Consider the following 59694-nt stretch of genomic DNA (forward strand, 5'->3'; position numbering starts at 1 on the left):
GTCGGGGAAAAAGGGCTGCTCGAAGTTCAAAAGAACTATTTTCCAACCCCAGTCTAACCTGAAACCCTCTTGTTGTCGCCCCTCTTGCAGTACATCTGATGTTGGGAAACTAAGAACATGGCCTGGTGAGGACTCCAGTGGCGTCTTCTGGCCGGAGTCAGTTTGTGACGGGTCCTAGACCGAACCCTGGCCGCCAAGTGCTTGGGCAGATGTGCCCCCCAAAAACCCAGGGTTCCACCATGGAAGATGGGGGTAGCTAGGGGGAACCAGAGCCAGAATGGGACTTGACCATTGTTCTCTGCCCAAGCTGCCTCCACCTCTTAGGTGCCCAAATGACATCTACTTGACACTGCCACGCCATCTTCGGTTTTATGAAGCCGCCCAGGACATGGGGAGAGAGGCGTTTTAGTTCTCTTATGTGGTGTCCTGTAGAGGGTTTACTCGAGGTTCCAGGCGAATCTCGGGAAGCCAGAAACGCAAGATGCCTGGGCCTCGAACCCGCGCCGCGGCCCGAGGGACAGGACGGATACCTAGGTGCAGCCTTAATGGCTGAACTGTGATATACATTCCCCCGCAGGATGGGGACTTGGCGCTAACCACACCCACCCGCTGGAATTCCGGGGACCACGACGCACCCTCCTATCCCAGCGCCCCCACCGGCTCGCCAGAGCACTGCATTCTTAAGTGAGTCCAAGTTGCTGTTGACACAACTTTGGGGGCCCCAGGTAAGCCCGGCGCGACCAGATGGAGAGGTTGCCCTGCCTTGAAAGGCCCAGTGCAGTGCAGTGTAGTCAGCTCGTTTCCCTTGCGCTCCGCGGGGAGGTAAGCCTGGCCAGAGGCACACTTGAAACCTCCCCCGTCTCTTGGTATTTATCTCTCCACGAAGAAAGCAATCCCCTTTAGATAATCAGACTAAGGAATTAAGAACACCACACCCTCAATTATTTGCATTTTTCAGAAGGCTTTCTGAGGCGGAATTAGTTGAAAGAGAAGAAATTGCTAAAGTAGTAATTTCAGGCACCTTTGAGATCAGCCTACTCAACTATGGGCCCTTACTCTGGATTAAGAATCCAAACTCAGAGCGGAAAAAGAAGAGCAGGTGGATGCACTGCTGGATGAACTGAGCCACGTGGATGCGCTCCTCTAGAAACAGGAATTCTGAGTCAGATCTGGGAAAGTTTTGATTTGCAGCCTTCAGTCCTTTTTGCTTTTATGTTGATCACATGATTCTCCTAAGACTGGGATGTAAAGTCCAAACAGTCAGATTTTTGTGTATTCATAGAAAAACATCTGGAAGGATACAGACAGGCGGTTAACCACCACTACCCCAAATGTGGGATTGGGGTTTCAGGAGGGGAGATGAGTTTTATACCCTTATTGACTTTGCATTTTGTTTTTTTCCAGTTATATTAACTCTCATTTAGAAAACTAATGAAACATTTTTAAAGAAATACATTAGAAATTCTTTTAAGAACTCTTCAGAGTGTATAAATTAATAAACAAATGAAACCTGAGTCTTTCATTCTGTGTCAAAATAATTAATCCTGGGTCCGTGTTCCTTGGTTTAAATAAAAATATCTCTGGCAGCTCTTCTGATCTTTAAACGCTGTGATGGGACAAGACTGACATCTGAAGATTTTTTTCTTCCATCAGATCAGTATATTGTTTCTACACATATGCCTTCCCTTTAAATGCACTCCCACTAGCCACAGACATACTTTCAGGGACTGCCAGCCAAGGGGTTTTAGTAAAGGAACTGCTACAATGTCAGCTGGCAACCAACAAGAAAATTAAGTTGTATCCTCTGCAGCTGCCAAAAGCTGCCCAGGCCCTGAAATGAAAAAATAAGGGCATTCTCTTCATAGTGCCATTAATTAATGCAGCTGGGAGTGTATCTGTAACTGTTACACTGTGTCTTTGGGGGAATTACTCAATGCTGAATTCCACTATTCCGCTACATTACTCCATGCTAAATGCACATTTGGCTGCAGTCTCTGCTCTTGGTCCATCATGAGTAGGTAAAGATGTATTGTTCATTTATTTAACAAATAAGTGTTGACCACCTACTAGGTGCATGGCACAGGGCTAGACACTGAAGTGGTGAACGTAGCAGACACACTCTTCCCTCTTGGAGCTCAGTCTAGCTGGGGAGAAAGGAGCTTAGCAATTAAATGCACTATCAATTGTATAATTACAGTTGTGATATTGGCCAAAGGGAGTGCCAGGTAGAGGGACCATTTGTCTGGGGAGTCCAAGGGGAGGTGACATTGAGCTCTGAAGGATGAGCAGGATTTACTCAGGCAAAGAGGAGAGGCAAGTGGAAAAGAGTTACTGGCAGGTTCACACTACGAAGGGGCGTGTGGTTGAGGAGGAGGTTGGAGAGGTAGGCAGAGACTAGACCATCCAGGGTGTATTGTACCATTTTCAGTAAGATCACCCTGATTGCAATGTGAAGAATGAATAGGAAAGAGGGAGGAGGGGGTGGAGGGACAGTTAGGAAGCTTCTGCTGTAATATAAGTGCTGTTTGTCTAAGCAGTTGAGCAAAGGGAGAGAAGTAGATACCAACAAGACCTGGTGATCGCTTAGCTAGGGAGGAATCAAGGAGAAGTCCCAGGTCTCTGCTTCTTCAACCAGATGGATGGTGGTGTCGTTTTCTGAGTTGGGGGACCCTCAGGGAAAGAGGATTGAGAAAACCTTGCCAAGGTTCACATTTGGTCAAGGTAGGTTTGAGGTGCCTGTAAGATGTCCAAGTGGAGATGTTGAGTAGGATGTTTGGCTGTAGGGTCTGGTTCTCTGCGGAGAGGCTGGGGATGAAGTAGCTGGTGTAGAGGCAGCAGTAAAGTCCTGAGAGTGAGATGGTGTCCTAGGAGAGTATAGAGTTCTATCAGAAGAGGGCCTAGGACTGAGCCTGATGAACCCTTATCTAAAGGCTGGCCAGAGGCAAACTATCTGGCAGAGCTGGAGGAGCAGCCAGAGAGGCAGGAAAAAAACAAAAACTAGGAGTTTGGGAAGTGGGGTCATGGAGCCAGGGAAAGGATATGTCGTAAAGAGGCAGTAGCCAACAACACTCAAAATGGCTGAGAGACCCAAGGGAAATGAGGCCTGAACACATTCACCAGACTGGGTGACCTTGGTGTCATTGGGACTTTTACAGAGCAGTGACTGGTGGAGTGAAGGGATGAGAGATAAATTAGAGTGGATTGAAAAGTGCGTGAGAAGTGGAGAAATGAAGAAAGGTACTGACTACAGGCAAATCTGGAAAGGGTTGACTGTGAAGGGTCAGAGATAGAATTGGCTGGAAAAGAATGTTATGTCAGCAGTGGGTTTATCTTAGTTTATATTTATTTATTTTAGGGTGGAATAAATTGAATGTGTTTAAATGCCGATGGGGAAGACCTTATAGAGAAGAGGAAGAGAAAGGTACAGCAGGGGAAGGATAATGGACAATAAAGGTGGTTCCTGTGACCATGGGAGAGAATGGAACCAGAATCTGGGTGGGAAAGGCTGACCTCATGCAGGAGGCCACCTCCTCTATTATAACAGCCAGGGCGCGGTTGGAGGTCAACTGAACCAGGCAGGTTTGGTATGGGACGTTGAATCCCTCCACCTGATGCCTTCCTCTTACCCTGGGGAGGAGACTGGGAGTAGGGCAAGAGAGATGAGGGATTTGAAGAGAATGGAGAACGTTTGACACAGTCATTGCAGAAGGTGAGAAGGTTGAGATGACCAGAGATACGGCAGGATGGCAAGGCAGCATGGCAACCCTCCTAAGGTTGGTGGCTTGAACTTGTAAGGTGCCCTTTGGTCCTCCTCTGCTCAGCTGTCTGCTCTGGTGCAGGCTCAGATGAAGGAATTGCTAGGGCAGAGGAGCAAATTCCTTTTGCCAAGGAATTGAGAACCTCGGCAAAAGTGGGGTTGACATGATGCGTGATCAGAGAGAAAGGACAGAAGTCAGTGGGCTGGAAGGGTCAAAGGGGTCAAAGCTCAGTCATGCTGGAAGGAGAGGGGGTTGAGTCAGAGATTTTGGATGCTTAAGTTTGTGGTTCAGGAGGTGGAGAAATTTAGGACAATGACAAAGCCAGGATGTGATGGGGGAGAGTAGAGGAGAAAGTCACTGGAGAATGTAAGGTCAAGAGATTGAGAGGCAGGGTATTGGGTGGGTCATCTGTGTGGTTAGTGAAGCCATCCAGGAGCATGTGGGCAAGAATTGGGGTCAGGGGCATGGTGTGAAGGCCATGGCGCCAGGAGCCAAAGTCTTAAGAGAGTGAGGAAGAGGGAGTGTCCAGGAGTTCAGAAGATAGGAACTCCCAGGAAGGGGAGGGCACTGTGGGCTGATGGCAGGATAGAGGATGCGTGAGGGAATGACACTGAAAGCAGGAACGAGTGGCCCAGTCGGTTTTGCCCCAGTTGTCACTATGAAGCCTGACCCAGGAGCTCTGCAAGCCAGGGCCACATCCCCCTGACTAACTTCTCCTTCCCAAGATTCCCATCAGGGAGAAAGGCATGTGGAGGCCTCCCTTCCTCCTCCCCCTCTTTTCCATTGGGGGCTTTTTTGTCCACCAAATGAACCCCTACGCGGCACTGGCTGACTGGCTGTCAATCAGGAATCTCAGGCTTGTCTCACCTCTGCTACACACCCTCTGTCTTCCTCAGGTGGGGTTGTTGACTCCTTCTGTCTCAGCTTCATTGTCTGTAAAATGAGGATGCTAAAATACACACCCCTCTCAGGGCAATTGTAAGGAATAGAGGAGATAACTTAAGTAAAAACACTTTCTAATCTGTAAAGCACTGTAGGAATGTGAGTGATTTCCCTTGTTCAGAAGCCCCTCACATACACCCACATCTCTCCCAGGAGGCCTTCCCAAAAGATTGTGAGTCCCTGCTCCAGAGGAAGCTGTAATCTTGCCCCGGAGACAGGACAAACACACACAAAACAATTAGAGAGGAATGCACAGCTGTGTCTGATTAAGTGCTAAATTGTAAGGTGCAGACAATAAGAGCTCTGAGCTCAGACAAGGGAACAATTAGCCAGAGTTGGGAAAGTCTGGGAGGCTTCCTGGAGAAGGTGGGGTGGAAGGGGCCCAGACTGATCATTTATCCTGCGGAGAATATTTGCAAAGATGCCCATTCCTTTGTGGCTGCAAAGTTGTCAGTCTGACATGGGTCTATGAAAAGTTTCCAGGTCAAGCGTTTTGTCTTGGTGCCCCTGCTTCTGTTGTCACTCCTATAGCCCTGCCGCCCTCTAAGTCACAGACCTGTGCTCCCCCTAGCTGGTTGGGCAGCCTGGGCTACACAATGGATCCTATGTGCTTTGCTCTGGGCTTTTCATGTTTGGGTCTCTCATGTCACCCATTTCCTGGTGAAACAGAGGTTGATCTTCAGCAAGTTTCCTGTGCCCTGTTTGGTGCCAGCACACACCTGGCATTTTTGCCCATCCTGGACCAGGGCACGAACCCGTGTCCCCTGCATCGGCAGGTGGACTCTCAACCACTGCACCACCAGGGAAGCCCTGAGACTGCGGGCTTTTGAGCAAGGAGTCCTGGATGCCCCTCCTTCTGTCATCTGCCTCATGGCACCTGGTCAGCCTAGGGCACCTGCATGTCCATAGAACAAAAGCCCTGAGCCAGTTCCCACACCTGCCTCCTTTGTTTTTTACTGCCTTTGCCTCATTGTCCAGAAGCACCCAGGAACCTGCCATTCAGATACAGGCCCCACAGAACTGCCCCTGAGAGCCCAAGACCTGCAACGCCAGAGCTGACTTCCACCTCCTTTGTTATATTGAAGCCAACTCCTGCAGCCCTCTGGACACTGTTCAGAATGAGGGCCTTCCTCCTCAGTGGCTAGCCCCCATGGCCTGGTTGGTGCCTCTGCCTTGGACCTCCCTCCTCCCTTTACCACAGGCCTGGAAAAGATCCCAGCATGCCACAGAGCCAAGCGCACATGGGTAGCATCAGAAGCAAAAATCCCCAAATCTTATATATGCTGTGGACGAAGGTTTCTTCAAAAGGATAGCAGTGATTGGCTAGTCTGTTAATCAGTTCCAGTTGGGGCCATGAAAACAATAGCCACCTTCTGTCAATAGCTAAAATATTAATTTCTGATGGAAAGAGTGAAATTCTTAGAATTCTAGTCCAAATCCCTTGGAACTTACAACTGAGAAAAAGGCCCCAAAAGTAGTTTTCTGGAGGCCAAACACCTGATACTAGAGATAATATCTTAAATGTTGACAATTAAGTCACATGTTAAAAATCACCTGACTCCTAAAGCAGACCCTTTCTCCCAAGGTTACTTTGACTTTGCAACAGCAGAAAAACATAAAACCTCATTATCAGATGCAGATGCTAGAAACCAGTCATGATTCCCAGGGGATTTGTCCCACAGCCCACAGAGTCCTGATGCAGGAAAAACTCAGAATTCCCAGGTGAGTAAAGTCTAGCTTGTTCGTGACATTGTGGTGATGTATAAGGTCAGCAATTTGAAGGGGCACAGTCATCTCTCTTAAGGGCATCATGTTGTTTAGGGAATGGAACTCTTGTTAAAGAGAAATGCAAAATCATATTTCAATTATTATCAAACTCCAAAATTACATTCAAGAGGAGAGGCCCATAATTGCAGCATCAAGCATGAGACAGTGCCATTAATACGATTATCAGGGCATAAGCCTATTAGAGAACTTAATGCCTCTTTGCTGGCATCATCCTTTGTAAAGCTTCCCCGGGTTTGGAAACTCTCTCAGTTGTAAACACAATTGTTACACAACAGTGATTTCCAAGGGGCATAACAAAGATCTGCTGGCCTTTACCAAAAGTCAAAGTTGCCTGGCTAAGAAGAATAGAGAACATTTCTGAAAATGAAAATTCACCTGCCAACTCTAGTGGGAGTTATTGAGAAAGGAAGTACATCTAGCCCTGAGTCCTCTCCAGCCCTGCAGCAATTCAGTCATGGGTGTACCTGTCACCTGTAGATATGCATGTGCCACCTTAAATGGACACAGGAGCTTAAGTTTTGGCTGCTGCTGGTAAAAAAATCATGGTATGGAAGCCTACAAACCCAGGTTCAAATCCTACTTTCAGATCAAGCCATGTGTGTCCTCATGGGTATAGTAACACCTATCTCAAAGAGTTTCCAGGAAGGGAAATTAAATCACTTATGACCAAGTGTCTGCAGACACTTGGTGCTTAATAACTGTTTGTTTCTCCCTTGGCCTTGGCAGTGAGACCAAGTCCTCACCAGGACGAAGTTCAGGTAGTATCTTGGCATAGAATCCTGGGGATTATCAATCTTTGTCCTGGGAGCCCATAGGAGAAATTACTGGCTGTCTTCACTCCAAAAAGTTCAGACATCATCAATCATTATCACAATGTAGAATGGAAAGATCAATTGGCTGTGCCTGAAAGGAGCCACCTGATTTGTCTTTAGGAATCAGTGACTTATGAAGCTCACGTGGCAAATTGTCTCACAGTAAAACCACCACCAGGAGGGGCAGAGCCTCCTCCTTAAACATGACAGAGAAATCTGAGAGCGATGGATGCCATGGATGGTCTTAAAAGGGAAGCAGGCTACATGTAACAATGTGGGTGAATCTCAAAACCACATCTTTCATGTTGAATGAAAGAATTCATACACCAAAGAATATACATGACGTTCAAGAAGACATGAAAACTAATCTATGGTGGTAGAAATCAGAATACTAGTTGCCTTGGGGATAAGGAGAGAATTAACTGGAAAGAGGCTTGAAGGAACTTTCTGAGATGAGAGAAATGTTCCATCTGTTGACTGGAATGATGATTTCATGGGAGCATACCACTGTCAAAACTCATCACACTGAACACTTTGCATTTGTGAATTTTATTGGTTATAAATTAGACCTCAACTAGCAAAACAAAACAAAAAGTGAAGCAGCAGTGTTTAGACAGAGGGGAGTACAGGCAAGTGGGTGAAAGAAGAGGGCTCCCCACCATCAGTCCCACTACTGTGCTGGGCAGTTTGGTGCCCCAGCACCAAACTCTGGGGCAGCTATGAATTGACTTGTCAAAATAAACTACAGATAGGAGAGGATGCACTTTTCTAAAAATGAATACACTATTCTGGGCCAAACATTAGGCTCAAGCCCTTATTCCTCTACAATTTGAAAACCTTTCCGTCACCATTTCCTTCTTTTCTCATCTAAATCCATCCCAGAACATGTTTTTCTAGAATAAGCCTCCTTTAGAAGTCACCCTCCCTCCACCCCCAGCTGCACATACACATTATTACATAACATTAACTCTATAAACTCCATGCCCATAATGCCATAGAAGAAGGAAACAGAGTTTAATTGATCAACAAAAGTCAAATTAATGATTATCAGAAGTCAGAAAAAAGAGAGTTTGGGTCATCAAGAAACTTCCAAGAGAAAGAATCCTGACAAACAAACATTTCAAAAAGCAGAGGCTCCCAAAGGGTGGGAAAATGGAATGAGCAGTTGGAACTGGAACAAAACTCACAGATTGTAGAGCCAACTCCATCATCAAGTCCTTGTGTGACAAATCCTTAGTGTGCTGTCAAAGGGGATTTTTCACAGATGACAAAAAGATCATAAGCAGGGTGGCCTCTGCTTCAGTGTGATTTCTCTGCTGTTCTCTTGGCTCCACCTTCTTCCCAGCTCTGTTCCTTTCTACAAGCATCTCATTCATATAGAAAAGGGTCTCTTCTTCCCCTTGTCTCTTATTATGATTCAGGAAAATTTTCCTATGAGATTCCCCTTTGCAACTCATTTGCTGGGATGGAGTCACATGACCCTTCCTAAGCCAATCACTGGCTAAGTGAATGGAACCACCTTGACTAGTTTAGACTAATTAAGGTTTACTCCTGAATCTTCACATGAAGAAGGTATGGACCCCAAAACACAGTGCTACCAACCAGGACAAAGTGGGTGTTACGGGTAGGGTTTCCCTGGCCCTGCATGTAGGAAGTTTATTGGGGAGTACTCTCAGCATCAACACCTGAAAGAAGTGAAGTAAGCAGGAATGGACCAAGGGAGAAGTTGAGCTGCAATGAAATCACAATAAAAACCTTAGCTGATCTTTCAGGGAGCTCTGGTGCTGGGCTGGCTCAGAGTTGTCCCAAATTGAGGTGAGAGAGCTAGGTCTTTTTACTCCAGTATCAATCAGACATTAGATGTGGGCTGCCCCTGGGAAGGAAGCATTACCTGGGGCAAGGTGGCTCTTTTCTGCTGAGGAAAAATCTCAGAGAGGGACTCAGCTGATAACTGCTGCTGTCAACCCTCCCAGGAGATGGGGAAATGAGTGCTTCAGTCTTGGAGGGGGGATCTGGCTGGCTCAACATGTCATCCACTGTAGGAGTGATGGATGTTGCATGGGCAATCCCTCAGATCTCCTAGAAACCGACTAGGAGTCCACAATCATGTCTAGAGAAAGCATTATATGTCAACCTTTACCGGAACCCAATTACCTCATTACCCTTCCACTTCCTTAGGAAGAGATGACAGGAGAGCCTCCAAGTGTCAGCTACCATCCTGGCTTTTAAAAGTGGGACAGCTGGGAGATGGCTATGTGGACTGAGTTTGGGTGGGACCCAAGCCCTCAGACTTAAGGAACGTGATGCTCACAAGAATGGAAATCCACAGGAACAGTCTTGAACAAGCCGGGAGCCTGCTAAGCCCTGGCATCTGCTGAACTTCCCAAATTACACACATTAAGCTGTTCAGTTCCACATTTCTATAGTGTGCTTCCTGCCAAGCTTCCTAGCACAGTCTACACAATGGGAAAATCAAAACGAGCAGTTAGACCAATTACGGATACGACAGGTCAAACAAATAAGCCTTTATCTAGGACTTAAGCAGACACAGTCAACAAGGGTCTAATCCAAAAATTGAGATTTGGACAAAGAAAGGCTTTATAAAACAAAAAGGGGGGTGGGGTGGGAGTAGAGATATTTGCATGAATTTTTTCTCTGTCTCACTGAAAATACTAAAATAACATTTCATCCAGCCTCTCCATGCTGCCCTGTCCTCCCACCCCTAGCCTCTTGAGCATTCTCTAGGTCTGTTACTAATCAGGCTGTAGGGCCAACTCACAGAGAAGTGTTAAGCTAGGGTATGAAAACAGTTGTCATTGAAAGGAACTGGATAATTTACTTTGTTAGTTGTTATGTATCTAGTTAAATGCCCAAGAACTAAAGCCATACACAGGAGTGTTTGTGTGTATATTCAGGAAGTACAGAGACTATGTGTTACAGAAACCCCAAGCATTTCAGCTAAGTGAGAAATTCTAGGTAGAGTAAGGGACTTGAATCTAATAATGCCATTATTGTAGTCAGGAGCCAGATATGATAGGACTTTATTATCTTATTATTACTTTTAACAAGAAAAACTGTTTGCAAGTATCTGGTCACTCTCATTCCAGCAGCAGAGACCTCAAGTCTTGTGGATACTCATTGTTATGTGGAAAGGGAAATGCAGAGCAGTTTTTGTTATCCTTTTTCCCCCTCTGGACTAACAAAGGCCACCTCTCTTCATACAGGTCCATAATCTTCTCTGCAATTCTGAAGTCCATAAATCTCTGGAAAATGAAAAACTTTTCTCATAGTGGCACTATTATAACTAACTTGGTTATTTTGGCAGTAAAACCTGATTGGAATTTATGGGGGGGGTTGTTATAGTTTTCATTTATCCCATATTTCACTACAAATATGTTAATGTGTTTGATCACAGGTGCTGCTCCAGGCATATTAATATATCTGAATGAAGATATATATTTCAGGGAATTATCAGCATACAGATAGTATCTGAAGTCATGGGAATGGTTGACATGGTTCAGGGAATGAAAAGAAACTGAGAGGAGAAGAGGGCTGAGGACCAAGTTTAGTGAATGGGCCTGAGGAAGGATCAGGAAGCCAGGAAGAAGTGAGAGAGGAAGTGTAATCAGCTCTTTTGCCCTTTTTTTTTATCCATTTCTGTTTCCCTCAAACTTTAAAAACTTAATTACAGATGTGAGATTACTAGGCAATATTTAACCTAACCCCTGTAGCTTGTGCCCCATGCTTCACTAATTGGATAGCTTTTGCATGTCCCTGATCACACAATGCCTTGCTTAACATGTAGATTCTTTTCTTCAATTAAAGAAGTAGAAATGAAGAATAAGTAATTAATGGATGACTAGATCTTTTCCCCAGCTTCCCCTTCGGTAATCCTGCGAGCAAAGTGTGTGAATAAGATAGCATCTAAAAGAAAGATCACAAGGAGTCAGCAAGTCTGCACCCGGTGAAAGATGACGTAGACAGTGACCCCCCTCCCCAAATGATTAAGTGAGACTAGCTTCCCTTTTTCCCTTTAAAAACTTTCATGGCCAAGCAGAATCTTGAGAGTTGGTTCTGGGTCATGAGTCCGCCTTCTCCGTCAGTTGCCAGCTTCCTGAATAAACCACCTTTCCTTTTCCAACCAACACTTGTCTCTTGAGTATTTGCTTTTTTTTTTTTTTTTTTTTTTTGCGGTACGTGGGACTCTCACTGTTGTGGCCTCTCCCGTTGCAGAGCCTGTCGGACGCACAGGCTCAACGGCCATGGCTCACAGACAGGCCCAGCTGCTCTGTGGCATGTGGGATCTTCCAGGACCGGGGCACGAACCCGTGTCCCCTGCATTGGCAGGCGGACTCTCAACCACTGCACCACCAGGGAAGCCCTTGAGTATTGGCTTTTGAGGAGCCAGCAGCTGAACCTGAGTTCAGTAACAGAAGGTGGAAAACAGGGTGTGGAGATGGAGCAGTCCAGGGAAGAAAGGTTTCATCATGACAGATGGTTACCAGTGTTGGCTGCATGGAAGTCAGTGGAGGACCAGAAGGTAGCAAGGGGGTTTGCAGCCTTAGAGGTCTTGTCTCTTAGGAGGCTAAGAACACATCTTAAACGTATTTTATGTTTTTAAGAGCGCTGAACTCTGCTTTGTTTATTGTAGGTGCACATTAAAGACTTGTTAATTAATTGAATGTGTCAATTAAAGCCCTCGATCAGAGGGGCAAACCTGCTTTTGTGAGGTCTCATTTGGGATAAAAGGCTGGGAACACAACAGAAAGAGCATAGAGAAAGAGCATGGAAATGACTAAGAAGTGAGATGAGTTTGCTCACTGACATGAAGAGTTGGAAAGGAGCACATTTCACTCCTTACTACATGGAAGAGCGGTGGGGCTGGGTAATAAGAAACAGTAAAATTGGTAGGTCTTTGAAATGAAAAGAGTAAGAACCATGGTGGAAAGAGAAAGTAGATTAACCAAAAAACGTTTATTCTTAAACTATGGGTCAGGGCAATTTATAGAACCTTAGAGATAACCAAATCAACTATTATTTCACAAATGATAAACATTCAGAGAGGCTGAGCGACTTTCTTAAGGAAATAGCTAGTTACCCGCAAAGCCTGGACTCAAACTGAGGGCTCAGCCCCAGTCCAGTGCTAATTCCACTATAGACATAAAATCTCACCTCTGGGCCCCTCTTTCCATTTCCTGCCTGTCTTCTCACACTTTTACTAGTAAAAATCCGGGTAAAATGAACATCTGGGCAGCTATGATCATCTGCATAAAATCACAGGCACTGGGGCTAAAGCACTCTCAATGGGCAACAGGTACCATGATGGATTCAAGAGTCAGAGATGGAGGGATTTACTCATCTGCCTCTTCCAGAAAACCCTGGGAGGGAAGAGCCAAGCATGGCTTCAGAAATTCACCCTGGCAAATCATTTTTTAAATGTATTGGGTGTGGAGAAGAGTTTATTCTCTTTTCCAAATGGAATTTATTACTTTCATAATCAGAAAACATTCCTTAAAAAAAACCCTTTTTTTTAAAATGAGAGAGTAGGCAGTTGGGGAGAAAGAGTTAGGGTGAAACAGGCTTTTTGCCAGTGTGACAAGCAACCTCTTAGAATCAGGTTGTGCCAGATGAAAACCAGGCAGGGCTCAAGGGAAACCAATTTTACTTTCCTTTCCCTCTTATTCTCTTCTGGTTTGGTTTGTAAGGTGAACTGTTGTGCAAGTCAGCAACTTGCATAGGGAAGACTATGAATGTATTTTCTTGACTTGGTGAGATAGGAGATCAGTTAAAGGGGGGAAAGGGAAAGAAAATGGACACTGGAGAATGGGAGAAGCTGTAACTTTGGGGGAACCATTTCAGTGAAATACTATGTGAATGTCTGTTATAAGCAAGACCAAGGAGGATGAAACATGGTCCTTGCCCTTATAACATGTGACTGTTTACTGCTCTATCCTTCAACCACCAGCACTGACAGTACCTGATGGGCAAAAGGGGCTCAATCAACACCCCCTGAATGAAAGAATCAGATGTCCACTCATGAAAAGATGCAGCACATCCTTTTAGGTAGAAAAAAATATTCCATACCATTTTCCTTGACTTTTTTGGATCCACTTGTCCCAACAGGTACCCTCTCCTTCAAGATGTCAGGAAAACCAGGCCTCAGGGTACTGATGGGCCAACATTTCTCCTTCTTGGAATTCAACACTGCCTGGCTGGCCACTAATTTTGCCAGCTGCCCCTCAGAGTCGCAGATATTGGGAGAAGACCCAGACCTTAGCAGAGTCTGCTCCAAGACTTCCAAGTCCTCATGTCTAAGGTCAAACATGCCATTCTGTCCCTAAGGAGACCCCAGAGACAGTTTCTCCACATTTAGTGTCAAGATCCAGGCTTGGCTGATGTGCTGTGATATTGGGGTCTAAAAGCTATTCTTGTTTTGCTTCCAAAAGTCACTTTTGGATGCCAGAAAAGGGAAGTTTTAACCTCTAAAGCCTGGAACACAACATTCCAAAACACCTGGAAAGGCCTTGGAAACTTCTCAGACGAAGTTAATTAAAACCTTCCTCTGCCCCAAGGGTCAAATCCTGCTGTTCATGGATAACTCGCAAGTTGTTGTCTAGCTTAGTCTCCGGATAAGCAGGTCTCCCAAGGACTTGAGAGTTTGGTCTGGAAAGCTGTATCCTGCAGAACAGGCCAGCTGTTCTTGCAAGGAAAACAGTTGTTTTCTGCCTCAGAGGTTCTAGGCCAGAAATGTAAGGAAAGCCCAAAGACGTTTCTGCTAGCAGCTTTTACTACGGTTCATACCCCCATTTTTCAGCCAAAGGAATTCTACCCCTCGAATCCACCCAGGAAGAAAACACCTCCATGATACACAGCTTTGAGTCCTATGATTATCATCAGAAAGGCCAACTTCTCTCTGGGAAGAATCGATGATGTCAGTCTCTCTGCACAATGTCAATAACTTGTATCACTGAAACAAAATAAGAGGGTTATCATAGCAGGAAGGCAGTGCCTCACTTGCTCTCCTGCAACTGTGAGACACTCCTTAGTGCAAGGATCTGAGCCTAGCCCTGGCTTGGCCACACACAGCTGGGAGGCATTTCAGGAAAAGGGAGCCATTGTTTCCAACAGGATGCATGCTTTGCCAGCATGTCTCTTCATCAGCCTAACACAGGTCAGCTTCTCTGCCTGTGGATCAGCAAAGTCCTTCTCAACAAATGTCAAATGTCTTTGTGTGTTAAAAGATCCCCAAGAACGGATGTGGTTGAGGTATCCAATTGTAACTTAAGGGTTATTTGCCCAGTCTGATTCAGTAAATATTGACTAAGTGGCTGACTTAAAAGAAACAATGCCTTTGCTACTGGAAAACCAATGTAAGACCAGGTCCCTGACCTCTGACCTCCAGGAGCTTATTGTGTGGTAGTAAGGGGCCCTGAGCATGTCAGCTGTGGACTCGGCCACACCCAATGTCTCCTACAAAGGGAGAGCCTCCCTTACCCAGAGCCCCCTGCTCAGAGAAATAGCACCAAGCTATTCTATGTCCAGGAATGGCCACTGATTGTCCAGGACCAGGGGCCTACCCCATATGCCACCCCCAATAGGCAATGTAGTGGCCTTGAGTGGACTGGCATGGAAAAATGGCAAAACCTATGGGAGCTGGGTATATGTGGAGGAAGCAGAGCACATATGCATAGGTAGAAGCTGGGTCCTTAAAGGCCACGCCCTGGAGTGAAGAGCCTTTGACTTGGCTTTACCACTGTTCCTGTCTTTCCTAATGTCCAACTGTTTTCTTTTTTCTGGCTCCTCTGTGTATGTAGCTTTCAAAACCCATGCCTTAGCACACACACCTACACATACACACCCCCATTACCACCACTACTTATAGTAACAAGAGAATTTCTATTCCTGACCAAGAGGGAAGAGGAGTAAGAGAAGTCATGCGATCACCATGCTAGGAGGTGGAGGGCTTGTGTGATCTTAAACCTTCAGTCGAGCTGTAGTTTGAGCCTCGCCCAGCTGACACAGCCACAGGGATTGTAAGCTCCAGGAGGGCTGCCTTGTTTGCTGCTGTATCTCCTGGCACAGTGCCTGCACAAAGTTGGTGATCAGTAATGCTGGCTGAATGAATGATTGAATAGACTGGGAACCAGAGAGATTAACGGAGGTTTAGCATTGGCTGTCTTTCGTGTGTCACAATCTCTCTCCCCGATGCTCCATGCCTGGGAGGCTCACTTACACTGACTACATTCAAAGGCTTCCTTATCCCCTGACTTCCAGTGGGGATCAGCCAAATGGGGAACCCTAGCCAGAGATCAGAGACAAGGAGGCAAGTGATACCAGGGTATATGATGCCCCCATGAAGGCTACATTCTTACAAGGAGGCCCCCTCTATACTACCCCTCTGCCTCACAATTCTCTCACTTCTTCAGGCCTTAGACATATAATGACTCCCAATCCAATGTTACCTGCCCAAGAAAACATCAATCCTTTATGGTTCCCCCACCAACCCTTGTAAATAATGCCTTTATTAAATGCTCCTCAAAGCACACAGTTAATGTAGCATCTGTTTCCTGCTGAGACCGCAAACGACAAAGTTTCCAAAAATCAAGTGTACGCTTTTTGCTATCTGGTTTTCTCCATGTTCTAGCACATTCTGCTCAGCTCTATCAGCAAACACTCATTGCTTCACAGAGGCAAGCTGGTTGGGAGGGTATTTGCCCAAACTGGACCAGTTTGAGGTGAGGGGGTGGGTGGCAGAAGGGAAGCAACAGAGTGTCCTGCCTCAACGCTAATAATAAATATACTGCATAAACACTTAGTGAGGAAGACACCTAATTTGGTTCCTACCTTCCCAGCATGAAGTTAAGTTCAGACCTCCCATTCAGGAACAAAGTTTTCCTTCTCTGATAAAATTAGTTTCTTTAGCTAAAAATGCTTTTTTTGAGTTATGTTTTATTGTACAACCACAAGATAATAATCAAAAAGGTTCTTTTGATAAGAAAGCCATTGCTCTGCTCTAACCACACATTTAATTTACCCAAATTAATGCAGCAGAAGTTGAGTGGGGGTGAAATCTTCTTTTCTATGTCATTTATGCCTTTTTAATATTGATAAGCTCTCAAAAAGCAAGGGTTACTAAGCATATCAAGCTGTGCTCTTCCTTCAGCCTTTAGTGTGGAGTTAGGGAGAGTGGGTGGAAGCAGTAGGGATATTTTATTTTTATGGTAATTTATCCTCTCTGAACATACTAATAGGGAAAAGTACATTTTAAATTTTCTGAAAATGTTATCCTCTCTGAACATACTAATAGGGAAAAGTACATTTTAAATTCTGAAAAGGAGATTAAAAGGGTCTCAAGTGATCTGAAGCTTTCTCTCGCCTCTAAAAAAAATCTTTCCACAGCTCTCTGGTGCATATTATCTTGTCAACTTGGGATCTACTATTAATGCAGGTTTCCCACCAGGCAGATTCAACAGCAGTCTAAGATAGAAATGCCTGATTTCCTACCTAAGACTCGAATGGAAAAACACAGCATCTGAATTTACTTGTTCTGGTTTTTTTTCCCTCCCCCTCACCCCATTTAAAAAAGGACTGGTTTCTTCAGTTCTCAGCCTTTTGGCAGCAGCCACTTAAAAGAAAGAATCACACGGTAATTATTAATTTTGCATGGGATCAACTCTGGCCTCAGCTTTCATCTGAGATGCAGTTACATGAAAAACAGACTGCGTTAATTTCATCCCCTCTGGGGTTGCTTGGCAACAAGGCCTTGTTCCAGATCATCTTTTATTCTTGGCCCAGAGTGATCTCTTTGGGGCGTTGCTCATGCTAAGGCAATCATCATCCTGTTGCTGTTCCTTCTGAATGTGTCCCTATGGTCCTGATGGCACATGGGGTTGGTGGCTTTGCTCCAGTCATACTGGCTGGGGTCTGTAAAAGCTCTGAGCTTGTCAGCACAGAGAATGAACCAGGCTTGGGGAATTGGGGATTTAAACAATAGAGGTTAGACAGGAAAGAGAGTGAGGAAGCATGAGCTATGTCTAAAGCAATGCTGGAGGACACTGGGGCAGAGATGGGGTAAATACTAATGGGATAAATACCGAAGTCTTTTTTTAAAAAAATACTTATTTATTTTTGGCTGCGTTGGGTCTTCGTTGCTGCACGCGGGCTTTCTCTAGTTGTGGCGAGTCGAGGCTACTCTTCGCTGCGGTGAGAGGGCTTCTCATTGTGGTGGCTTCTCTTGTTGCAGAGCACCAGCTCTAGATGCGCGGGCTTCAGTAGTTGTGGCACGTGGGCTCAGTAGTTGTGGCACATGGGCTTGGTTGCTCCGTGGCATGTGGGATCTTCCCGGACCAGGGCTCGAACCCATGTCCCCTGCATTGGCAGGCGGATTCTTAACCACTGCACCACCAGGGAAGTCCCTCAAGTCTTTTTTAAATTAAAAAAAAAAGCATTACTATGTTCTGGTTTGGAAATCTTTCTAAGCTCTATTGTCAAATGATAAATGTGAGGTCCAGAACAGTTTTTTAGGTGGGAAAGAAGGGGAGGTATAAAAATATTTTGTTTATTTTTGCATAAAGAAAAATATATGGATGGGCATTCCCTGGTGGTCGAGTGATTAGAACTCCACGCTTTCACTGCTGAGGGCCCGGGTTCAATCCCTAATCGGGGAACTAAGATCCAACAAGCTGCATGGTGCAGCCAAAAAAAAAAAAAATGTATGATTACGAGTGTTTGTGAGGGGTGAGAATGATGAGGTAGAAGGGCGGAGCCGAAAACAAGATTTTTCACCTGTGTACCTCTTTAAATTGTTTTTCTTTATAAACTAAAAGATGTGTTACTTAGTCAAAAAAATTTTTTTTAATAAATATTAAAAAGTGCTGGTGTTTCCCTGGTGGCACAGTAGTTGAGAGTCCGCCTGCCGATGCAGGGGACACGGGTTCGTGACCTGGTCCAAGAAGATCCCACATGCTGCGGAGCGGCTGGTCCCGTGAGCCATGGCCGCTGAGCCTGCGCGTCCGGAGCCTGTGCTCTGCAACGGGCAAGGCCACAACAGTGAGAGGCCCGCATACCACAAAAAATAAATAAATAAATAAATAAATAAGTGTTAGCAATTCAGTGCAAGTTGTTAACGTTTGGGAGATTTGGGAAAGTTGGGTGAAGGGTATTCAGAGTTCTTTGTACTACTTTTGCAACTTTTTGGTGAGTCCGGAATTATTTCAAAATTAAATTTTAAAGAAATTTTAAAAAATATTAGCAACTCCAACAAATTTTCTAGCCTTTCCTTCCTGTTCAAACACCATTCTTGCTATCCTTCAGAGGCAGCCAATCTGCATATATTGAACATTCTGAATGACTTGGTAGAAGATGGGGATATCTTTGAGCATTTGAGCTGCAGAGAAAAGACCTCAGCTAGGAACATTAGCCTTAATCAGAGTGTACTTCCATCCCTGTCCCAAATGGCTTTAGCTGTGGTCCCTAAAAATCTCAGAAGTAAGTGACAACCTCCTTAGGGACTGGTCTCTCTGAGTATGGAACTCCCATGATGAAAGCATCACTCTTCAATTCATGTAAGCCCTCAATTGTGCCTTCATGGCTTCCCTGGACATCCTTCAGTGTTTTTTCCTCTCTGCAGTCATCTCCTTATCTTTCAAATCACTCTGTATCTATCTTTCTCCACTAGACTAAGCTCCTTGAGAGTATGTGCAGTGACTGAGCCATCACTACACACAGTTCCCCTGGCATAGCATAAACACATACTTTTTTTCTTATGTTTTTATTTAAATAAAAACTTGAAATAATTATAGATTCACATGAAGTTGCAAAAGAATATAAAGAGAAGCTATAAATGGCTATATGTAAAAAGAAAGAAAAATCTTAAATCAATAACCTAACTTTTCACCTGAAGTAACTAGAAAAAGAAGAGCAAACTAGATCCAAAGCAAGTAGGGGAAGGGAGGAGAAAAAGATTAGAAAGGAAATAAATGAAATAGAGACTAGAAAAACAATAGAGAAAATCAATAAAACCAAAAGTTGGTTCTTTGTAAAGATCAACAAAATTGACAAACTTTTAGCTAGACTGAAAAACATAAAAGGAGAAAAGACTCAAATGAGTAAAATCAGCAATGAAAGAGAGAACATGACTATCAACCTTACAAAAATAAAAAGGACTATAGGGAAAACTATGAATAATTATATGCCAACAAATTAGATAACAGAGATGAAATAGAGAAATTCCTGGATAGACAAAAGCTACTAAAACTGAGTCAATAAGAAATAGAAAATCAAAACCACAATAAGATATCACTTTACACCCACTTCTATGGCAATAATCAAAAAGACAGACAGGGCTTCCCTGGTGGCGCAGTGGTTGAGAATCCACCTGCCAGTGCAGGCGACATGGGTTCAGGCCCTAGTCCGGGAAGATCCCACATGCCACAGAGTAGCTGGGTCCGTGTGCCACAGCTACTGGGGCTGCACTCTGGAGCCCACAAGCCATGACTGCTGAGCCCATGTGCCACAACTGCTGAGGCCCATGTGCCTGGAGCCTGTGCTCCACAACAGGAGAGGCCACTGCAGTGACAGGCCTGCGCACTGCGGCGAGGGGTGGCCCCCGCTGGCCACAACCAGAGAAGAGCCCGTGTGCAGAAGTAAAGACCCAATGCAGCCCAAAATAAAATAAAATTAATTAATTTAAAAAAATACAGACAATAACATGTGTTAGTGAGGAGGTGGAGAAATTGGAACTTTCATACACTGATGGTGGGAATGTAAAATGGCACAGCATCCTGGAAAACTGTTTCAGTCCTTCAAAAAATTAAATATAGAGTTACCACATGGCCCCAAAATTCCACTTGTAGGTATGTCCCCAAGAAAAGTGAAAAACTACTTTCAAACCCTTGCACATAAATATTCATAGCAGCATTATTCATAACAGTCAAAAAGTAGAAAGAATCTAGATGTGTATCAATTACGAATGAATAAACAAAATGTGGCATATCTATATCATGGAATATTATTCAACCACAGAAAGGAATAAAGTACTGATACATGCTACAAGATGGGTGAATCTTGAAAACATGCTAGATGAAAGAAGCCAGACACAAAAGAACACATATTGTATGATTCCACTTATATGAAATATCAAGAATAGGCAAATCCACAGATACAGAAAGTAGGTTAACAGTTTCTAGAGGAAGGGGGAGGGGAAAATGGGGAGCGACTACTAATGCATACAGGGTTTCTTCTGGAGGGATGAAAATGTTCTGGAATTAATGGTGATAGATGCATAACTGTGAATACACTAAAAATGACACAATTGTAAGCTTTAAAGGGCGAATTTATGGAATAAAAATTATTTGTCAATTTTTTAAAAAGAATGAGTAAAAGCAATAGCTAATGCCTTTAAAAATGTAATGAGAGTGGGATAGGGAGGGTGGGAGGGAGGGAGACACAAGAGGGAAGAGATATGGGAACATATGTATATGTATAACTGATTCACTTTGTTGTAAAGCAGAAACTAACACACCATTATAAAAGTTATACTCCAATAAAGATGTTAAAAAAAATGTAATGAGAGATTCCATTTACCCTTTACTCATTTACCCCAATGGTAACATCTTGCATAACCATAGTACCATATTACAACCAGGCAGATGACTTTAGTACAATCCACAAAGCTTATTCCAATTTCACCAGCTTTACATGCCCTTGTGTGTATGTGTGTGCACGTGTGTGCATGTAGTTCTATGCAATTTTATCATGTGTGTGTTCATGTAACCACCACCACAGTCAAGACACAGAATTGTTTCATCATCACAAGGATCCTTCCTGCTCCATGTTTGTACTCATGCCCTCCTTCTCTATCTCTAACTCCTAGCAAACACTAATCTATTCTTGATCTCTTTAATTTTGTTATTTAAAATTTTTAATATAAATTGCTATATGTCAAAGTGTTATATAAATGTAATATTTTGTGTTTGACTTTTTTCACTCAACATAATTTGAGATCCATCCAAGTTGTTGTGTGTATCAATAGTTCATTCCTTTTATTTATTTTTAAATTTTTTGGTAATGCAGTATTTTACTTATTCTATTCATAATAACTAATATTTAAAAACATTTACAGTATTAATAGAACTTAATCTAAAAGAAGTTCAACTTACTTTTTTTTTACATCTGAATACTGGGCATTAATAAAAGAAGAGTGAAGATAATTGTGGTCAAAATTACTATTTCAAAAACATGAATGCTTTGTGTTAATATGTCTACATATAACTCAGTTTGGGGTATAAAGTTCTTTGGCTGCAAGAAAGAACACTTGATTTACTTCACCAAGAGGAATATCTCTTAATGTTGGGATGACTTCTCTTGGTATTTCTTTTCCTATTGATTTTTAGCATAGTTATCTGTGACTGTATGAACTCCAAATAAGAGTACATAGCTGGTTATTGTAGCCACTTACTATAGAAATAGGAGATGGAAAGAAAAAAAAGAAATAGGAGGTGGACAGATAATGTAACTGTCCAATATTTTTGAGGCCGAAAGCTTAAGCCTGAGGAGTTAAGCCAAGATTCAGGAATAAAAACCCACAGGAGATGGAGTGTGAAGCCAAATTGGGAGCTTAAGAACAAAGGCATAAATCACTTTTTTTGGCAATGATGATGGTGAATTTTCCACCATTTTCCCAGTGGCTTTAGACAGTCTCAGAACTGAGCCCTCTGCACAAACAAGCACAGCAGAGGGAGACGGGTAGAAAGGAAAAATTGAAGGAAAGACCAAGGGGCGATGGTGCCCCCAGCCTGGGCACAGGTGCAGTGGGACCCCCTTCAGGCGGCACAGGGACCACACCCATTCCTTTTATTTCAAAATAAAATTTTTTTTTAGAACAGTTTTATTTTTCTTTTTTATCTTATTTTTTTAAACATCTTTATTGGAGTATAATTGCTTTACAATGTTGTGTTAGTTTCTGCTGTATAACAAAGTGAATCAGCTATATGTATACATATATCCCCTCCCTCTTGCATCTTCCTCCCACCCTCCCTATCCCACCCCTCTAGGTGGTCACAAAGCACTGAACTGATCTCCCTGTGCTATGTGGCTGCTTCCCACTAGCTATTTTACATTTGGTAGTGTATATAAGTCCATGCCACTCTCTCGCTTTGTCCCAGCTTACCCTTCCCCCTCCCCGTGTTCTCAAGTCCATTCTCTATGTCTGTGTCTTTATTCCTGTCCTGCCCCTAGGTTCTTAGAACAGTTTTAGATTTACAGAATTATTGTGAAGATAGTACAGAGAGTTCTCATATACTCCACATCCTGTTTCCCCTATCATTAGCATTTCACAATTAATGGGTCAATCTTGATACATTCTTGTTAACTAAAGCTCACACTTGAAATTTCCTCAGTTTTCCCTTAATGTCTTTTTTTCTGCATCAAGATCCCATCCAGGATACAATAGTACATTCACAGTTATGTCTCCTTAGGCTCCTCTTGGCTGTGACTGTTTCTTGGAGTTTTCTTGTTTTTTTTTTTTTTTTTTTAATGACCCTTAAGAGTTTTGAGGGGTCCTGGTCTAATATTTTGTAGAATATCTGTCAGTTGTGATTTGTCTGACGTTTTTCTCATGGTTAGACCGGGGTAATGTGTTTTGGGGAGGAAGATCACAGAGGTAAAGTGCCATCCTCATCACATTATATCAAGGGAACATATTAACAATATAACTTATCACTGCTGATGTTACCCTTGATCACCTGGCTGATAGTGTTTGTCAGGCTTCTCTACTGTAAACTTACTCTTTTTATCCTCTCTCTTTCCATACTGTACTCTTTGGAAGAAAGTCACCACACACAACCCACATTTAAGGAGTGGAAAATTATGTTCCATCCTCTTAAGGGCAGAATATCTACATCAATTACTTCCATGAGAGATACATCTAGTCTCCCCAATTTACTTATTTATTCAGTCATTTATTTATACCAGTATGGAATCATGAATTTTATACTTAGAGTTATAATACAATACTACTTTATTAATTTTGTTGCTCAAATTGTTCCAGCTTTGTCCATTAAGAGCTCTATTCCATTGGCTCTGATATCCTTTTGACATATGACCATCACTCTAGGGGTTTTTGATTTTTTTTTTTTTTTTTTTTTTGCGGTATGCGGGCCTCTCACTGTTGTGGCCTCTCCCGTTGTGGAGCACAGGCTCCGGACGCGCAGGCCTAGCGGCCATGGCTCACGGGCTTAGTTGCTCCGCGGCATGTGGGATCTTCCCGGACCAGGGCACGAACCCGTGTCTCCTGCATCGGCAGGCGGACTCTCAACCACTGCGCCACCAGGGAAGCCCTTGATTTTTGTTTTTGTGAGCATTTTTTTTTTAACTTCCTGGCCTACAAAATGTTCTAGGCTCAAATTGTAGCTAGCCTGCCCCATTCCTAGAATCAGCTTTTTCTCCAAGGAGCCTTGGTTCCTTTTGTTGGAGAATGGCATAAGAAACAAAGATCTGGGCTCTAGGTGTGTTCATTGTTACTGGGGTATCATATCTTTTAGGTGCTCTCAGCTGACAGGACAAATAAACATAGATGTGTATACTAACCCATATATATACACACGTCTTAAATATTTCTATTTGTAAACACTTGTACCTATATTAAGCTAAACATGAGTTCATACTGATATTTCCAACTCTAATCCATTAGGACATGTATTATTCTAGCTTCTTCCGCTTGCTTATCTATAACCTCCCACTCTAACAACCTTGCTTCCGTCACCCATCATTCATTTATTTAATTCTTCAATTCCAATATACATGTATAGTAGTTTCAGAATTCCTAACCCACACCCCCATGGAAAATGGTACTTATATACAATTCTTCTTGCTTTTAGTCATATAGATTCCTCTCATTTCCAAAGCACTTAGGTCAGCCTATTATTTCCCTTCCTATTTCAGCGAGGTTGTTTCACACATTTGGAATATATTTATATTCTTTAGTCACATCTTGTATTCCATCATGGGATCTCTGACCCTTTAAATTACTTTTTAATTTGTGTACATCAAGACTTATTCTTTGTAATGCAAAGCTCAATGGCTTTGAAAAATGCTTAATGCTGTATTTACCATTACAGTATCATAGAGAATAGTTTCATTGCCCTAAAAAAATCCCCTGTATTTGACCTTTTCAAGCCTCTCCAACCCTGAACCCCTGGCAACCACTGATCAGCTCACCATCTCTATAGTTTTGTTTTTTCCAGAATGTCACGTAATTGGACTCATACATATGTTGTTTTTTTTCAGACTGGCTTCTTTCACTTAGTGGTATGCATTTAAGATTCACCCATGCCTTGAACAGCTTCTTTTTATTGCTGCATAACATTCTACTGTATGGATGTATACTTTGTTTAGTCGTTCACCTCTTGATGGAGATTATGAATCATGCTGTTATACACATTCATATGCAGGTTTTTGTGTTGCCAGTTGGGACATCAGTTTTCAAATCAGGAGCATGATTTCTGGATCATATGGTAAGATTACATTTAGTTTTGTAAGAAACTACTAAACTGTTTCCAAAGTGGCTCTACAACTTTGGATTTCCAACAGCAATGAATGAGAGTTCTTGTTGCTCCTTGCCCTCTCCAGCAGTTTTTTTTTTTAAGCCATTCTCATAGGTATATAGTGGTATCACATTGTTGTAATCTGCGATTCCCTGATGACAAATGATACTGAGCATCTCTTCATATGCTTATTAACCATTTATAGATCTTCTTTGGTGAGGTATCTGTTCAGCTCTAACATCATACTTAGTTGTGAGAAACTGGATGCTTTCCCCTATTATTAGGAGCAAGGCAACAATGTCCTCTCACACCACTCTTATTCAACATTGTACTGGAATTCCTAGCTAGTGCTTTAAGGCAAAAAAAAGGAAATAAAACTCTATTCACAGGTGACATGAAAATCCCAAAGAACTGACAAGAAACCCTCTGGAACTAAAAAGTGAGTATAGCAAAGTCTCAGGACACAATGTTACACAAAAGTCAATTACTTTCCTATATAATAACACTGAACTATTAGAATCTGAAATTTCAAAAAGCAATTCCACTTAAAATGGCACTCAATAAGGACTTCCCTGGTGGCACAGTGGTTAAGAATCCGCCTGCCAATGCAGGGGACACAGGTTTGATCCCTGGTCCGGGAAGATCCCACATGCTGTGGAGCAACTGAGCCTGTGTGCCACAGCTACTGAACCCACGTGCTGCAACTACTGAAGCCCGCGCACCTAGATCCCGTGCTCCGCAACAAGAGACACCACCGCAATGAGAAGCCCCCGCTCACCACAACTAGAGGAAGTCCGCACGCAGCAACGAGGACCCAACACAGCCAAAAATTAAAAAATAAAAATATTAAATTAAATTTAATTTAAAAAATAGCACTCAATAAATGAAAAATTTAGGAATAAGGCTAATAAAATATGTGCAGGACTATATGGGGAAAATTAGAAAACATTGATGCAAAGAAGGTTTAAATAAATAAAACTATTTCATCTTCATGGATTGGAAGACTCAATATTGTTAAGATGTCAATTCTTCCCAACTTAATCTGTAGAGTCAATATAATCAAAATCAAAATCTCAGCAAGCGATTTTGTAGATAATAACAAGCTGATTCTAAAGTTTATATGTAAAGGCAAAGGACCTAGAATAGCCAACACAATACTGAAGAAAAAGAACAAAGTTTCCAGACTCACACTACCTAATTTCAAGACTTACTACAGCATGTCTTCAATAATCAAGACAACATGGTACTTGTGAAGAAACAGACATGTAGAACAATGAAACAGAAGAGAGAGTCCAAAAACAGACCCACACAAGTATAACCAACTGATCTTTGGCAAAGAGGCAGAAGTGACTCAATGGAGAAAGGGTAGTCTTGTCAATAAATGGTGATTGAACAAATGGTGATGGATGTCCACATGCAAAAAATGAACCTAGACACAGACCTCACACCTTATATATTGATAAAAAGTAACTCAAAATGGACCATAGACCTAAATGTAAAACACAAAACTTCTTGAAGAAAACAAAGGAGAAAATCTGCAAGACCTTGGGTCTGGTAATGACTTTTTAAATATAACACCAATAGCATGATCCAGGAAAGAAACATTAATAAGTTTGACCTTATTAAAATTAAATTTCTTTGCAAGAGACACCATTAAAATAATGAAAAGACAAGCAAAAGACTTGGAGAAAATATTTGCAAAACATACATCTGATACAGGACTTGTATATAAATTATACAAACTCTTAGAACTCAACGATAAGATAATAAACAACCCAATTAAAAAATGAACAAAAGATCTGAACAGATACCTCACCAAAGATCCACAAATGATTATTAAGCATATGAAAAGATGCTCTGTATTATTTGTCATTAGGGAACTGCAAATTACAACAACATGATACCACTATATACCTATGAGAATGGCTTAAAAATAAAACCCCAAAACGAAATACCAGCTGCTGGAGAGAACAAGGAGTTTTGTGGGTGCTCTTTATCATACTGAGGAAGTTCCCCTCTATTCCCAGTTTGCTGAGTTTTTTTTTTTTTAATCATGAATGGCTGTTGAAATTTTATTAAGTGTGGATTCACATGCAGTTGTAAGAAAGAATACAGAGAGATCTGTATACTGTTTACCCAGTTTCCCCCCAGTGCTAATAGCTCTCAAAACACTATTACAACCAGAATACTGGCATTAGTATAATCCACCATTCTTTAGATTTCTTTAATTTAACTTGTACTCATGCATGTGTTCATACAATTTAATCACATGATTAGGTTTGCATATCCACCCCAGTCAAAATACAGGACAATTACATAACCACAGGAGCTCTCTTGTTGCCTTTCATAACCACACCATCTTTTTTTGTTTGTTTGGTTTTGTTTTGTTTTTGCGGTACACGGGCCTCTCACTGTTGTGGCCTCTCTCACTGCGGAGCACAGGCTCCGGACGCGCAGGCTCAGCGGCCATGGCTCACGGGCCCAGCCGCTCCACAGCATGTGGGATCTTCCAGGACCGGGGCACGAACCTGCGTCCCTTGCATCGGCAGGCGGACTCTCAACCACTGCGCCACCAGGGAAGCCCACCACACCCATCTTCATCCTGCTCCTTCTCCTTACAACCCTAATCCCAGGCAACCACTAATCCATTCTCCACTTCTAAACTTGTTATTTTATGAATGTTCTATAAATGGAATCATATAGTGTGTATCTTTTTCGATGGGCTTTTTAATCAATAGTTCATTCTTTTTTATTGCTGTACAGTATTCTATGGTATAAAAGTACCAAAGTTTGGGGAATTCCCTAGTGGTCCAGAAGTGGTCCCCCTTCTACTGCAGGGGGGTTCGATCCCTGGTCAAGGAACTAAGATCCCGCATGTCGCGAGGCATGGCCAATAAATAAATAAGTAAATAAATAGAAGTACCAAAGTTTGTTTAACCATTCACCTGCTGTTGAAGGACATCTGGTTATTTCTGCTTGTTGGCTATTATGAATAAAACTGCTATAAACATTCGTGAATAGGTTTTTGTGTGAGCACAGGATTTTATTACTCTAGGATAAATATCCAAGGAATGAAATTGCTGGGTCATATGGTAAGTATGTGTTAGGTTTGTAAGAAACCGCCAAACTGTTTTCCAGACTGGCCGCACCATTTTACATTATTATCAGCAATGTACGAGTGATTCAGTTTTTCTTCATCCTTGCTAGCATTTGGTGTTATTTCTAATTTTGCTTCAGCCATTCTAATAGATGTGTACATACTTTCTTTTAGAGAGCTATAAACATCTTGAAACAATTGAGCCAATACTAACTAGCCATGTCTGTATGCCTGGCTCCAAGTTAGGCTCTTTGAGGGTGGAGGCGACTCAGCTCCTGCATATGAGGAACTGTAGACGCAAGATCAGAGCACGAGAGGAAGCCAGTTCCTCCGAAGTCATCCCTATGAGCCATCAGTAATGGGCTCACTAGTAACTATATGTGAACACAGGAACCTGTGTCAGGGAAAATCTCTGTGGTGCTCAGAGGCAAAAAAAAAAAAAAAAAAAAAACTCCACAACTCTGTGGAAGGGTTAAAGAAGGAAATCACTACAGCAGAGCCTCAAAGTTGGCTGTTTGAAACTCCAAGTAAAAGAAATGGCATTTACTCTCTGGATCTCCAAAAAGAGGTTCAGATTCTGCCTGTGCTTTGCAAAGAAATAGGACAAAGCTAACAAAGTTCACCTGTGACAAAATGGGACTGATTTTTCAACCTGAGAGAGCACCCTATCCTTTCCTAGTGGATTCTGTTAAGGAAGATTCCCAGATTATCATCCAAGTTCAAGTCTCTCATTTTCTTCAACTTCTGTTCATTGTATCAAGCTTGCAAACATGGTTAAAACCATGTTACTGTACAGTTATTGGATCTCAGTTACCTAAGGAGTAGAGGACCTTGATGTACCAAAAATATTTGGCTTTAAAAAAATAACTCTTTAGACAAAGGTCAGTTTTGTCTGGAATGACACAGAACTGTGCTCAGGACCTCATAGAGGCATAATGCTATCAGGGGACTTGCCATCCTTCCTAGTATACCTGTTTCCACCCCTGCCTTTCCTGATCTTCATCCCAGGGGTCATCTGTTGTCCACATTCCAGTCTCATTTTTCAAAAAAGTATTTATTTATACCCCACTTCATCACAAAAAAGCTTTGAAGAAATTTTAAAATTAAAATATTTTATGTAAAACAGAATAACAAAAAGGAAAACAGAATTAAGATTAGTTAAAAGGAAAAATAGATGTGGCCAAATTAGTATTTATCATCCACAATGATTATATTTCGCTTTAAAGAATGCTCTTAGGGCTTCCCTGGTGGCGCAGTGGTTGAGAGTCCGCCTGCCGATGCAGGGGACATGGGTTCGTGCCCCGGTGTGGGAAGATCCCACATGCCGCAGCGCGGCTGGGCCCATGAGCCATGGCCGCTGAGCCTGCGTGTCCGGAGCCTGTGCTCCTAAACGGGAGAGGCCACAACAGTGAGAGGCCCACATACCGCCAAAAAAAAAAAAAAAAAAAAAAAAAAAAGAATGCTCTTAACTTTTTTTTTTTTTTTTTTGCGGTACGCGGGCCTCTCACTGTTGTGGCCTCTCCCATTGCGGAGCACAGGCTCCGGAAGCGCAGGCTCAGCGGCCATGGCTCACGGGCCTAGCCACTCTGCAGCATGTGGGATCTTCCCGGACCGGGGCATGAACCCGTGTCCCCTGCATCAGCAGGCGGATTCTCAACCACTGCGCCACCAGGGAAGCCCTTAACTTTTAATACTCAAATGCAGTAACATTTTTTTAAAAAGCCATCATTCAGCTTTTCCCATATGATGTCTTCAAAGTTTTAGGTTCACTTTATACGCCTGTATTTTCCATTTCACTATTTTGCTCTTCAATTACTGAGTTTTAGTGGCTTATCCACTTAAATAAATATCTTAAGAAGGATTTTCAAGTAGTCTCATACTCCAGCTGATGGTTATTAACCCTTCTAGAAAACTCAACAGATGGTCCCTATGTTGCTCTCATGGACAAGCATTATTCATCTTGAAAACTTTCTGATGATAACTAGCAAAGATGTGATAAAGCCAGTTTCTCAACAAAGAAAAATCAACTGATGAATAAATATATATTACTTTTAATATATGCTGTCTGAGGTTAGGGGTCTAGTCTCTCCTGTCCACTAGTGTGCCTCATACAGTGCCTGAGACACAGGAGAGACTCAAATATTTACTGAAATATTTTGAGTGCCCTCTCTGAGCAGGATACTCTCTTCAGACATTCTGGGAATATGCAGAAATAAAGGATTCAGGGGTTAATGACCGGCACCCTCCCACATACCCACCCTAGGCCCATCATGGTGTATATATGTAATGGTGGATGAAAGCTTCAACTTCCTACGCAAAGGCCTTTCAGAAGACCCAAGATTCCCTTTGTGGTTCCCATCTTCTCTAGAGGCCATGGAAACCCCGCAGAGGCCCATCATGTGGCACTAGGAGGGGCATATCCACTGAAAAGATTTGGGTAGCTGAATGTAGAGATATCCTAGCATATAGTCACCCCCACGGCAATCAACCTCTGGGAATGGCCACAGTGACACCATTTCATGAGGGAAACACAGTAGCACAAAGTCATGTGTGAAATGACCTCTTGGATCCTTGAAGTTCTATGGCTGTGGTTTATCCCAGTGCCATGACAAGGCTGCCTCAAACTAGGACCAGACCTCCCAATCCACAGGCTTTACTGTCCCCCTGGTCCCTGTTAATGCTGCCACCTGACTTCCCAGTTGCTGCCCTATCATCTTTTCCAAATACTTAAGTGGTTATTAGTTTATAGTGTTGCTCAGATGCTGTAGCACTTTCTGTCTGGCTCCTACCCTCTTGGGCAACAGGCGAATGTTTAGAGTGAGAGAACCAACTGAAAGACCAACTGATAAATCATATGAGATACACACATTCCACACTCCAAAGCTCTCATCTGAGAATAAAATCTCCACTCTGTTTAACCAGACCATAATATTTCTCTTTTCACTGAGTACAACAGGTTTCTCAGTCTTGGCACTATTAGCATTTTGGTCCAGATAGGTTTTTGTTGGGAGAGCTGTCCTGTGCTGTCGGATGTTCAGCAGCCTCCCTGGCCTCTGTGCACTAGATGCCGGTAGCAGCTGTCTCTAAAATGTCTCCAAACATCGCCAAATGGCCCTACTGCAAACCACTGGAGTAGAGTGAGCAACACAATCTGAAACCCAGGCCTACAGAAAAAACTAACAAATACATCAGCCCGAAGCCAATGAAATTTGACCTTAAAAATAGGCAAAATGGGGCTTCCCTGGTGGCGCATTGGTTGAGAGTCCGCCTGCCGATGCAGGGGACACGGATTTGTGCCCCGGTATGGGAGGATCCCACGTGCCACGGAGCGGCTGCGCCCGTGGGCCACGGCCACTGAGCCTGTGCGTCCGGAGCCTGTGCTTCGCAACGGGAGAGGCCACAGCAGTGAGAGGTCTGCGTACCGCAAAAAAAAAAAAAAAAGGCAAAATGTCAGTGATTGGTAAATCTTGCAACTTTTTGTGGCTTAAAATTTTTTCCAAATAAAAAGTTTTAAAAAGAGTGTGAAAGAGACAGCTTGAGGGACTTCCCTGGTGGTGCAGTGGTTAAGAATTCGCCTGCCAATGCAGGGAACATGGGTTTGATCCCTGGTCCAGGAAGATCCCACATGACATGGAGCAACTAAGCCCGTGTGCCACAACTACTGAGCCCAAGTGCCGCAGCTACTGAAGCCCATGTGCCTAGAGCCCATGCTCTGCAACAAGAGAAGCCACCACAGTGAGAAGCCCGCACACTGCAACGAAAAGTAGCCCCTGCTTGCCACAACTAGAGAAAGCCCACACATAGCACTGAAGACCCAACACAGCCAAAATAAATAAATAAATAAATAAATTTAAAAAAAAAAAAAGCTTGAATTCAAGCTTTTTTTTTTTTTTTAGTTTTATTGAGATATAATTCACATACCATACTACTGGGTTGGCCAAAAATTTCATTCTGGTTTTTCCGTAAGCACCTATGGAAAACCCAAATGAACTTTTTGGCCAACACAGTATTTGCCCATTTAGAGGGTAAAAGGCAATGTTCTTACCTGTGAGTAAGTTCACAGGTTTGAGCAACCATCACCACAATCTAATTTTAGACATTTTCATTCTCCCCCAAGGAAATCCTATACCCATTAGCAGTCACACAGGTTGCCCCCAGGCAACCATTAATCTATTTTGTCTCTATAGATTTGCCTATTCTGGACATTTGACATAAATATAATTGTAAATATAATAAGTGTAAATGTAAATGTGGTCTTTGTGATTGACTTCTTTCACTTAAAATGTTTTCAAGGATCATCCATGTGGTACAAAAGTGTTTTCAAAAGTGACTGCACCATTTTACATTCCCACTAGCAATGTATAAGGGTTTTAATTTCTCTACATCTTCCCCAACACTTGTTATTGTCTGGCTTTTGGTTATAGCTATACTATCTCATTGTGATTTCGATTTGCATTTCTCTAATGACTCGTAATGTTGAGCATCTTTGCATGTACTTATTAGCCATCTGTACATCTTCGGACAAATGCTATTCCAATCCTTTCCAATTTTTTTTTAAATTAAGCTTTTTATTTTGACTTAATTGTAGATTTACATATACCTGTAAGAAATAATATAGAGATAGACAAAAATCCTTTACTCAGTTTTTCCCATGTAACTTCTTGAGAAACTATAGTACAACATCACAATCAGGATATTAACACTGATACCGTCAAGATACAGAACATTTCTATCACCACTAAGATCCCTTATGTTACCCTTTTATAGCCACACCCAATTTCCTCCTGCCCCCACCCCTCCTTATCCCTGGCAATCTCTTCCTCATTTCTATAATTTTTCCATTTAGAGAATGTTATGTAAATAAAATAATATGGTATATAACCTTCTGGGATTTTTTTCCCACTCAGCATAATTCTCTGGAGATTCATGCAGGTTATTTCATGATCAATAGTTTCTTTTTATTGCTGAGGAGTATTCCATTGTATGGATGTATCAGTTTGTTTAACCATTCACCTGTTGAAGGACATTTGGGTTGTTTCCAGTTCTGAGCTATTATAAATAAAGCTGCTATAAACATATGTGTACAGGTTTTGGTTTGAACATATGTCTTCATTTCTCTGGGATAAATGCCCAGGATTGCAATTGCTGTGTTGTATGGTAGTTGTATGTTTAGGTTTTTAAGAAACTGCCAAACTGATTTCCAGAGTGGCTGTACCATTTGACATTCCTTCTAGCAATGTATGAGTGATCCAGTTTCTATGAGTGAAGCCTGGGTGGGGGAAAGGAGACCCCATCCTCTCTGCTGTGTTTGCCTGCTATAGAGCTTTTGCAACAGGGGGCTATGGTAGAGGAGTGAGAAAACTAGCAGCCTGTCCCTCCTGGGGTTAAACTGTAATCCCAGATTGGGGGATTCTGGGGAGGAGCCCCTGTCTTCTTGGCTGTACTTGTATAGTATGCCTGGGGTAGAACTTCCAGAACATGAAGCAGGGACCAGGGGTAAAGGAGCTTGTCCATGTCTCAAATGCCATAGCCCCTCCCTGTTCTTACTGAATGAATGTTTCTTCATTTGCAGTATGCCCTTAGGACAATTCTCAGAGACTAATTTTTCACCAAATTGTTGTTTGCCAGAGAGAAGTTCTGCCAAGCTCTTTACTCTGCCTTTCTGGAGGTCCCAACCCCTCAAACTTGATTCTTGATATGTCTAAGAATCTGACAGGGGGAAAAATCCCCCCATCCTGTCCTCAAATTCTGAATTACCAGAACAGTGGATCATCCCCAATCCTCCCCTGGCTGATGACACTGGAAGTGCTGTCACCTCCCTGCAGTCTCAGACACCTAATAGGCTGGCTGAGATGCACTGCCCAGATAACAGGTCTCGCCTGCCTTGACAAGGAAAATAGAGCTTTCTTTGTTTTTTCCTAAAGGAGATTGGGTATGTCTCCACACATTACATTAATGTAATGTAAAATGGATTCATGCTGGAAAACTGAAGCTATACACGAATTTTACACCAAAAATACTGCCAATTCCAGGAGCATGATGTCTTGATGCATTCAGCTGAGTGGTTTTTAAGCTGGTCACCGATAGAGGAATCAGCAGATCAGGCCAAAGAAGTAAGGCAGGGACAAGCTTTTTTTTTTTTTTTTTAAATGGATAATACGGTAACATGGTTCACAGAATGGTATGTATAGTGGGAAACCTTCCTGCCATTCCTGTCCCTCTGCCATCCAGTTCTCTTTTTCCAACAGGTCATCCATGAAAATAGTTTCTCATATATCTTTCCAAGGATATTTTATAAAAGCAACTACAGACATTTATTTTTCTCAGAAGACCTGGGTTTGAATCCCAGTTTTGTCCCTCTCAAAACAAGCTGTGTAACCACGGATAAGTGACTTTATCTCTTTGAGCCTCACCTGAAAAATGGGAGTAAGAGTACCTACTTCACGGTCTTCCCTGGTGGTGCAGTGGTTGAGAGTATGCCTGCCGATGCAGGGGACACAGGTTCGTGCCCCAATCCGGGAGGGTCCCACATGCTGTGGAGCGGCTGGGCCTGTGGGCCGTGGCCGCTGGGCCTGCGCGTCTGGAACTTGTGCTCCGCAATGGGAGAGGCCACAGCAGTGAGAGGCCCGCGTACCACAAAAAAAAAAAAAAAAAAAAAAAAGAGTACCTACTTCACAAGGTTGGGATAAGCATGAATTAAGACTGTGTTTAACTGTGCTTTCTAAATAGAAAAGTGCTATAGTAACATCAGCTGTTGTTCTATTGGGAGCAGCAACCACGTACAAATAGTGCCATGGAGATTGGCTGTACTTAGCAGGTGCTCTGGGATCAGGAGTTGGTGGTGCTAGGGAAGCACCTGAAGCTGATTGGGGGAGAGAGAACATGGCCACAGGGAAACTCCAATATGGCTGAATCAGGCATGAAATAGGGTCTGGCTGGTTTGCAAGGTATGAACTTTAGGAAGTCAGTGACACAGAAAAACCACCATATCACCCATGTACTGAAGGCAGCCAGCAGGGTTCAAAGTTAGCTGTGGCCCTGATAAAGAGAGGTGCCTTCTCCTAAGAAGCCTATTTTTGAAAAAGTGACTATGTTGGGTTTAACCCCTAACGGTTAGGGTATTCCAAAGACCATCCAGGAGGACCTGTTCCAAAGATCATCCAGAATATAATTTATGATAAGGCTAACTCAGGACATCTGACAGAGGCTCAGGCCAGGAATCAGAAAATTAGGACCCAGATTGAGTTAAGCTTCCATCTGTTTTCAACTTTTTCCTTTTTGGCAGAATGAGTACAACAGCAGGGAAAGCAAGGGAAACCAGAGGGTCATGACAAGGAGTTCAAAAAATGTCTTAGGTCTTCCTCTCTCTGGGTTACCACCTTGAAACATCCGACAGGGAGTCTGTCCTAGGTTCTTTAACCTTTTTTTCTTTTGCGGTACGCCAGCCTCTCACTGTTGTGGCCTCTCCCGTTGCAGAGCACAGGCTCCAGACGTGCAGGCTCAGTGGCCATGGCTCACGGGACCAGCTGCTCCGCGGCATGTGGGATCTTCCCGGACCGGGGCACAAACCCGTGTCCCCTGCATCGGCAGGCAGACTCTCAACCACTGTGCCACCAGGGAAGCCCCCTGTCCTAGGTTCTTATTGTCCCTTCAAACCAACTTCAAAGCATCATAGAGGGAGTGGTGTGAGGGAGATATCAACAGTCTCTGAATAGGATGGGATGGACAAACCTCTGCCCAGGAGAGATGACAGGTGTGTACAGCAGGAAGACAGCTGGGAAGCAGGAGGAGAGGGAGCCAGTTCAGAGGCTGGAATTCCCTTTGCTCATCTTCTGGTTTTGGAGGACTTCTACATGCAACAAGATGTTACCTGCATACTGAGGACTACCTCTCAGGCCCAGACTGCAGCTTCAGCAAGTCTCTTTACCAGGTCTGGCTGAGGCACGGAGGCCTGCCAACTGCCTGAGGTTCATCAGTAACTGAGGCAGCACCAAGTCAGACCCCAGAAACCAGCAGAATTGTCTATGCTTCTGCAGTCTCAGAGTCTGCTTTTAGTAAGAGCTGGGTGTTCATTTCACAGACAAAATCAACTCCAGTTGCTGAGGCTGAGGAGTCTGGATCACTACCACTCTATTCCAAAACTCCCCATCATGAGCTCTGGAATGTTCCAGAATCACATTTCCCTCTGTGTCTCTCACTCCTGCTCTCGTTCTCTGAGACTGATTAAACAAGGAATTGAAGAAGAAACAGAAGGCTTGAAGGGGACTGCATCTTCAGAAGACTAAAGGGTGAAAAGGAGCCAGAATGGAGTTTTTAAAAAAGGACTTTACCTTTTATTGTTTGCCTTTTAATAACTGCTTCCTTTTTTAAAAAATAGCTGTCTCTGCCTTCTTTTTCCTCACAACTTTTTACTGTGAAACATTTCATTTCTTCAGCAGCGCCCCCCACCAAAAAAAGCAGAAAAAAATAAAAGAAAATTTCAAACTCACAGAAGGGCTGAAAAACATGTACAATGACATCAAAAGAGCAATCCATAAAAATAAACTGAACTTCATCAAAATTAAAAGCTTTGCTCTTTGAAAGACACTATTAAGAAAAAGAAAAGACAAGTCACAGATTGGGAGAAAATATTTTAAAAACACATATCTGATAAAGGACTTGTATTCAGAATACACAGAGAGCTCACACAACAAATAACCTACTAAAAATGGGCAAAATATTTGAACAGATACTTCACCAAAGAAGGTATACAAATGGCAAATAAGCATGTGAAAAGATGCTTAATATCATAAGTCATTAGGGAAATGCAAACTAAAGCCACAATGAAATACCACTACATATGCATTAAAATGGCTGTAATCGGCCATTTGACTAACAATGTCAAGTGTTGATGAAAATGTGGAGGACTGTATTGTTGATGGGAATGGAAAATGGTACCACCACTATGGAAAAGTTTGGCAGTTTCTCATAGAATTAAACATCCCACTCCTCAATTATTTACCCAAGAGAAGTGAAAATTTCTGTTCACCCAAAAATCCATATGCAAATGTCTATAGTAGCAGTATTTATTCATAATTATAGTGTTATATTTAGTGTTATGTTCATAATTATAGTGTTGTATAAATATAAATTATATTCATAGTGTCTCTTCATAATGGCCTAACACTGTAAACAATCCAAATGTCCTTCAGCTGATAAATGCACAAACAAAATGTGGTATACCCTATTTTTACTCAGGTTGTTTGTTTTTCTGATATTGAGTTGTATGAGCTATCTATATATTTTGAATATTAACCCCTTATCAGTCATATCATTTGCAAATATTTTCTCCCATTCAGCATGTTGTCTTTTCATTTTGTCAATGGTTTCCTTTGCTGTCAAAAGCTTTTAAGTTTAATTAGGTTCCATTTGTTTATTTTTGCTTTTATTTCCTTTGCCTTAGAAGACAGATCCAAAATAATATTGCTGTGATTTATGTTAAAGAGTGTTCTGCCTATGCTCTCTTCTAGGAGTTTTATGGTTTCAGGTCTTACATTTAGGTCTTCAACCCATTTGAATTTATTTTTGCACATGGTGAGGAAATGTTCTAATCTAATTCTTTAACATGTAGCTATCCAGTTTTCCTAGCACCACTTGTTGAAGAGACTGTCTTTTCTCCATTGTATATTCTTGCCTCCTTTTTCATAGATTAATTGGCCATAGGTGCATGGGTTTATTTCTGGGCTTTCTATTCTGTTCTGTTGATCAGTGTGTCTGTTTTGGGACCAGTACCATGCTGTTTTGATTACTGTAGCTTTGTAATAATAGTCTGAAGTCAGGGAGCATGATATCTCCAGGTTTGTTCTTTTTTTTCTCAAGATTGCTTTGGCAATTTGTGATCTTTTATGGTTCCACATAAATTTTAACATTATTTCTTCTAGTTCTATGAAAAAATGTCATGGGCATTTTTATAAGGATTGCATTAAATCTATAGATTGCTTTGGGTAGTATGGACGTTTTAACAATATTAATTCTTCCAATCCAAGAGCATGGGATATCTTTCCATTTCTTTGTATCATCTTCAATTTCTTTCAAAATGTTTTATAGTTTTCAGAGTATATGTCATTCACCAAATATACAAACAGCTCATACAACTCAATATCAAAACAAAAACAACCTGATCAAAAAATGAGCAGAAGACCTGAATAGGTCTTCTTTTCCAAAGAAGACATACAGATGGCTAACAGGCACATGAAAAGATGTTCAACATTGCTAATCATTAGAGAAATGCAAATCAAAACCATAATGAGCTATCACTTCACACCTGTCAGAATGGCTATCATCAAAAAGCCTACAAATAACAAATGGTGACGATGTGGATAAAGGGGAACTCTTGTGCACTGTTGGTGGGACTGTAAATTGGTGCAGCCACTATGGTAAACAGTATGAAGGTTCCTCAAAAAACTAAAAATAGAACTACCATATGATACAGCAATTCCATTCTTGGGTATATATTTTTAAAACATTAATTCAAGAAGATATATGCACCCCAATGTTCATAGCAGCATTATTTACAGTAGCCAAGATACAGAGGCAATGCAAGTGTCCATCAACAGCTGAATGGACAAAGAAGAATATGTGGTATATATATACAATGAAATATTAGAGCTGTAAAAAATGAAATTCTGCTATTTGCAACAACATGGATGGACCTAGAGAGTATTATGCTTAGTGAAATAAGTCAGAGGAAGACAAATACTGTATGTTATTACTTACATGTAGAATCTAAAAAAATGAATGTACATAACAAAACAGAAACAAACTCACAGATATAGAAAACTAACTAGTGGTTACCAGTTGGGAGAGAGAAGGGAGGAGGGGCAAGAGAAGGGTAGGGGATTAAGAGATAGAAACTACTTACTATGTATAAAACAGATACGGAACAAGGATATATTGTACAGCACAGGGAAATATAGCAATTATTCTGTAATAACTTTAAATGGAGTATACTCTATAAAAATATTGAATCACTATGCTGTATATCTGAAACTAATATAATATTGTAAATCAACTGTACTTCAATAAAAAGAAGTGTGGTACATTCATACAATGGGATACTATACATCGATAACTCCTGAAACATGTGAAAACATGGATGAATCTCAAATGCATTATACTAAGTGTCATGGGTTCAATTGTATATCCCCTCCAAAAAATATGAGCTCTTAACCCCCAAAATCTCAAAACGTGACTTTATTTAGAAATAGGGTCTTTGCAGATGTAATTAGTTAAGCTGAGGTCATCCTTGAATAGGGTGGGCCCTTATTCAAATATGACTGGTGTCCTTATAAAAGACAGACAGGGAGAACTAATGCAATGACAGGCAACACACAGCGAGAACACCATGCAATGTCATAGGCAGAGATTGGAGTTACACAGTTGCAAGATATAGAATGCCAAGGATTGCTGGTGACACCAGAAACTAAGAGAAAGTCATGAACAGATTCTCCTCAAGAGCCATCCAGAGAGCATGGACCTTCTGACAAATTGATGTTGGAATTCTAGCATCCAGAACTGTGAGATAATAAATTTCTGTTGTTTTAAGCCACCTAGTTTCTGGTACTCCGTTACAGCAACCCTAGGAAACTATTACACTAAGTTACAGAAGCAAGACTTAAAAGGCATTTATATCATATTCTGGAAAAGACAAAACTACAGGGATGGAGGACAGATCAGTGTTGTCAGGCATTGGGGGTAGGATGAGGGGATGACTACAGTCAAGGGAGAGTTTTGAAGGCAGTAGAAATATTCTATATCTTGATCATGATGGTAGTTACACAAGTACATGTGTTTGTCAAAATTAATAAAACTTTACATGATGTAAATTTTAAATTTTTGAATTTTACTCTATACCAATGTAAATTAAACCTGACTCCCTCAATCCAAAAACCATAAACAAACAAAAAACCTTCTACAGTGACCATCTGTATACCTTTCACCCAAATTCAATGATTGTGATTATTTGCTCAAATTTGCTTTATCTATACATGTATTTTATTCTTGCTGAATCATTTGTCTAAGTTGTAGACATCATGACACTTCACCCTAAATATTTTATCATATATCTTTTAAGAATGAGGACATTTTTCTACATAAGATATTTAAGAAAAGTAACAACAATTCCAAAGTAGCATCCTAATTATAGCGTCCATATTCCAACTTCTCAAATTGTAGTTAAAATATCTTTTGTAATTGCCTTTTACCAATGAGGATCCAATCAAGGATCATATAATGCATTTGTATATTATGCCTGTTTAATCTTTTAATTTAGAATCATCCCAACCTTTTCTTTTCATGACCTTTTTTGTCTAGGCCAGTTGTCTTGCAGAATGTTTTAAAATTTCTGGATTTGTTTGATTGCTTCCTCATGGTGTTATCAAATATTCTATCTCTTTATTTCTTGCAAAATAGGAGTTAGACCTAAGGGCTTGATTAGGTTCAGGTTTAACTTTTGATAAGAATAGTTCACAGGTGATAGAGACCTATTTTTCTACCTTGTTTGCCTCAATGCAGACCTATTTTCCTGCCTTTCTCTCTCATACCATAAAGAGCTTGTATACCCGTGGCCTGTGGAGGCCACAAATATCAATAAGACAGTTCGTCCTAAAGGAGATGAATGAATGAAACAGCATCCTTTATTAGCCAATAAATATTTAGTAACTGCTACAGGGAGCAAGGTACCATGCTAAACGATGGGGACACAGCAGTAAGCAAATGCAAACATGGTCCCGCCTCCACGGAGTTTATAGTCTAAGTGAGACAGACATTCATGAAAAAAGAACATTTAAAAAATGACTTGTGATAAATGCTATGAAAGAAAAACCACAGGAGAATATAGCTCTGTATAATGGGGAAAGCTTCCATAGGGGGTATACCATTTGATCTGAGGACTGAAGGATGGGCAGGTACTAGGGAGGTGAAAGTGAGGGGGAGACAGGACAGTGGGAGGCAGGCTATAAGAAGTTTACCAATTGGTGGGGCATCCAGGTACAATCCTCTCCGGTGAAGCCAGAAAAGGGGTCCATGTGCTTGACTTGGAGGCTCAGAGGCAGCTTTCCTGAGAGAGTGTTGTCTGAGCTTAGGCCTGAAGGGTGAACAAGTCAGTGGAGATAAAAAGAAGAAAGATGGAGAAGCAAACAGCTAATTAGTTGCTAGAATTAAATCTCCATAGGAATTTAGGCTCAAGAAAACGGTAGATAAAATAGGTAACTAATGAGAACCTACTGTGTAGCACAGGGAATTCTACTCAGTGCTCTGTGCTGACCTATATGGGAAGGAAATCCAAAAAAAGGGGATATATGTATACGTATGGCCGATTCATTTTGCTGTACAGCAGAAACTGACGCAGGAGTGTAAAGCAACAATATTCCAATTTTAAAAAAAGGAAAGAAAATGGAAGTATTCTTGATACAATTTTTAATCTGAGCTAATCAAGATTCTAGACTTCTTCTGGTTTATAGGAAGTAACTTTTAAATCACAGAGGAATTTTTTTTAAAACTAATTTCACCTGTTTCTTTTTACATTTATTTATTTATTTTATTATTATGATTATTTTTTGGGCTGTGTGGCATGCAGGATCTTAGTTCCCCGACCAGGGAGCAAACATGCGGCCCCTGCAGTAGAAGCGTGTGGAGTCTTAACCACTGGACCACCAGGGAAGTCCCAATCACAGAGGAATTTTAAATCACATTACTTAAATTGAAAAACCTTACTCAGAGAACTTCAGAATTAGTCAGACCAAATCAGTGATCTGTGCTGTCATCCAAAAGAACTGTGGAATCTTGGAAGAAAAGAAGTCCTGTTAAAGCCTTTTACTACATTTCACTTTCTTGAATATTCAAGTTAGGCTAGGGCCCAAACTCAATCGCCACTAGAATAAATAGCCCTGATATTATTGCTTCTAATATTAATTACGATAATTTTTAAAAATTATGTTTTCCCTAAGCCACATAGCTAACTAGGAGCAGAGTCAGAGTTCAGTCCAAAGTTCCTGGCTCCAAAGTATCTATATTTAACCATCACGCAACACTGCCCCCAGTAATAATGATACTGATGTCTACCAAGGTGAAGGTAAGAGAAAGGGACTTTTCGTAATACCTCAAAAGAAGGAACAGATACTCTCTTAGCACAATAAGGACATAGCACCAATGCCAGCAGGAGGTTAATTGGCCCAGTATGAATGGTCTGGTTATTTTTAGATGCTTGAACAGGAGGCCAGACCACAGTGGCCAGAAATTTCTACCCCCCATGCTCCTTCAGGAACAGAAAATAACTGTGCTTTTTAAGAAATAAAAGCAGTTGGGATTTTTGGGGGAAGAAACAGACAGAAGGACTATGGGGAAGGGGAATATGAGAGGAGACAGGAAGGAGACTGGGGGAAGATCTGCTAGCCAGGGGTTGGCCTATAAGTGCCATGGCCACTAAGCCCCCTTACTCATGGTTGAACAGTTTATAGAGGCACTCAAATCTCTGCCATGCCATGTACTCTAGGTTGGTTAGAATATGATGCATGAGCCTGAATAAAAAGATTCACTCACAACACTCCATGATTCTGGGTTCTTCGACAGCCAAATGGAAGATAGTTTTGTTAGGAACTGTTCTGTGAAGGAATCCCATTAACTTCTATTAATGTCAGGCACTGTGCTAAGTGCTTTAGATACATTCATTACCACTAATCCTCTCAATGACCTACCAGAAGGGGTCATTGAGACTTACTCACCTAAGATCAGAAAACTGCCAAACCAGAGAATTTAAAAAATTTCCAATCTATCACAGCCTGATAATTTTTTAAGATACATAATTTTGTAAAACACAAAATGAAATTAAAGATATGCACAATACAGGCATACCTCGTTTTATTGCACTTCAGATACTGCTACTTTTACAAATTGAAGGTTTGTGGAAACCCTGTGCTGTCAGACAATGGTTAGCATTTTTTTTAATCAATAAAGTATCTTTTTTAACATCTTTATTGGAGTATAATTGCTTTACAATGGTGTGTTAGTTTCTGCTTTATAACAAAGAGAATCAGCTATACATATACACATATCCCTGTATCTCCTCCCTCTTGCATCTCTCTCCCACCCTCCCTATCCCACCCCTCTAGGTGGTCACAAAGCACTGAGATGATCTCCCTGTGCTGTGCAGCTGCTTCCCACTAGCTATCTATTTCACATTTGGTAGTATATATAAGTCCATGCCACTCTCTCACTTCGCCCCAGCTTACCCTTTCCCCTCCCCATGTCCTATTTTTATATACTTTTTTTTAGACGAAATGTTATTGCACACTTAGACTACAGTATAATGCAAACATAACCTTTATATGCACTGAGAAATAAAAAAATTTGTGTGATTCACTTTAATGTGGTATTTGTCTTATTGGGGTATTTGCTTTATTGTGATATTCACGTTATTGTGGTGGTCTGGAACAAACCCTGTAGAATCTACCAGGTATGCCTGTATAAGCTCAACCTTCTTATTACATTCAACAGACATTGCTATAAGTGTTTCTAACACTTATTCTGAATGTCTGTACCAATCTTGCCACAGAATGGCACTAGTATAGAATAGTTGTTCCTAGTCATGAGGGCACATCAGAATTATTCCAAGGGATTAATTTCCAAAATATACAAACAGCTCATACAGCTCAATATCAAAAAAACAGACAACCCAATCAGAAAATGGGTAGAAGATCTAAGTAGGCATTTCTCCAGGGAAAACATACAAATGGCCCAAAAAACACATGAAAAGATGCTCAACATCGTTAATTATTAGAGAAATGCAAATCAAACCTATAATGAGGTATATCACATCACTCTGGTCAGAATGGCCATCATCAAAAAGTCTACAAATAATAAATGCTGGAGAGGGTGTGGAGAAAAAGGAACCCTCCTATATTGTTGGTGGGAATGTAAATTGGTACAGTCACTGTGGAGAACACTATGGAGGTTCCTTAAAAACCAGAGTTACCATATGATCTTGCAATCCCACTCCTGGGCATATATCCAGAGAAAACTATAATTCAAAATGCTACATGGACCCCAATGTTCATAGCAGCACTATTTACAGTAGCCAAGACATGGAAGCAATCTAAATGTCCATCAACAGATGAATGGATAAAGATGTGGTACATATACACGATTGAATACTGCTCAGCCATAAAAAAGAATGAAATAATGCCATTTGTAGCAACAAGGATGGAACTAGAGATTATTTTACTAAGTGAAGTAAGCCAGACAGAGAAAGACAAATATCATATGATATCGCTTACATGTGGAATCTGAAAAAAAAAAAAAAAGATACAAACGAACTCATTTACAAAACAGAAATAGACTCACAGACATAGAAAACAAACTTATGGTTACCAAAGGAGAAGAGGGGGTGGATAAATTAGGAGGATGGGATTAACATATACACATTACTATATATAAAATGCTAACTAACAAGGATCTACTGTATAGCATGGTGAACTATACTTAATATTTTGTAATAACCTATAAGGGAAAAGAATCTGAAAAGTCATATATATATGCATAAAGTCATATATGTATGTACATATATACACACACACATACATAAAGCTGAATCACTGTGCTGTGCACCTGATATTTATAATATCTGTGTACGATATTGTAAGTCAACTATACTTCAATTAAAAAAAATTATTCCAGAACTTTTCACCAAATACATATGCCTGCCCTCCACCCAGACTCTGATTCAGCAGACTTGGCATGTTAATAGATACTCCCCAGGAGATTCTGATGTCTATCCCTGGTTAAGAACCACTTGCTGCTCTAACATATTACCAAAGCTACCATTTTCAGTTAAGTGCGAATTCAGAGACTCAAGATCCTCGTTCAGAATTCACTAAAACCAGTACTGGGCATGGTACTGGGGGAAGGAGGAAGGGCAAGAATGTCAGGAAACCTGAGGATTCAAGAGTTTCCCTCCCTAACGTCTGAATTACCACCTGGTACCATTTCAGTATCTTTTCAACTTAGAACTTTTAATATACGGTTCAAGTATGAAATCTCTCTGAGCAGCAAATTATAAGCAGTCATAATTGCATTTGGCAGATAACCACTCCCATCTCAGATGACACCTCTATTGTTTTCTTCTCCACAGCCCTGTCTTTGTAAAAACAGGCCATCTCCTGTGTCCTGCATTTGAGGGATTATGGGAACAGTCCACTCCAGAGAAAAACTGTAGATTGAATTTTTTATTTTTAATATATTTGAGATAAAACTGAAAAAATGTTTCAATGCATATAATAAAGCATAAAATAGTATACAAAATTCACCCTTATAAATTTATATAAGACATATTGTATATTGTTCAGAAAGCTTTACTACTTGTGCACACAGTTAATTTGGTGAGCTTATGTTACCCTTCAAGGTAAATTATTTATTTTCTTTAATTTTTGAATTTTATTTTTTTTATACAGCAGGTTCTTATTAGTCATCAATTTTATACACATCAGTGTATACATGTCAATTCCAATCGCCCAATTCATCACACCACCATCCCCACTCCCCTGCGGCTTTCCCCGCTTGGTGTCCATAAATTTGCTCTCTACATCTGTGTCTCAACTTCTGCCCTGCAAACCGGTTCATCTGTACCATTTTTCTAGGTTACACATACATGCGTTAATATAGGATATTTGTTTTTCTCTGACTTACTTCACTCTGTATGACAGTCTCTAGATCAATCCACGTCTCTACAAATGACCCAATTTCTTTCCTTTTTATGGCTGAATAATATTCCACTGTATATATGTACCACAACTTCTTTTTTTTGTGTGTGTGTGTGATATGCGGGCCTCTCACTGTTGTGGCCTCTCCCGTTGCGGAGCACAGGCTCCGGGCGCGCAGGCTCAGCGGCCATGGCTCACGGGCCCAGCCGCTCAGTGGCATGTGGGATCTTCCCGGACCGGGGCACGAACCCGTGTTCCCTGCATCGGCAGGCGGATTCTCAACAACTGCGCCACCAGGGAAGCCCTGTACCACAACTTCTTTAACCATTCATCTGTCAATGGGCATCTAGGTTGCTACCATGACCTGGCTATTGTAAATAGTGCTGCAATGAACATTGGGGTGCATATGTCTTTTTGAATTATGGTTTTCTCTGGGTATTTGCCCAGTAGTGGGATTGCTGGATCGTATGGTAATTCTATTTTTAGTTTTTTAAGGAACCTCCATACTGTTCTCCATAGTGGCTGTATTGATTTACATTCCCACCAACACTGCAAGAGGGTTCCATTTACTCCACACCCTCTCCAGCATTTGTTGTTTGTAGATTTTCTGATGATCCCCATTCTAAATGGTGTGAGGTGATACCTCATTGTAGTTTTGATTTGCATTTCTCTAATAATCAGTGATGTTGAGCAGTTTTTCATATGCTTCTTGGCCATCTGTATGTCTCCTTTGGAGAAATGTCTATTTAGGTCTTCTGCCCATTTTTGGATTGTGTTGTTTGCTTTTTTAATATTGAACTGCATGAGCTGTTTATATATTTTGGAGATTAATCCTTTGTCCGTTGATTTGTTTGCAAATATTTTCTCCCATTCTGAGGGCTGTCTTTTCGTCTTGTTGGTAGTTTCCTTTGCTGTGCAAAAGCTTTTACGTTTCAGTAGGTCCCATTTGTTTATTTTTGTTTTTATTTCCATTACTCTAGGAGGTGGATCAAAAAAGATCTTGCTGTGATTTATGTCAAAGAGTGTTCTTCCTATGTTTTACTCTAAGACTTTTATAGTGTCCGGTCTTACATTTAGGTCTCAAATCCATTTTGAGTTTATTTTTGTGTATGGTGTTAGGGTGTGTTCTAATTTCATTCTTTTACATGTAGCTGTCCAGTTTTCCCAGCACCACTTACTGAAGAGACTGTCTTTTCTCCATTGTACATCCTTACCTCCTTTGTCATAGATTAGCTGACCATAGGTGTGTGGGTGTATCTCTGGGCTTTCTATCTTGTTCCATTGATCTATGTTTCTGTTTTTGTGCCAGTACCATATTGTCTTGATTACTGTAGCTTTGAGGTATAGTCTGAAGTCAGGGAGTCTGATTCCTCCAGCTCCATTTTTTTCCCTTAAGACTGCTTTTGCTATTCGGGGTCTTTCGAGTCTCCAAACAAATTTTAAGATTTTTTGTTCTAGTTCTGTAAAAAATGCCATTGGTAATTTGATAGGTATTGCATTGAATCTGTAGATTGCTTTGGGTAGTATAGTCATTTTCACAATATTGATTCTTCCAATCCAAGAACATGGTATATCTATCCATCTGTTGGTATCATCTTTAATTTCTTGCATCAGTGTCTTATAGTTTTCTGCATACATGTCTTTTGTCTCCCTAGGTAGGCTTACTCCTAGGTATTTTATTCTTTTTGTTGCAATGGTAAATGGGAGTGTGTCCTTAATTTCTCTTTCAGATTTTTCATCATTAGTGTGTAGGAATGCAAGAGATTTCTGTGCATTAATTTTGTATCCTGCAACTTTACCAAATTCATTGATTAGCTCTAGTAGTTTTCTGGTGGCATTTTTAGGATTCTCTATGTATAGTATCATGTCATCTGCAAACAGTGACAGTTTTACTTCTGCTCTTCCAATTTGTATTCCTTTTCTTTCTTTTTCTTCTCTGATTGCCATGGCTAGGACTTCCAAAACTATGCTGAATAATAGTGGTGAGAGTGGGGGCTTCCCTGGTGGCGCAGTGGTTGAGAGTCCGCCTGCTGATGCAGGGGACACAGGTTCGTGCCCCAGTCCGGGAGGATCCCACGTGCTGCAGAGCGGCTGGGCCCGTGAGCCATGGCCGCTGGGCCTGCGTGTCCGGAGCCTGTGCTCCGCAACAGGAGAGGCCACAACAGTGAGAAGCCTGCGTACCGCAAAAAAAAAAAAAAAAAGAAAAAAAGAAAAAAAAAGTGATGAGAGCGGACATCCTTGTCTTGCTCCTGATCTTAGAGGAAATGCTTTCAGTTTTTCACCATTGAGAATGTTTGCTGTGGGTTTGTCATATATGGCCTTTATTATGTTGAGTTAGGTTCCCTCTGTGCCCACTTTCTGGAGAGCTTTTATCATAAAAGGGTGTTGAATTTTGTCAAAAGCTTTTTCTGCATCTATTGAGATGATCATATGGTTTTTATTCATCAATTTGTTAATATGGTGAATCACATTGATTGATTTGCTTATATTGAAGAATACTTGCATCCCTGGGATAAACCCACTTGATCATAGCATATGATCCTTTTAATGTGTTGTTGGATTCTGTTTGCTAGTATTTTGTTGAGGATTTTTGCATCTATATTCATCAGTGATATTGGTCTGTAATTTTCTTTTTTTGTAGTATCTTTGTCTGGTTTTGGTATCAGGGTGATGGTAGCCTCATAGAATGAGTTTGGGAGTGTTCCTTCCTCTGCAATTTTTTGGAAGAGTTTGAGAAGGATGGATGTTAGCTAGTCTCTAAATGTTTGATAGAATTCACCTGTGAAGCCATCTGGTCCTGGAATTTTGTTGGAAGATTTTTAATCACATTTTCAATTTCATTACTTGTGATTGGTCTGTTCATGTTTTCTATTTCTTCCTGGTTCAGTCTTGGAAGGTTATACCTCAGAATTTGTCCATTTCTTCCAGGTTATCCATTTTATTGGCATAGAGTTACTTGTAGTAGTCTCTTAGGATGCTTTGTATTTCTGTGGTGTCTGTTGTAACTTCTCCTTTTTCATTTCTAATTTTATTGATTTGAGTCCTCTCCCTCTTTTTCTTGATGAGTCTGGCTAATGATTAATCAATTTTGCTTATCTTCTCAAAGAACCAGCTTTTAGTTTTATTGATCTTTGCTATTGTTTGCTTTGTTTCTATTTCATTTATTTCTGCTCTGATCTTTATGATTTCTTTCTCTCTGCTAACTTTGGGTTTTCTTTGTTCTTCTTTCTCTCGTTCCTTTAGGTGTAAGGTTAGATTGTTTATTTGAGATTTTTCTTGTTTCTTGAGGTAGGCTTCTATAGCTATAAACTTCCCTCTTAGAACTGTTTTTGCTGCATCCCATAGGTTTTGGATCATCATGTTTTCATTGTCATTTATCTCTAGGTATTTTTTGATTTCCTCTTTGATTTCTTCAGTGATCTCTTGCTTATTTAGTAATGTATTGTTTAGCCTCTGTGTGTTTGTGTTTTTTACATTCTTTTCCCTGTAATTCATTTCTAATCTCATAGCATTTTGGTCAGAAAAGATGCTGGATATGATTTCAATTTCCTTAAATTTACTGAGGCTTGATTTGTGACCCAAGATGTGATCTACCCTGGAGAATGTTCCGTGTGCACTTGAGAAGAAAGTGTAATCTGCTGTTTTTGGATGGAATGTCCTCTAAATATCAATTAAATCTATCTGGTCTATTGTGTTATTTAAAGCTTCTGTTTCCTTATTTATTTTCATTTTGGATGATCTGTCCATTTGTGTAAGTGAGGTGTTAAAGTTCCCCACTATTATTGTGTTACTGTCGATTTCCTCTTTTAGAGCTGTTAGCAGTTGCCTTATGTATTGAGGTGCTCCTACGTTGGGTGCATATATATTTAAAATTGTTATATCTTCTTCTTGGACTGATCCCTTGATCATTATGTAGTGTCCTTCCTTGTCTCTTGTAACATTCTTTATTTTAAAGTCTATTTTATCTGATATGAGTATTGCTACTCCAGCTTTCTTTTTATTTCCATTTGCATGGAATATCTTTTTCCATCCCCTCACTTTCAGTCTGAATGTGTCCCTAGGTCTGAAGTGGGTGTCTTGTAGACAGTATACATATGGGTCTGGTTTTCTTTTGTATCCACTCCACAAGCCTGTGTCTTTTGTTTAGAGCATTTAATCCATTCACGTTTAAGGTAATTATCGATATGTATGTTCTTATTACCATTTCTTAACTGTTTTGGGTTTGTTTTTGTAGGTCCTTTTCTTCTCTTGTGTTTCCCACTTAGAGAAGTCCCTTTAGCATTTGTTGTAGAGCTGGTTTGGTGGTGCTGAATTCTCTTAGCTTTTGCTTGTCTGTAAAGCTTTTTATTTCTCCATTGAATGTGAATGAGATCGTTGCTGGGTAGAGTAATCTTAGGTGTAGGTTCTTCCCTTTCATCACTTTAAGTATATCATGCCACGCCCTTCTGGCTTGTAGAGTTTCTGCTGAGAAATCAGCTGTTAACCTTATGGGAGTTCCCTTGTATGTTGTCATTTTTCCCTTGTTGCTTTCAATAATTTTTCTTTGTCTTTAATTTTTGCCAATTTGATTACTATAGGTCTCAGCATGTTTCTCCTTGGGTTTATCCTGTATGGGACTCGCTGTGTTTCCTGGACTTGGGTGGCTATTTCCTTTCCCATGTTAGGGAAGTTTTCGACTATAATCTCTGCAAATATTTTCTTGGGTCCTTTCTCTCTCTCTTCTCCTTCTGGGACCCCTATAATGAGAATGTTGTTGCGTTTAATGTTGTCCCAGAGGTCTCTTAGGCTGTCTTCATTTCATTTCATTCTTTTTTCTTTATTCTGTTCCTCAGCAGTGAATTCCACCATTCTGTCTTCCAGGTCACTTATCCTTTCTTCTGCCTCAGTTACTCTGCTATTGATTACTTCTAGTGCAGTTTTCATTTCAGTTATTGTATTGTTCATCTCTGTTTGTTTGTTCTTTAATTCTTCTAGGCCTTTGTTAAACATTTCTTGCATCTTCTCGATCTTTGCCTCCATTCTTTTTCTGAGGTCCTGGATCATCTTCACTATCATTATTCTGAATTCTTTTTCTGGAAGGTTGCCTATCTTCACTTCATTTAGTTGTTTTTCTGGGGTTTTATCTTGTTTCTTCATCTGGTACATAGCCCTCTGCCTTTTTATCTTCTCTATCTTTCTGTGAATGTGGTTTTTGATCCACAGGCTGCAGGATTGTAGTTCTTCTTGCTTCTGCTGTCTGCCCTCTGGTGGATGAGGCTATCTAAGAGGCTTTTGTAAGTTTCCTGATGGGAGGGACTGGTGGTGGGCAGAGCTCAGTAAAACTTTAATTTGCTTGACTGCTGATGGGTGGGGCTGTGTTCCCTCCCTGTTGGTTGTTTGGCCTGAGGCACCCCAACACTGGAGCCTACCTGGGCTCTTTGGTGGGGCTAATGACAGACTCCGGGAGGGCTCACACCAAGGAGTACTTCCCAGAACTTCTGCTGACAGTGTCCTTGTCCCCACGGTGAGCCACAGCCACCTCCTGCCTCTGCAAGAGACCCTCCAACACTAGCAGGCAGGTCTGGTTCAGTCTCCCCTGGGGTCACTGCTCCTTCCCCTGGGTCCTGATGTGCACACTTTGTGTGTGCCCTCCAAGAGTGTAGTCTCTGTTTCTGCCAGTCCTGTTGAAGTCCTGCAATCAAATCCCACTAGGCTTCAAAGTCTGATTCTCTAGGAATTCCTCCTCCCATTGCCGGACCCCCAGGTTGGGAAGCCTAACATGGGACTCAGAACCTTCACTCCAGTGGGTGGACTTCTGTGGTAAGTGTTCTCCAGTCTGTGAGTTACCCACCCAGCAGTTATGGGATATGATTTTACTGTGATTGCACCCCTCCTACCATCTCATTGTGGCTTCTCCTTTGTCTTTGGATGTGGGTTATCTTTTTTGGTGAGTTCCAGTGTCTTCCTGTCAATGACTGTCCAGCAGCTAGTTGTGATTCTGGTGTTCTCACAAGAGGGAGTGAGAGCATGTCCTTCTACTCTGCCATCTTGCTTCCTCCCGGGCAAAACTGTATTTCTTAATTCATCCCAGAAGATAGCAAGCTGCTGGGGCAGCCAGTCATTTTCAGGGAAGAACAGCCTGGAGAGAAAAGCACTCCACCTTTTCAGATCAGGGCCAACAGTGAAAAGATGAGGATGAAACCTCACAGGAAGACTCACAAGATACTTCAGTGTGAATAAGAAGTGCTGGTATATATATATATCTTCAGGAAAAAGTCCAGTGACCTAAGTGACCCCAAGAGAAATGATTGATAATATGCTTATGAAAAATACGACAAATAGCCTGACTGAGCCAAAATACAATCTATCTATTTTTCACAGTAATTACTTGTTATTAGTACTAGTGGTATGCACATGTGTGTTCAACTGACCCTACCACAATGGTACACAAGTACACACAGAATTTGATGTACACCATGTGTACTTTTCTCTCTCAGTCCCAGTCCTTGATGGGTATGTTCATATAGCAGGTACTCAATAGAATTTGAGAATATTCCTCCAATTTTATTTTCTAAAAATAGATGGAAAACTACTTGAAGGACAATATATTTTCAGACTATATCAAGGGCTCCAACAAATCAGTAAGAAAAAGATGAATAAGTAAAACAACAACAACAAGAAAAAACAAACAGGCAAAGGATATGGACCATTTCACGGAATAGGAAATACCAATAAAATGTGAAAAGATTCTCAACCTCATTGATGACTGGGAAAATGGAAGGCAAAATGAGGTATTGTTTTTTGACTCATATTTGCAAAAAAGTGTAATATTATCAAGACACGTTCATACACTGCTTGAGAAAGTACAAGTTGGTTGGGCTACTTCGGAGGGCTATTTGCCAGTATCTATCTGCATCCTGAGTTTGAGGAATTCCTGAACTGTGCTGGAGCCAGTTCATACCAGCTTGCAAAAGCTGACAGTGTATAACTCGTCCCAAATCCAAGTTCTGTAATGAATATTAGTTGTTTGAAACTGGCCATGGTGGGAGAACTCACACAATGGAAATAGGACAAATGTTACAAATAAGCCCCTTCCCCCTTTTATGGGAGACTGGTTGTTAAACATTTATCATACTCCAGTCTATTTGCCAGTGTCTAGAATCTAAAAAGCGTATAACCCATGATATAGCAATTCCTGTTTTCTAAGATATATTTTCACATGTATATAGGGAGGCATGTGCAAGTATATTCACTGCAGTATTGTTTGACATGGGGAAAAATTGGAAACAACCTAAAAATCCAAGGGAATTAAAAAAAAAAACCAAAACCCAAACCTATTGTGTCTCTGTAATACTATGCAGCAGTTGAAATTAATGAGGTAAATTTATATAAACTTTTGGGAGGAAAAACTTCTCTACCAACTTAGGTCTGACTGAGGGGAGTGCAATGCACATGAACTGACAATACACAAATTAACAGGAGAAAAATGTATTAATATTATGAATGCTGGACCAACCCATAGTACTCCCTGTACTACTCTAGAGTAGCTCCCAGAATAGCTAGGAGTAAAGGTTTATATACCAGGTTAATAGGAGGGGAGGGGCTTTGGACTTCAGAGGATGGAAGGTTCTGGTGAGATGTGTTTACACAATTTTGGGGGGATATCCTGGTGCCCAAGGTTAGCCTCCCCGATTTGAGCTGTAAGGGTGATGGGGGGAGAGTGCTGGCAGCTGGCTCTAGTAGAACTCTGTTCTGATCAGATAAGGGAAGTTCTAATGAGATTTCTTTCAGCATCTTCTGTAGTTCAGATGCTTCCACTTGGAAATATTCTCTATATCAGTTTGGTGGGTTGTTGGTCTCTGTAATACTAATTTAGAAAAGTTCCAAAACATGCTGCTGAGGGAAAAAAGCAATTTGCAGGATACTACATACAGTGTGATTGCATTTGTGTTACAGGAATACATAAAACAGTACTGTAAATATGGCCATATATGCAGGTAGGTAAAAAATCATAAAAAAACCATGGAAGGAGATACACTCAAAGTGACCACAGAGATTATTGCTGGGGAAGAGGAGAAAGAAACCAGGATGGATGGTATTGGTTATAGGGGACTTTAGCCTTAATTATAAGGTTTAAATGCTTCTCAAGGACAATGTATCCATGTATTATTTGCATAAAGTTAAAACCGAACCAAAACAGCTCCTTGAAGACAGAAATGTCCATACACTTCCACCCAAAAGGCCAAGGTCCATGTTCTGAGCTCCTGGAATGGGAGGTACCCTCTTAACCTGAAATATAATCAATCCTTCTTCCAGTGGCCTGGGCCTCTTGGGCAGCCCTATACTCCTCCCACAGGGCACCCTGGAAACTTTGTGGGGTATCAGGCCTGATTAAGACCCTTAACAGTCCCTGAAAAAAGATTGTGAGTCTCCTCCCTTCTTTGTACTTATAATTTTAAAAAACTGAAGAAAACAACAAAACTATGAAAGCACAGAAATCCTACAAAAGTCCTGAGTTTTCCTAAGACTATGGTGATACTTTTGACAGTTGAAACATTTTAAATCTCTCAAAAAACTTAGCTGGAAGCATGTGCTTAATTCTGACTGACTGGGTGATTTAGCACCTGACAAAATAAGGGTGAGAAATGGAAAAAGTCACCCGCAATCTTCAGTCCTTTTCCAGGACAAGGATAAGATAAAATGGAAGGAAAGGATAAGAGTTTAATCCCTCGTTGTCTCCCCAAACCAGCTCCTTAACAAACCACAGTTAAGTGGTTTATTAATTGGAGAGGCTTCCAGGTACAAAACTATGTGTGGTGTTCCATCTACAAAGAATGGCGCTGCTGTTATGCAGCAACCACTTCTCTCCGGGGGCTCATGCAGGGCAACAGGGACTAGCTGGGTCTCGTCCCTCCAGCAGTGATTCTCTGGCTGCTTGCCCACAGGGGGCTGCAAGTTGATTCTCCCAGGGTCAGGTCCCCTGTGAGGAGATTTCTTCAGCTCTTCAAGGAACTTCAGAATCAAATTCCCTTGGCTTTTTATTCAACAGCTCCCTATGTGTACAGGGAGAGGAAAGGGGACTGTTTGTTAAACTTTTGCCTTACTCTTCCCCATTTACTAAAATTACATACATAAGCATAGATGCAAAGAAGGATCAGCTTTTTTCCACCTGTCTCAGCAAGGGAATTGGGTGGGTCTGATAACTTGCCCACCGGATACTCCTCTACTCGAATTATCTGGTTAGTTATTATTTACTTATTTATTTATTTTACTTACTTCCTGATACTGGGGGAAAAGATTTTTCTCTAAATTCCTTATAGACCATATTTAAAGTGGTGGTACACTAACCAGCATATGGTTACACCTATGGTTTAATGGATCATACAGTAAGTAATTTAGGAAGTGATTTGCTTTCTTCCACCTCAGAAGGGATCTGGGGAAAGGCACCTCCTTGGTCTATGAGGTCCAAAGCCAGGTGGACCTTCAGTGCCCAGAGGATTGGGCACCTCACCTCTAGCCCCTACCTGGGCCGGACACTACAGGTTAGGCTGGGGCTCCAGGGAACAGTGAATGTTACCTGGCCCGTCTGCCTTCCTGGGCCATTCTTTGGCTGTTGGTTGACAGCAAATACAAACTCTCTGGGCAAAGTTCAGTTTTGCAGAGTAACAACCTTCACACCCATTAAGTGGCCACAACTGAACTCTGCTTTGTGGGAAACAGCAGGTAGGAATTTATTTATTTTTTTAAAGAACACTCATTCTGGGCTTCCTTGGTGGCTCAGTGGTTAAGAATCTGCCTGCCAATGCAGGGGACATGGGTTCGAGCCCTGGTCCAGGAAGATCCCACATGCCGCGGAGCAACTAAGCCCATGCGCCACAACTACTAAGCCTGCACTCTAGAGCCCGTGAACCACAACTTCTGAGCCCATGTACCACGACTACTGAAGCCCGCACACCTAGAGCCTGTGCTCCGCAACAGGAGAAGCCACCGCAATGAGAAGCCCGCGCACTGCAACGAAGAGTAGCTCCTGCTCACCACAACTAGTGAAAGCCCGCGCGCAGCAATGAAGACCCAACACAGCCAAAAAACCCCCACTCATTCCTTACTGCAAAGTGCTTGTGGGGCATGAACGTGAAATCTCATGGGCTAACAAGACAAAGGTTGTTTTTTATGTTCTCCTTGCTTTCCCTTCCCTTTCCAGAACCTAGGCCCTGGGGATTCTCTTCAAGAGGCAGGTAAGCAACCCTTGAAAGAACAAAAGGCTTCACCTTCCTTCTCAATCGAGCCAGAATGGGCCCAGAGCTCCACCAGGGATGCTACAGTAACTGCTTGTGGCCTCACCTCCTCAGGGAGGGAGTAAGCCTTGGGGTTTGTTTAGTTGCACAGTCCTACGTCTGTTAGCAGTCACAGATTCTCTGACTCCAGCTACATTTAGCTTTGATTGTCTTCCACGGGAACACAACTGCATTAGTCTCCCTTTTCTCAGCTCTCCATTTATGACAACTCATCACCTAGAACCTGAGCCCCACATTGTGAGCCGGATAAGATTCAGAATTGTAAACATCCACCAAGAGAAAAGGCAGGCCCCTTCCATGAAAAGGAGTGACCCTACCCATTCCTGGAAACGTGTTCCCTTTCCACCTCCAGATCCAAAAACATACCCCTCTATCTTCACAAGTTCACCTGATTTTAAAAAGCTTTGGCTTATAAACCTTTCCGGATGACTCCAGCCCCCTCTGACCTTTTTCTTTGCTGAAACTCTCATAGCAATTGTGTTTGTACCATTCAATTTAGCACTTAATTGGCCACTGACCTGAAATGCTTGTAAACTGCTTCATGGTTACTGGTTTTAGCTTCCTAAGAAGACAGTTCCTAACAGTAGTAATAATGATAATAAAAATAGCAACAGCAAACATTTATATGTGCCAACTCTGTGCAGATATTATCCCAGGTGCTTTCTACATATTAACTCATTTTATTCTCCCAAGATGCCAACTGAGGTAGGTATTATTATCATCCCATTTTTACAAATGAAGAAACTGAGGCGAAGAGATGTTAAATAAGTTTCCCTAGTTTGCACAATTTATTTTGCAAATAAAAGAGCCAGGATTTGACCCGGGCAGCCCTTGGGTCTCTAAAAGATGTCTTTTAGACTATCTCCTAAATCCTATTTATCCTATAGTATCTAATCCTGTGAATTCGATTTATCATCCCTTAAAAAAAAAAATCAGCCCTATTTTTCAGATGAGAAAACTAAACTCGCCTGAGGTCCCACAGTCAGGCCTGTGCAGAGCTGTAATTGAAACCGACATCTCTCTGACTCTAATGCTTTCTTTTTCCCTACTAAATGGAACCACTGGATTTGATTAATACTCAACTCAATCATCACACCTCTGATGCTCATTCATCTCATGCACAATTGTGGAGACTTTTGTAGGCATGGGGAGGGGGAAGCACACAAAGATGATGAGATAAGGTCCCTCTCCTTAAGGAGTTCACAGCCATGGGGGGGAGGCAGGGGTGCGGGGAGACAGATGTGCAGACAAAGAGGTGTACTAAAATGCTTAGGTGTTGTGATGGCAGTTGTGAAAGTTCAGCAGGCACAAACGGATGAGAATGGAGTACTGAGGGATCCTTGTCTGTCACAGAAGGGAGTGAACTGAGACTTTTTATAACGTTTTTAATTCAAAGTTTTGTAAAAAAAGATTTTGTGATAAACTCTGTTGACCAGAAAATTCAACTAAGAGCACCCTGAGTATACGGATTCATTAGGTTTCTGCTGTAAATAATAACCCTATCCAAATCCACTACTATTTTCTTGGTTGCCCCTGGCTCCATAAACCTTAGGGGATTGGTAGAGGTGGTGGCAGATTGCTTTCTGGGAATTCATGAAACTCCTGAAACGGAATGAAAAATTCAGTGAATATGTGCATGTCTTTTTTCTGGGAAAGAGAAACCACAGCTTTCATTGGATTCTTTAAGACAAAGTATCATCCAAAAGTTAAGAACCACTAAAATGATGCTTTGAAGGTATACTTGAACATATAACTATATCAACATATATATGGATATAGATATAGTATATGTGTGTGTATGTATATACCCCCTTACTTTGATGTGCCTAGAAAGTGTCTGGAAGGAAACACACCTTCCAGACTGTTAACAGCAACTGCTTCAGGGGAGAGAGACTTTTTTTTAAAAGCAAAAGGCAAGGAAGACTGATTCTATACAATTCTATACTGATTTAAAAATTAAATAATCTTTAATAATTTTTAATGAGCATGTGTTACTTTACTTTTTTTTTTTTTTGGCTGCACCATGTGGCTTATGGGATCTTAGTTTCCTGACCAGGGATCGAACCTGTGCCCCTGGCAGTGGAAGCATGGAGTCTTAACCACTGGACAGCCAGGGAATTCCCAACATGTGTTACTTTTATAATTAAAATGTAAAAAAAAAAAAATCTGACTTCTGTTCTACTGCACTGTGGGTAGACCATGTTGAGAAAACCATAACAGTTAGGAAGTGGCTGCTACAGAATTCACTATAGACATTATTATAATGAATTAATGAACAAGAGTTATGCTGTATTTAGTAAGCTTGGGTCATGGTTGTCCAGCAAGGATAAGGATAATCTGCTGCCTGTCTGGGTACTGTGGACAGCCAGGAAGCCCCATGTGGCAGCAGACTCATCTTGCACATTGTCCTAGAGATGGGTGGCACTGAGTGAGGCCAAGGTAATAAGAAATACCATCAGCCTCTACAAAGGACATTAGCAGCCTCAGCACAGAGACAGGTCTAATGTGGATGCAGGTTGCAAGTGACACTGGACCTCACAGCCCTCAAGGTCATATCTCCATACAAAAATCATCACTGGAAAAATTATCATCATCTAAACACAATGAGCTAGGACATAGGTATTTTTTACAAGCACATTTCATTCTTTTGGTGAGTCTGGCAGGTAGAACATAGAGATGGAAGACAGTACCCTAAGGTCTCTTCCTGACGACGGCCTTGTACAAGTCCTCTGCTCTGTCTGTCCAGATGTTTCCCCATTTTGACAAGATGACAAAATAGCTTCTACAAAAGCCTCCAAATCAGTCATTCTGAGATCAGTGCCAAATTTTAGCCATGGTTCTAAAAATAGCCAGAATATGAATCATATAAAATTCCCAAATTTATTTTTATTTCTTTAATGTAAAAACAGTATAATAGCAGCATTAAGGATTTTAACTATTTTCATTATTCAGCCTAAATTCCTTTTAAACTAGAAGTTTAATCTCTTATTCCACTTGTGCAATCAAACCCATATTTCCCCCCTTCCCATTTCTCCCCCACCTCCATCCTGTAAATCAACAGAACTTGAAACCCTAACACTAGCAGGAAACAGAAAACTAGCCAAGAGCAGGTAAGAGAGAAACAAAAGGCCTACTTACAGTGCTTGGTGAATAAAAGATGTAAATACCCATATTTCACTATCTTCTCATGTACAGGCTTAGTATTTTATTCTGATAATATATGTACTAAACTTGTAAGTTATGTTGGTTGGCACCATTTATCTGACAGGAAGCAGGCCGAGGCAGGTTCCTTTGCAACAAAAGCTAGTGAGCACGGCATGTAGTTGTGATGTGGTGAGAGACGTTTATGGCTGTCCCCAGATAAGGGAGAACTGACAGCACTTACATAAAAATTGCTATTTCTCAAATTTTGAGGTAAAAAAACTGTACACTTTGCAAATAGAGGTAAATGCAAACTAATTATGTTCTATTTATGTTTTCCCTTCTGCTGGCTAAATCACCATCTAAAATATTTGAAAACCTTGGTTGGGAAGTTGGACAGTTAAGAATTACAAGGTGGCAACTGTCTCACAAAGGTCCATCTTTTCCAGCATCCTGTTGTTTTAGAAAAATATCAAATCATTTCTGAGCTGACTCCAGAAGGTCTCCTTTTATATTCTTGTCCCTTCACTGGTCTAGATATTTATTGTGTACTTCAGAAAACAATATTTTCTAACATCTGTTTAACATTTATTTTCCTTTAATTTCT

The 59694-nt window shown here is 41.3% G+C and overlaps 1 long non-coding RNA gene and 1 pseudogene across 1 annotated transcript; both read right to left on the reverse strand.

Moving 5' to 3' along the window:
* Positions 1 to 21572: 21572 nt before the first annotated feature.
* Positions 21573 to 21976, reverse strand: LOC131765566 (phosphatidylinositol N-acetylglucosaminyltransferase subunit P-like; annotated as a pseudogene).
* An 18616-nt stretch (positions 21977 to 40592) lies between these two features.
* LOC136792151 (uncharacterized) lies at positions 40593 to 58682 on the reverse strand. Its single transcript, XR_010835533.1, has 2 exons — positions 58637 to 58682; positions 40593 to 41063 (listed from the first exon to the last, which is right to left on the reverse strand). It is a non-coding gene; the product is annotated as an uncharacterized lncRNA (long non-coding RNA).
* Between the last annotated feature and the right edge of the window lie 1012 nt (positions 58683 to 59694).

The sequence above is a fragment of the Kogia breviceps genome, chromosome 11, assembly GCF_026419965.1.
Source record: "Kogia breviceps isolate mKogBre1 chromosome 11, mKogBre1 haplotype 1, whole genome shotgun sequence".
In the NCBI taxonomy this organism is placed as follows: Eukaryota; Metazoa; Chordata; class Mammalia; order Artiodactyla; family Physeteridae; genus Kogia; species Kogia breviceps.